The 72,089-nt window shown below is 42.2% G+C and overlaps 1 protein-coding gene across 1 annotated transcript; it reads right to left on the bottom strand.

Moving 5' to 3' along the window:
• Window positions 1–35,977: 35,977 nt before the first annotated feature.
• CDO1 (cysteine dioxygenase type 1) lies at window positions 35,978–67,806 on the bottom strand. Its single transcript, XM_044275910.1, has 5 exons — window positions 67,547–67,806; window positions 46,342–46,419; window positions 42,172–42,329; window positions 39,968–40,137; window positions 35,978–36,436 (listed from the first exon to the last, which is right to left on the bottom strand). Exons 1-5 carry the CDS (start codon window positions 67,714–67,716, stop codon window positions 36,407–36,409), a joined length of 606 nt encoding a protein of 201 aa, XP_044131845.1. The 5' UTR covers window positions 67,717–67,806; the 3' UTR covers window positions 35,978–36,406.
• Window positions 67,807–72,089: the final 4,283 nt, after the last annotated feature.

Raw genomic sequence — 72,089 nt, 5'->3', positions numbered from 1 at the left:
TCTTTTGTTGTTTTTTCAACAACACTATAGGTTTATATGTGAAGCATGGGGGTGGTAACATCATGATTTGGGGGTGCTTTTCTGCGAAGGGGACAGGACCACTGCACTGTATTAAGGAGAGGATGAATGGGGCCATTTATTGAGAGATTTTGAGAAACAACCTCCTTCCCTTAGTCAGAGCATTGAAGATGGGTCGTGGCTGGGTCTTCCAACATGACAACGACCCGAAGCACACAGCCAGGATAACCAAGGAGTCGCTCCGTAAGAAGCATATCAAAGTTCTGGAGTGGCCTAGCCAGTCTCCAGACCTAAATCCAATAGAACATCTTTGCAGGGAGCTGAAACTCCATGTTGCTCAGCGACAGCCCCGAAACCTGACAGATCTAGAGGAGATCTGTGTGGAGGAGTGGGCCAAAATCCCTGTTGCAATGTGTGCAAACCTGGCCAAGAACTACAGGAAACGTTTGACCTCTGTAATAGCAAACAAAGGCTTCTGTACCAAATATTAACACAGATTTTTTCCGATGTTCAAATACTTATGTTCAGCAGTGCAAGACAAATACATTCTTTAAAAATCATACAATGTGATTTCCTTTTTTTTTAGTTCTGTCTCTCAGAGTGGGAATGCACCTACAATGTGAATTTCAGACCCCTCCATGATTTCTAAGTGGGAGAATTAGCAAAATAGCAGGGTGTTCAAATACTGTACTTCTGTACCTCACTGTATATAAAGGCTCTTGTGCAATTCAGTTGATTACTTGCTTTTATTTACAGTATATGCACATGCAGAATTGGGAGAAGCTAATAGATCACGCAACTTTTGTTTCTTCTGTGATGTATAGCATAAGGGAGAAGATGTACTGTAGACTTGTTCACATGCATGACACTACACGTAAAGAAAATGTGGGAGAATTGAACCAGGGATAGCATTATATAATATATGTCATAGTATTATATACAATATGATTTATACCTGTTACTTTAAAAGCCTGTATAAATTTGCAATATGTAATAAAATGTTCATGATCCATACCACCTTAATGATTGTAATGGATTTTTTTTTGGGTTGCAGTATCTTATCAGTTATTACCTAATTCCAAACTCAAACACATGTACAGATAAAGACTGTTTTATCGGGTTTAAGCCGAAAGGTTCATGAACATTTGTAATCACTCCTATTTCAAGGTAAACAGACTTGTATTAGTAGCTCAGCTGTTTTTTTTCCAAAAGAACGCAATGTTCTCATTACTTTTTTTTCTCGGAGACTTTAAATTCATAAATTTTCTCCTTCTTGAGGTGGCTTTATCCTTAAATTACTACTCAATGAATAGGACATTTCAAATGAAGTATTATTACAATATACATGCAACAAAAACATTGTTAGTTTTTATATGTACATTACATTTTCCTCTAGTAGTGTCCCCTGCTCTTTGTCCTTCTGGTCCACCTTCTGCATTCAGTAGTGGACTAACATCTTCAATAGCTTCTCGGCTCCCTTCCCTCCTTTCAGTGCCACTGTAGCTATTTCATAGAGAAGCGGGGAAGTGGTACAGACACCTGTCATTCATTCATCCCTACTTCTAAATACTGCAGTTATTCTACTGTTGAAGTAGGAGGAGGACCCAGCCTTTCTTTATTCTGATTGACCGACCTCCTGTCTGAAGACTGATATTAACATTTTGCCAACGTTTTCACAAATAGATTGAGTAAAGTTATTAAATGAGGATCAGTGTACTGTAGAGGAATACAGGGGATGTCCTCCTGCTTCAACGTTGGAAAACTATAAGCATATCCAACTAGAAAAATGATTAATGGGAACAAAATGTAAAGATTTTTTTTTGTTTGTTATTTTTTCTGGACCAGGCCACTAAATTGAAGGGGATGGAAAGGGGGGTGAAGGGACTCACTGGAAGTTTCTTTTTTGGTTTGCTGTGTATAGGTAATATAACCTTGTTGTCTGAAAATGTATATTTATTTATTTTTTAAGAAATGAAATAAAGTGGGAAAAAAGGTTACGGTATGTACTATTATAATTATTATTTTTATTAATACTGGTTATTACTTAACCTCCCATGTGTTGGTTCCCTCTGGAGTTGTCAGTGCAATCTTCTGTACTCTTTTTGAAACTTTTTTATTAATGTACTTTTTTTATTATTATTATTTTTTTGTATTAAAAAATCTTACTTCCATGCAAAATAATACATTAAAGTAATAGTTTCATAGCCCTTAATATCCCCCCAATTACCTCCCAACCAACCCATTTGTGATGCGCAGAGGAGGAATAGGAAAAATACGTACCTGGGATTTTACTTTCCTTGAGTACGGAGGCAGCACATCACGGGTTAATCCCATTCCCTTCAGTTTGTAGGACCGCCCACCTAGATAAATCAGAATAATTAATTAATTAATTAGCTCCCTAATATAAGGTGGCAACCAGAATGCATCATTGTGTTAAAAAAAATTGATCCAGACACAAAAATTCCATAACAAATATTTATTAGGGAGGGTATCGATGTGCTGCCTCCGTACTCAAGGAAAGTTAAATCCCAGGTACTTATTTTTCCTTTCCCTTTTCGTACTCCGGCAGCACATCACGGGATTTGCATAGATCCCAAAGGGGGAGCTTCCGCATCTAGTACTGCACTCAATACCCCAGTGCCGAAGGCTGAGCTCTTGGTATAGATGTCCAGGCGGTAGTGATTTGCGAAGGTCAGTGTTGAAGACCAGGATGCTGCGTTGCAGATGTCTTCTAGAGATACTTGCGCCTGTTCTGCCCAGGATACTGCAGTGGCTCTTGTAGAGTGTGCCTTGATTGGAAACGGAGGAGTAATCCCCTCAAGTGCATATGCTTCCATAATTGTAGACTTAATCCATCTCGCAATGGTATCTTTGGATGGACACTGCCCTCTTCTTGAACCGGCATACAACAGGAGGAGGTTCTCTGTCTTTCTGAACTCCTTGGTTCTAAGAAGATAAATTTCAATTGCCCTCTTAACATCTAGTGTGTGCAGCGCACTCTGTTGTTCATCAGAAGGGTCAGGAAAGAACGCTGGAAGGAAAGACTCTCTGTTAATGTTAGATGAAGATGAGACCTTTGGTTGGAAGAATGGCATGGTACGAAGTAGCATTCCATCTGGAAGAATTCTTAGGTACGGATGTTTAGAGGAAAGGGCTCGTAGCTCTCCCAACCGCTTTGCAGATGTAATTGCAATCAGAAAAGACACCTTATAGGTAAGCCATTTGAAATCAGCTTGCTGGAGAGGCTCGAATGGAGAGGCCGTTAATCTTCTGAGTACCAAGGACAGGTCCCAGACTGGTATGGGTTCTCGGAAAGTAGGTCTTAACTTTTTTACTGCTTTAAAAAACCTGACGATGAGGGGGTGATGAATGAATTTATTTTCGGTCATGGCATTGATCGCCGTCATATGTGCCCTTAGTGTGTTAAATTTGAGACCCTTTTGAAAACCGTCTTGAAGGAACTGTAGTATAGAAGAGATGTTAATGACTGAACAATTCGACTCACAGAGCCATTCTGAGAACTTATTCCAGATCTTGGCATACTTCATATTCGTTGATTGCTTACGAGAGCAGGGAAGTGTACTAATTACTGAGTCTGAGAGTCCTCTTTCTTCTAGCGCAGATCTTTCAGCCTCCAGGCTGTGAGGTGTAGTCTGTCCAGATGCTGATGACACAGACCCTCTTGAAGTAAAAGATCCGGAACTAGAGGGAGCTTCCAGAATTCCCCCTTGGAAAGCTGGAGAAGAAGGGGAAACCACGACCTTCTCGGACAGAATGGCGCTATTAGTATCGCCTGAGGTCTCTCTGCAAGGATCTTCCGAAGGACTCTCACAATGAGGGGGACCGGAGGAAAGATGTACACGAATAGGTGTCTCCAGCTGAAGGAAAAAGCATCAACCACTGTAGAGTTCTCCCAACTGTTCAGAGAGCAGAACCTTGACAGCTTCTTGTTCCTTCTGGACGCCATCAGGTCCCACGCTGGAAGACCCCATTTGGCCACTATTTGCTGGAATACGCCTTGATTCAGCTCCCATTCTGCTGGTTTGATCATCCTCCGACTCAGCCGATCCGCTTGAGTATTGCAGCAACCTTTAATATGCATGGCTCTTAATTCTAAAAGGTGGGACTCCGCCCAGGTAAAGATCTGCTTGCACAAGCCCAGGAGAACCGCATTCCTCGTCCCCCCTTGCTTGTTCAGATAAAAGACCGCCGGGAGATTGTCTGAACGAACTAGCACTGGCTTTCCTACTATCTCTGCTGCAAACTGGTGGAGAGCCAAGTGGACTGCTTTCAGTTCCCTGAAGTTTGAAGATTGCTTCTTCATTTGTGGGGACCAGAGGCTTCGAACCCATCTGTCTTGGAGGTGTGCTCCCCAGCCTTGGCCAGATGCGTCTGTGGTGATTATGACCGGAGACATGAACTGGAAACTCTTCCCAGAGGAAAGATTCTTGGTCTGAAGCCACCAGTTTAGACTTTGAATTGTTGAAGGCTTCAGTTTCACTCTTGCTTTCAGACTGTGGTGGCTGTGATGCCACGTCTGTAGCATGTCCTGTTGTAAGTCCCTGGTATGAATCATGGCCCAGGGGACGGCATCTGCTGTTGTTGTCATATGTCCCAATGTCTTCATGACTCTGCGAACTGTAGGACGATGTAAGGATAACAGGGTTCTTATTTCCTTCTTTAACGTCCCAATCTTTACAGGTGGCAGGAGAAGCGTCATGCTGCGTGTGTCTATCTTGAATTCTAGGAAGGACTTGGAGGTAGTAGGAATAATTTCTGAGTTTTTCCAATTTATTAGAAATCCTAGGGATTGAAGTAGTTTCACCGCTTTCTCGAGATGAACTTGCAGAAGGTGTTCGGATTGGGCTACCAGAAGCCAGTCGTCCAGGTAGGGGAAGACTTGAATATCCTGGAGGCGAAGAGTCACCGCTACTATGACCGCAATTTTGGTAAAAATTCTCGGTGAAGAGCAGAGGCCAAAAGGAAGAGCCTTGAACTGGAAGTGAGAAATGCTCTCCTCCTTCTGAATAACCAGTCTTAGAAATCTTCTGGATGACACTCTTATCGGGATGTGTAGATACGCGTCCTCTAAGTCTAAGGATACCATGTACTGATCTCTTCTGTGTACCGCTGTTATCGATCTTATAGTTTCCATCTTGAAGTGTACTTTCTTTAGTTACTGATTTAAAGGGACACTGACAGCCCCAATTAGCATATTTAGGTATATATACGTGAGTACAGGTCTTATAAAGTCTATTAAAATGATCTAAGTATCCCCCCTGTCCACCTTATAAGTACCAAAATCTAAAGTTATATAACCTGCTTGTCCGGTCACCAATCTGCCCAAGGGGCGGCGTTTCATCACAAAATGCGCCCAGCAAGCTGCTCCTAACTGCCGTTCTGAAGCCCCGCCCAGCTCATCAATATTCACTTAGCTGGGCGGCGGCTACAACTCTCCCGACTCAAGTGCCCGGCGCATGCGCATAAAGCAGAGGCTGCAGCACTTGAGTCCGGAGAGTTGTAGCCGCCGCCCAGCTAAGTGAATATTGAGCTGGGCGGGGCTTCAGAACGGCAGTTAGGAGCGGCTGGCTGGGCGCATTTTGTGATGAAACGCCGCCCCTTGGGCAGATTGGTGACCCGACAAGCAGGTTATATAACTTTATATTTTGGTACTTATAAGGTGGACAGGGGGGATACTTAGATCATTTTAATAGACTTTATAAGACCTGTACTCACGTATATATACCTAAATATGCTAATTGGGGCTGTCAGTGTCCCTTTAAGTAACACAGATCTATGATGAGACGTTTTTTTCCGTCTGACTTGGGTACGTGGAATACGCTGGAGTATACTCATTTTCCCCTTTGGTGGTAAGGAACGGGTTCTAGTGCGCCCTTTTCTAAAAATTCTTCCAGTAATCGAACTAGTAGAAGATCTTCTCCTTTGTTTGTTAGAAATCTGTCTCTTGGGAAGTGGTCGAACTCCAGTTCGTAACCTTCTCTGATGATCTAGAGACCCCAATTGTCTGAGGTAATCCGCAGCCACTCTGCGTAGTAGTTTGAAAGGCGGCCTCCCACTTCCTAACCTGTGGCGTCAGAACTCCGTATTCGGTTGTTTGGAATCATCTGGCTTCTTTCCTGGCTTCTCAGAAGCTGGTCTGAATCTACGGTCAGATCTTCCTCTGGTTGAGCGTCCCCTAAAACTTGACCTCCTATAATCCTGTCCTCTATAGGGACGAAAAAACTTCCGTTTGTCTCTACGTCTGGCTTGAGGAAAGTTCAATGTTTTCTCTTCCATGTTAGCCTCCAGAAGCTTATCCAGATGGGAGCCACAGGGAAGTCACAAAGGAACTCTGCCGCCATTTTCAATGTTGGTAGTTGGTGCAGCAATTCCTCTCTCGACACTCCATCCTCTATATCCCTACCAAGCTGGCTTAGCCATACCCTGAGAGCCCGAGCTACAGGGACTGTTGCCATAGCAGCCTTGCTTAGGGAGGCCAGGTAGGTGTGCAGCCTCTTTAGGAGCCCATCCGTTAAAACTGGTCAGTAATCGACAGAATCGCCCAAAATTGAAAATGTTTTGAAGTCTTCAAAGGTGCCTACTACAAGAGCAGGACATAAAGGGTCGCAGGAGGTGGATGTGGAAAAAGGCAGTGGATCCATTGTGGAAGAACCATCTGATTATTTTATGCGGGAGGTTGGGATGGAGAGAGATGATAATACCAACGATTTTCCCTGATAAGAGACTATGTTTCTAAAATTCGGGATAGGGTTACCACCATGGAAAAATTTGTGGAGTCCCTAGAGAACAAAGTTAAAATGCTTAAAATGAAAATCCCTCTATTGAGATCTGAAGGTAACTCCATTAAAAAAAATATGGCGGACCTCGAAGATATGTCCAGGAGAAGTAATCTGAAGATAATGGGCTTGCCAGAAGGCATGTAAGGGGTTAATCCTGTTGACATGATTCAGAATTTTATTCTGGAGAAGTTTGGGAAAGAGCACTTCTCTCCATTATTTCTAGTGGAAAGAGCCCATCGGGTCCCCAAAAAGTAACATTTCTAATCTGAGGAAGGACTATGCTAAGAAAGAAAGGGATCTCCAGGAAGCGGCGGCAGCTAGTATTAAAGAATTTTCTAAGAAAGGCACAGAACAAAATAGGGAACTTATGCAGAGGACAAGTCAGGCTTTTTCTGACTTCCTTCTGGATAAGGCTCAGCAAAGGCTCTTCTTTAGAGGACAAAAATACTTTTCGAAATAAAGCCACCCAGGGGAAATGCTAGCTAGGGTGGTCTCTAATCAGGATCCAAAAAGAGAAAAAGTCAGTATACGCTCCCCTCAGTGTGTAATTGTTCAATATCAGGAATCTATTAAAGAAATATTTTCGACTAATTTTTTTGAGTTGTATAAATCAGAGGATAATGTTTCAGAGGAAGCGATTGACTCATATTTGGACTCCATTTCTTTTTCAGTCATTACAGATACTCATAGAGAATTTCTCGACTCCGACCTTTCTCTTCAGGAATTGGAGGCTGCTTTGATGGCCTGTGCAGGAAACTCTTCTCCAGGATCTGATGAATTCCCATATGAATTTTATCGTAAATATAGGGAGGTTGTTTTTCCCCATCTTCTGAAGATATTTACTGAGGCAATAGAAGACGGTAATCTTTCTGAATCTATGACAGAGGCTTTAATAGTATTAATATAAAAAAAGGCAAGGATCCTTTAGAAATGAGCTCATATAGGCCGATTTCCCTATTAAATACGGATGTCAAGCTTTTTTCAAGGATCCTCGCCACTAGGCTGTCTAAAGTAATTTCATCTATTATTCAAACTGATCAAAATGGTTTTATCCCTGGTAAGGGTACACATTTTAACCTTCATCGTCTCTTTGCAAATATTCAATCTTCTAGGGGGGTGTCCCGCTCTATCCTGTCTTTGGACGCCACAAAGGCGTTCAACAGGGTGGAGTGGAGATTCCTCTGGAAAGTGCTACAGAAGATGGGATTTGGTAATAAGTTTATAAATATGGTTAGGCTCCTCTATAGATCTCCAAAGGCGAGATTGAATTTCAAGAAGATGCTTACAAGGTATATTCCCCTCCAGAGAGGCACCCGTAAGGGATTCCCTCTCTCTCCATTATTATTTGATATCTATATTGAGCCCCTAGCTCTTAGGGTTAGGCAGGATCGTGAAATTGAAGGGTTTAGGACATTGGGAACAGAAGATTGTATTTCCTTATATGCTGATGATCTTCTGTTTTTTATTCAACATACTTCTGAGGGTTATACGAGTTGTTAATTCATTTGGTGAAGTCTCAGGCCTCGATATTAATTGGTCTAAAACCATTCTCTTGCCTCTAGATAGATTAGAACCCCTTTCTGAGGAGTTGGGTAGTAATTTGAGGATGTCTGATTCATTTCAATATTTGGGGATCACTGTCTCTCCTAAGATTAAAGATTTTTTACAGCTCAATTTGATTCCATTGATCGCGAAGTTGAGATCCAAAATAAAGATTTGTCTTAAACTTCCGCTGTCTAGAGCTGATAGAATATCTTTGGGGAAGCTCCCCAACTACTGTATGTCCTCAGGAACTCCCCAGTGTGGATTGATTTTTTAAATTGATGGAGAAAGTTATTAATGATCTAATATGGGGGAGAAAGATAGTAAGGCTAAAATTGCAGAATTTTTATAAACCATTGGAACACGGAGGATTGAATCTTCCCTATTTCAAGGGGTATTTTTTATTATATATCAGTTATGGCGCTTCATAAATAGGGGTTGAGAAACACTTCTAATTGTCCACAATGTGATTCACCTGAGGCTGACCATCTACATGTGCTTTTATTGATGTACTTAAAGGGAATCTGTCACCGGGATTTAGTGTATAGAGCTGAGTACATGGGTTGCTAGATGGCCGCTAGCACATCGGCAATACCCAGTCCCCATAGCTCTGTCTGCTTTTATTGTGTAAAAAAAACAAAACAGATTTGATACATATGCAAATTAACCTGAGATGAGTCCTGCTCCTGAGATTTTTTAAATACAGTTGAATTATTTAGCTCCATATACAGTATATTTTTTAGTATATACTGTATATTTACTTGGTATAGGTGATAGTGATATGCCTAGAATTTATATGTATTTTCACACTTCTTTGTGGTATATTGCCTGTGCTTACTAAATCTTTTTGCCCCTCCTATCAGTACTGCGGTGCCGTGTTCCAGCTCCACAATATTCAAACCCACATAATTGTCAGGCTCTTACCAGACCAAACCTACAGTGACCCTGGCACCTCCTCCTGGAAACTGGCAGCCTGAAAACTACCATTCCTGCTGTCAAGCTTTTCTAACAAGGTATATGGCATCAGCACAATGTACCACCAGCATACTTTAAGTCTGAGGTTAGGACAGACAGCTCAGGGTCAGCATGGAGCTTAGGCAGAGGCCAGGTCAGGCAGTGAAGGGTTAAATTTGTAAAATAGGCAGAAGTTGCTACATGGGCACACTAATGTATAACAGCACACCTTTACAGGACACTAGCGGACTAGAACCTATTGCTCAGGCACCCTCCCACAGGGGAAAGTGCCTTAAGTACCTCAAGGTGGCCAATTTTTGGCTGGTGAAGATTAGGGTGTGCCCTGGCCCTTTAACAGCTAGAGGGAGTGCGCTGGCATGCACTACAAGCAGAGTGAGATAGGCCTAGCAAGCAAGCAAGCGGCAGCCTGTGTAGAGGGGCAGAGTAAATCCAGCAGCCGGACCAGGAGGGAATAGCTGGAGGCGGGTTTGTGCCGAACTGCTGTATTTGGTGAGCAATGAAGGCCACAGGTTAACTCTGTAATATTTATGTAGAGAATTATACTGTTTACCCCTATTACAAGCCCTGTTACAGACTTTGTATTGGAGCTATAGTTAATGCCCCAATGAGCCTTAACTTCACACATACTTCTATAGCCATTATTGCTCATATTTCATGACTGTTTATGCGTTACAGATTTTCACGCTTTGGTTAACCTTTTTTACAACTTTCACTCTACTCAAGCTATCTATATTGGTTCATGGACAATGTGAACTATTTTTGCATAGGTAAAACTACTTTTATATGAGTAATCAGACTAAACCACAAAATGAATTCAGATCCCTGATCAGAGTTAAAAATGTATTCTGTCCCCCAACCAGACACCTAAGTAAAATCAGAGCTCTCTATTTACCAGTCATACCTCACGTACATTACACAGACATTACAGTACATTAGCACTAGAGACACAGACCACGCTCGACTTACAACACACCACTAACATGTATCCCACAGCTCCACATGTGCCTCCAGTGCAACCTCACAACACTTTTCTCATGCCATCTTGTTTCTCCATATGGAAAATTTCAGCCCGCACAACCCCTAGCAGGTGCAGATTGCTATGGCGAAATAGAGATATAAATGTAAAAACACAAAATGCAATCGCACACTGCAACCAGCACTCTGCCCTGCGTTTATGCTGGATGTTGAATAAGGCATTGGTGTACATTTTGGCCAAAGCGTATTAAGCCACTCACCGCGTCAAGGTTGCCTTCATGAGTGGTCCCTAACACTAGTTCCTACCTGTTATGGGCCATGACAGCCACATAAAGTCCAGGGAGCGCAGGTACAGCATGCGTGCCAAGCACACTCTGCTTTTAACCCCGTCCGGTGCCATTACAGCTTTCATCGGATCCAGGGATGCAAGTACTCACATGCATGCTGAGCCCACTTTATACTTCTCCTGGAGCCTAATGGCCTGGTAGGTGCTATATAAGCAGACTCAGTTTTATACTGACTTTAAAACCAGCCTCCAGGGGGCAGATTAACTGGACAGGTGTGCTTGACTGCTTGGAGATCGCCACGCCTCCAATACGTACTACAAAGAGAAAAATATGGAAAATTTCAGCCCGCACAACCCCTAGCAGGTGCAGATTGCTATGGCGAAATAGAGATATAAATGTAAAAACACAAAATGCAATCGCACACTGCAACCAGCACTCTGCCCTGCGTTTATGCTGGATGTTGAATAAGGCATTGGTGTACATTTTGGCCAAAGCGTATTAAGCCACTCACCGCGTCAAGGTTGCCTTCATGAGTGGTCCCTAACACTAGTTCCTACCTGTTATGGGCCATGACAGCCACATAAAGTCCAGGGAGCGCAGGTACAGCATGCGTGCCAAGCACACTCTGCTTTTAACCCCGTCCGGTGCCATTACAGCTTTCATCGGATCCAGGGATGCAAGTACTCACATGCATGCTGAGCCCACTTTATACTTCTCCTGGAGCCTAATGGCCTGGTAGGTGCTATATAAGCAGACTCAGTTTTATACTGACTTTAAAACCAGCCTCCAGGGGGCAGATTAACTGGACAGGTGTGCTTGACTGCTTGGAGATCGCCACGCCTCCAATACGTACTACAAAGAGAAAAATATGGAAAATTTCAGCCCGCACAACCCCTAGCAGGTGCAGATTGCTATGGCGAAATAGAGATATAAATGTAAAAACACAAAATGCAATCGCACACTGCAACCAGCACTCTGCCCTGCGTTTATGCTGGATGTTGAATAAGGCATTGGTGTACATTTTGGCCAAAGCGTATTAAGCCACTCACCGCGTCAAGGTTGCCTTCATGAGTGGTCCCTAACACTAGTTCCTACCTGTTATGGGCCATGACAGCCACATAAAGTCCAGGGAGCGCAGGTACAGCATGCGTGCCAAGCACACTCTGCTTTTAACCCCGTCCGGTGCCATTACAGCTTTCATCGGATCCAGGGATGCAAGTACTCACATGCATGCTGAGCCCACTTTATACTTCTCCTGGAGCCTAATGGCCTGGTAGGTGCTATATAAGCAGACTCAGTTTTATACTGACTTTAAAACCAGCCTCCAGGGGGCAGATTAACTGGACAGGTGTGCTTGACTGCTTGGAGATCGCCACGCCTCCAATACGTACTACAAAGAGAAAAATATGGAAAATTTCAGCCCGCACAACCCCTAGCAGGTGCAGATTGCTATGGCGAAATAGAGATATAAATGTAAAAACACAAAATGCAATCACACACTGCAACCAGCACTCTGCCCTGCGTTTATGCTGGATGTTGAATAAGGCATTGGTGTACATTTTGGCCAAAGCGTATTAAGCCACTCACCACGTCAAGGTTGCCTTCATGAGTGGTCCCTAACACTAGTTCCTACCTGTTATGGGCCATGACAGCCACATAAAGTCCAGGGAGCGCAGGGACAGCATGCGTGCCAAGCACACTCTGCTTTTAACCCCGTCCGGTGCCATTACAGCTTTCATCGGATCCAGGGATGCAAGTACTCACATGCATGCTGAGCCCACTTTATACTTCTCCTGGAGCCTAATGGCCTGGTAGGTGCTATATAAGCAGACTCAGTTTTATACTGACTTTAAAACCAGCCTCCAGGGGGCAGATTAACTGGACAGGTGTGCTTGACTGCTTGGAGATCGCCACGCCTCCAATACGTACTACAAAGAGAAAAATATGGAAAATTTCAGCCCGCACAACCCCTAGCAGGTGCAGATTGCTATGGCGAAATAGAGATATAAATGTAAAAACACAAAATGCAATCGCACACTGCAACCAGCACTCTGCCCTGTGTTTATGCTGGATGTTGAATAAGGCATTGGTGTACATTTTGGCCAAAGCGTATTAAGCCACTCACCGCGTCAAGGTTGCCTTCATGAGTGGACCCTAACACTAGTTCCTACCTGTTATGGGCCATGACAGCCACATAAAGTCCAGGGAGCGCAGGTACAGCATGCGTGCCAAGCACACTCTGCTTTTAACCCCGTCCGGTGCCATTACAGCTTTCATCGGATCCAGGGATGCAAGTACTCACATGCATGCTGAGCCCACTTTATACTTCTCCTGGAGCCTAATGGCCTGGTAGGTGCTATATAAGCAGACTCAGTTTTATACTGACTTTAAAACCAGCCTCCAGGGGGCAGATTAACTGGACAGGTGTGCTTGACTGCTTGGAGATCGCCACGCCTCCAATACGTACTACAAAGAGAAAAATATGGAAAATTTCAGCCCGCACAACCCCTAGCAGGTGCAGATTGCCATGGCGAAATAGAGATATAAATGTAAAAACACAAAATGCAATCGCACACTGCAACCAGCACTCTGCCCTGCGTTTATGCTGGATGTTGAATAAGGCATTGGTGTACATTTTGGCCAAAGCGTATTAAGCCACTCACCACGTCAAGGTTGCCTTCATGAGTGGTCCCTAACACTAGTTCCTACCTGTTATGGATACACAGATGGATACACAGCTGATAGTCCTACTGAATAGACTGCTAGAATTTGTATTATGGCAAGAAAAAAGCAGCTAAGTAAAGAAAAACGAGTGGCCATCATTACTTTAAGAAATGAAGGTCAGTCAGTATGAAAAATTGGGAAAACTTTGAAAGTGTCCCCAATGTGCAGTCACAAAAACCATCAAGCGCTACAAAGAAACTGGCTCACATGCGGACCGCCCCAGGAAAGGAAGACCAAGAGTCACCTCTGCTGCGGAGGATAAGTTCATCCGAGTCACCAGCCTCAGAAATCGCAGGTTAACAGCAGCTCAGATTAGAGACCAGGTCAATGCCACACAGAGTTCTAGCAGCAGACACATCTCTAGAACAACTGTTAAGAGGAGACTGTGTGAATCAGGCCTTCATGGTAGAATATCTGCTAGGAAAACCACTGCTAAGGACAGGCAACAAGCAGAAGAGACTTGTTTGGGCTAAAGAACACAAGGAATGGACATTAGACCAGTGGAAATCTGTGCTGTGGTCTGATGAGTCCAAATTTGAGAGCTTTGGTTCCAACCACCGTGTCTTTGTGCGACGCAGAAAAGGTGAACAGATGGACTCTACATGCCTGGTTCCCACCGTAAAGCATGGAGGAGGAGGTGTGATGGTGTGGGGGTGCTTTTCAGGTGACACTGTTGGGGATTTATTAAAAATTGAAGGCATACTGAACCAACATGGCTACCACAGCATCTTGCAGCGGCATGCTATTCCATCCGGTTTGCGTTTAGTTGGACCATCATTTATTTTTCAACAGGACAATGACCCCAAACACACCTCCAGGCTGTGTAAGGGCTATTTGACCATGAAGGAGAGTGATGGGGTGCTGCGCTAGATGACCTAGCCTCCACAGTCACCAGACCTGAACCCAATCGAGATGGTTTGGGGTGAGCTGGACCGCAGAGTGAAGGCAAAAGGGCCAACAAGTGCTAAACATCTTTGGGAACTCCTTCAAGACTGTTGGAAGACCATTTCAGGTGACTACCTCTTGAAGCTCATAAAGAGAATGCCAAGAGTGTGCAAAGCAGTAATCAAAGCAAAAGATGGCTACTTTGAAGAACCTAGAATATGACATATTTTCAGTTGTTTCACACTTTTTTGTTATGTATATAATTCCACATGTGTTAATTCATAGTTTTGATGCCTTCAGTGTGAATCTACAATTTTCATAGTCATGAAAATAAAGAAAACTCTTTGAATGAGAAGGTGTGTCCAAACTTTTGGTCTGTACTGTATATATATATATATATATATATATATATATATATAAAAATATAATATGACAGGGTGTGTCATAGAGATAAGAGCACCAAATCCTGTGTCAGTAAACAGGTGAGCCACTTTAATTCATCAGAAACAACAAAGCTCTGCACAAATACATATGTCTGTTAACTCGTGTCAAGACTGCAAAAATATTCTTGGGCTCCATCTGAGTCAGTGAGAGAACGGCGCTATCACCCTCAGTACAGTATATACACAATATACAGTATGTACAATATATACAGTATGGCTAATCCATATTTGCTGATGCAAATAGGGGAGACATGGTGTCCGGAACCCACTATTTACATGTGCAAATATTTACAGTTGTTTTATTATTCACCTAGATTCAGATAGGAATGGTTCAGGCAGAAGACACCACTGGAGAATCTTGATTGGTGGAGACAGCAACTGTTGGTCACATGACGGTACCTATAAAAGAAGAGGAAAGACCTTTACTGCACACTCAAGTAAGAAGTGGCAGTGAAGAAACCCCCTCCCTAATCCCCCCCCCCCCCTTTATTTTCCTAAAAAATGTCACGGTGCTAAGTATGGGGTAAAGTCGCCTTGGGGGAAGACTAATTGTTGTTGGTTATTTTTATATATTATTTGGTTGGTTTTAACAATGGAGTTTTATGTAATAAATATAGGTAACATTAGGCACCGTGACCAATTATATTCCACTATCAAAAAAACTTTTATATTTATTCAAAAGGTGTCTAATCTATTATTTAATTACAAAAAGGATAGGTTTTATTTGGGTTATATGACACCATGTACACTTCAGTGGCTACTGAGGAAGGGGTCCCTTTTACCCCGAAACGCGTCTGGTGAATGACAGTGAGGGACGATTAAAGAAAAGACTCTATAACCGCATATATTCTATGAACCTGCGTTAAAGAAGTTTGAAAACCCCGCATGGAAAAACAGATCACGTGACCGCCCAGTAAACCACGTGGGACGCCACCTAGGTCCTGGAAGGTCAGAGCGGCAACATCGAGCAGCATCGCTACTAACGGCGTGGGGAACTTCACACACAGAGTGTACCTACAGGTCCTTACAGCTCACAACAGCATATCCTGTTGAAAATTTGACGTCTATGTGGATTCATTGCAGGAGCGGTAAAGTACACCATATAATATAACTGTGAGATTTATCTTTACCATCATCGTTATCTCCTGAATATTGAACTTGCAGCTATCTGCCAACAGTTATAGTCCCTGGATATGGTCCAGGGCTATTAGAAAATAACTCTTGAGAGACTTTCCATATACTGGAGTGCGGCATCTTAAGTGTATTTTATTCATTTTATGAAATGTTTTATATGTAAAACTGTTTATTTGTAGCCTATAAAATTTATTTGTAGCCTATAAAAATTTATATGGATACTAACTACCGTGTGTTTGCCTGAATATTGAGTGACCCCCATCACAATTTTTATATTCACGTTTTCTACCAGCATTTGGGAGTGCTGTGGGGTTGTGCACCTTTCCAGAAGTGGAACAGTGAGAGAGCCACCATTTCTTTTCTAGATTCACAATATTGATAGCCTATCCTGGGGCTAGCCATCAATATCAGACAGTTCATCCCCCCCACATGATTCCTTCATTTAGATGTACAAAAAGAGTACTGATCAGCATGCTATGGGTCCTTTTTGCACTGGAGCTAAACAAGCCAATTGAAGTCCATTGATGATTTTACTGCGCTTTTTTGGGTGTTGTTTTGTAAACATGACGTTTGCCAAATAGTTTTTTTTTTTTATGTTGTTTTTCGCCTATAGAAGGCCATGTGAAAACGCCTGGAAAAAAAACAATTTAAGTATGCAGCATTTTTTTAAATGAAGACCGAAAGAAAGAAAACGACACCTAATTAACAAAAAAGCCAGTAGCAAAAAATTGCTTGTATGGCCCCCAGTCTATATTTTGCATAGACTTTCAGCTAACATCTGGAGCAGTTTTTTTTTACTGAAAAAAATGCACCAAAAAACAATGGTGCACAAAATGGTGCTAAACATGAAAATGTGCACAGTAAAATCCTATATGTGAAAGCAGCCTATATCAGCCATCAGCTTTGTTCACTGGCATATTATCTGGTCATTTAACCACTACCCGACCGCCTAACGCAGTATAGCGTCCTGCGGGCGGCTGGGTTATTCCTCTTTAACGCACCGGCGGTTCATCTCGCGTGAAGCGAGATTGCCTGGGAAAAAGCGCTCACAGGAGCGCGCGTTCACAGGATCCGAAGGTAAACTAGTTCATCTACAGCCTGCCAGCAGCGATCATTCGCTGGCAGGCTGTAGATGCAAGGTATATCAGACGCTGTTTTGTTAACAGCGTCTGATATACCTGCTACCTGGTCCTCTGGTGGTCCCTTTTGCTTGGATCGACCACCAGAGGACACAGGCAGCTCTGTAATAAGTAGCACCAAGCACCACACTACACTACACCCCCCCTGTCACTTATTAACCCCTTATTAACCCCTGATCACCCCCTTGTCATTGATCACCCCCCTGTAAGGCTCCATTCAGACGTCCGTATGTGTTTTGAGGATCCGCAAACACGGATAGTGCGGATCTGCAAAACACGGACAACGGCAATGTGCTTTCCGCATTTTGCGGATCCGCACATTGCCAGAACTATATAGAAAATGCATTTTCTTGTCCGCAATTGCGGACAAGAATAGGACATGTTCTATAGGCTCTACAAAAAACGCAGTGTTCGCTCGATCAGGCCTGATCTTGTGCGCACACTTGCGTTCAGTTCGCCCCACCGCAGTGACAGAATCTTTTTTTTCTGATCACTGCAAAAACACAGTAAAATCGCTACGGCGCTTTAAAGATCACTTTTGAGGGGCATGGCGAGTTCATGGAAGAATTTTTTTGGGCACGAGTTAGCGGAACAGTTTTTTTTTTTTTCTTACAAAGTCTCATATTCCACTAACTTGTGACAAAAAATAAAATTTCACATGAACTCACCATACCCCTCACGGAATCCAAATGCGCAAAATTTTTAGACATTTATATTCCAGACTTCTTCTCACGCTTTAGGGCCCCTAAAATGCCAGGGCAGTATAAATACCCCATAGGTAACCCCATTTTGGAAAGAAGACACCCCAAGGTATTCCGTGAGGGGCATGGTGAGTTCTTCGAATATAATTTTTTTGGGCACAAGTTAGCGGAAAATGTTTTTTTTTTTTTCTCTTACAAAATCATTTTCCGCTAACTTGTGCCAAAAAAAGAATATTCTAGGAACTCGCCATGCCCCTCACGGAATACCTTGGGGTGATTTATTTCCAAAATGGGGTCACATGTGGGGTATTTATACTGCCCTGACATTTTAGGGGCTCTAAAGCGTGAGAAGAAGTCTGGAATCCAAATGCCTAAAAATGCCCTCCTAAAAGGTACTCCATTGGAATTTGGGCCCCTTTGCGCACCTAGGCTGCAAAAAAGTGTCACACATGTGGTATCGCCGTACTCAGGAGAAGTAGGGCAATGTATTTTGGGCTGTCTTTTTACATATACCCATGCTTGGTGAGAGAAATATCTCTGTAAAATGACAACTTTGTATAAAAAATTGGGAAAAGTTGTCTTTTAGAGAGATATTTATCTCACCCAGCATGGGTATATGTAAAAATACACCTCAAAACACATTGCCCTACTCCTTCTGAGTACAGAGATACCACATGTGTGACACTTTTTTGCAGCCTAGGTGCGCAAAGGGGCCCAAATTCTAAAGAGCACCTTTAGGATTTCACAGGGCATTTTTTACGCATTTGGAGTCCAAACTACTTCTCACGCTTTAGGTCCCCTAAAATGCCAGGGCAGTATAAATACGCCATAAGTGACCCCATTTTGAAGCAGCTCTGACTTACTGAGCACCTGTCATGTTTCCTGAGGTTCTATAATGCCCAGACAGTAGAAACACCCCACAAATGACCCAATTTCGGAAAGTAGACACCCTAAGGTATTACGCTATAAATTTTGCGCAAACCAATAAATATACACTTATTGCATTTTTTTAAATCAAAGACATGTAGAACAATAAATGTAGATAAAAATGTATATAGAAATGTAGTTTTATTTGAAAAATTTTACAACTGAAAGTGAAAAATTTCATTTTTTTGCAAAAAAATCTGTAAATTTCGATTAATAACAAAAGAAGTAAAAATGTCAGCAGCAATGAAATACCACCAAATGAAAGCTCTATTAGTGAGAAGAAAAGGAGGTAAAATTCATTTGGGTGGTAAGTTGTATGAGCGAGCAATAAACCGTGAAAGTAGTGTAGTGCAGAATTGTAAAAAGTGGTCTGGTCATTAAGGGGGTTTAAGCTGGGGGGCTGAGGTGGTTAAGGGGGGTTTAAGCTAGGGGATCTGAGCTGGACAGGTCCTAAGGGGCTTTCCTCAATCACCTCCTGCAGAATATAATAATCCATGATATTTCTATGTAAATTAACTCCCATTCCATTAGCATGCCATAAAGCAGTTACACTCTGCTGTACTGTCTACACATGCAGCACAAGATGGAGTTGTGTGCTCCCAATATGGTTGCCTCCAGTGAAGATTTAAAAGAAAACAAGTAGATATCTTTCTCTTCCACACACTAACATTAAATTAATAGAACTAAATGCACAGCCGTGTCTTTATTTTGATCTATAAACAATGAATCTGCAACATATGGATACCTTCCATGTACATTCCGCATTTTCCTCACGCCTATCAATAGACAGGACGATTCTAGTCCCCAATGCGGACCAGAAAAAGACATGTTCTATAATTTTCAGAATGGCCACATGGATCCACAATATATATGGATGTGTGCATGACCCTATAGAAATGGGTCAGTGTGCTATCCAGAAAAAAATGCAGATAACACACAGATGAAAAATACAGTTCTATGCATGAGGATTTAATGTCCCATGCAGAGCCTAATAGTCCGACCAACATGTTAGCCCCCCCAGACTGCCAGGGGTGGATTGGCCATAGACCTTACAGGGAAATTTCCCGGTGGGTTGATGCCCCATGGTGCCACCCGAGCCCTCCCCTCTGCCGCTGGCCCAGGAAATAATAAGCTCTCAGTGGCAATTAACGCTATGAGAATCAGGTACTCATGTACTCAGCCAGCGACCACACATGCCCTCCTGAATTCAACTGCTGTGACCCGCATCTCACCTCCTAAGCCCCCTGCACCATGTCTTAATCAGGGACAACTGGAGAAGGACAGAAAATGGCATCTATTGATGGCCACCACAGATTTTGGGCCAGAGGGATAGCTTTTGGGGCAGTGTATTGTGCTATTCTGCGGTATATGGTTTTGCTGAGATGGTATATTGCACTATGGTATTGCTGATGCCGCCTTCTTTTGTTGCCCCTCTACAACATGGGGCCACTTTTAGTTTTTTTTCTAGGTCCACTTTAATTTCCCAGTCCGCCCCTGCAGACTGTCATAGCAACTCTGCATCCCACAATCATGTTGATGGTGCTTAAAGGAGCATTCCAGTTGTTTGAAGTTATCCCCATACCCCCTGCAGCACCGCTTAAATGAACCTGTGCATGGCCACTTCATTAATTTCTAGGGGAGCTCTGGAGATAGCGAAGAGATAGCCAAGAGCGCAGATCGGCTATCTCTGGAACTCCCATAGAAATGAATGGAGTGGCCGCACACATGCCCGACTAGTCACTCTGTTTATTTCAGGGGGCTGCAAGGGGTACGGGGAATCCAATGTCGTGATCAGTGTGGGTCCCAGTGGTATCACCCCCACCAATTTAATAGTTATCCCCTATCCTTTGGATAGGATGTAACTTGAAACAAGTGGAATACCCCTTTAAGGGTAGGTTTACACCTCTGATCAACTGATCTTGCAGGCTGTTCTGGTAGAAAACAGCCTGCCAATGTTCACCGGATCTGTCAAAGCCAGATATTTCCAGATATGCCGTGTTTCAGCCGGACAGAAGCCAGTGCATGCAGGGGTTGTTTTGTCTGGCCAAAAACTGCCAGAAAGTGGCTGCATCTTATTACAGTCAGTGAGGTCCTGCTGAATGTTTGGATCCAGTGAACTCTGATAGGCCGTTCTCTGCCTGAACAGCCTGCCAGGTCTGTGAACCTACCCTAAGGGATTTAGAAAAGTTTCTCCTCCCTGTGTGTGTCACAGTTTGCTTAAGTCAAGTTAGCTTTTTTTTTTTTGCCTCCTGTTCACTCAATTTTCAAAAAGGTAAAAAAATAAAAATAATAGGTTTTGCCGGAGACTTAGAGCATTACATTCTATAACACTGTACCTAGCAATAAATTCTGAATTAATTTCCGAAACATCGGTGGAAGACATACAGTATACCCAGTGGAATGCACATGCTCCTCTGGTATTTTTCCATAATGCATGCCAAACATGTGCTTTGCATTTTACCACAGAGCTGCTTAGAGAATATACAGTTTTAGACTGAACTTTTATAAAATGTGCTACTACAATATTACAGCATACTGCAGTTACAGATGACAAGACTGGAAGATATTACTACTATATATATTCCGTTATTGTACAACTAATGGCCCAGGATGCCATTTTGAGTGGCTGTAACAATCAGAAGACACAGACTTGCTTGTTTTTGACCCAATGGTGTAAAAAGATTTGGTTGTTAAAACAAAAGACATTTCACAGATGCTCAGTTCTATCGTCTTAGGGTACTTTCACACTAGCGTTTTTATTTTCCGGCACTGAGTTCTGTCAAAAGGGCTCAATGCCGGAAAAGAACTGATCAGGCATGTCCCCATGCATTCTGAATGGAGAGTAATCCGTTCAGGATGCATCAGGATGTCTTCAGTCAGTCATGCTACAGTTTTATCTCTGGCAAAAAAAACTGAAGACTTGCCTGAATGCCAGCATTTTTTTCCGTAGGATCCGTCCTTCGCATGCGCAGACTGAAAAAAAGGTGAAAAAAAATAAATGATGACTGATCAGGCATTTTTAATACTGATCAGGATCCTGATCAGTCTTACAAATGCCATCAGTTGGCATATGTTTTGCCGGATCCGGCAGGCAGTTCCGGGGACGGAAATGCTTGCCGGATCACTCTGCCGCAAGTGTGTAAGTAGCCTTACACTGCAGGTCACTGAAGTGGCTGATACTGCTTTGAGGACAATATGAGGGTTACAGTTTGGATAGGTTCACACACAGCAGAATTTCCACAGCATTTATTCAAGAATTGCCAAGAGCAAATTAGGACCATTGGATTTTAGTGTGGTTTTTGTTGCTGCTTTCCCAGTGGAAAACAGCTGATTGTGTAAAATACAAAGGAGTGCCTGGTGCACAGAGACCAGAGGGGAACCAGAGAAGCGATGTCACAGGAGCACCAAGGCAAATGAGTATACTTTTTTACTTTAAACTTTAACCCCTCAAGGACGAAGCCTATTTTGGCCTTAAAATCACTGCCACATTTTTCAAGTCTGGCACATGTCACTTTATGCGGTAATACATATGAAACACTTCTACATCTCCAAACAACTCTGACAATGTTGTTTTGTTAGATACTTATTGTGAAAAAATCAAAGCTTTGAGCAGCTCTCATCTGCCAAGGATTCCACTGTTATAGCACGGAACAACTCCTTCACCCGAATCAGGAGCAATGACGAAAATATGGAAAAAGAGGTTTTGTCCAGCTTGTAGTTGTGGTAATCCAAAAAGGCTTTATTCGATATTCAATGAAATCCAGGTACAAAAATGCAGAGTCTACATGTTTCGGGCACAATTCAGTCTTAGCCCTTACTCATGACTGTTTCAATAAAACTGTTGAGTTTACCTTTATAGAGAGGAGGGGGAGCCTCCTCACCTGAGGAAATCAGGCTGAAGATCAACCACTCCCCTCCACAAAGGTGTACATAGATAAAAACATTTAAAAGCGAAAGTAACAATGAAAACAAAAGGTACTTTTTGAGATGGAGCTTAGGCTATGTGAGGGGTGAAGATAAAAGAAGGACTACAATTTCCTAAATTTCTTCCAGGTCTGTTAGAGGCCACAAACCTCCCCCTAGAACAAGATTCCTAATGTGAAATTTCCTCAAATCTGTAAATTTGATCAACATTTCCCACTCAAAAGAGGGGACTTCTGTAGACCACCAAAATTTCAGGATGAGGAACGGTGCAGCAGTAATCAGTTGTTTACAGAGATACCAGGAGTACGAAAATAGGTTACAAAGAAATAGCGTAAAGCAACAGTAAAGCCCCTCACAAGAGCTTAACTCAGAAATAACTAGAAAACCTACAAAAGGACACTGAGAACTACTAAGCTATAAAAATATTGTTTTATTGAATACATAATTAAAAACATACAAAGAGATGACAGACGCAAATGCAAAAAGTGCAGTACAATCCTGGGAGAATTTATAAAGTACAACAATGTAATGAGGTCAGTGACTTAAGTATAAGCGCCTACAGGTAAAAGGACTACCATATAAGATATATATTGAAAGAGTATCCACTATTGATGAGAGTGCAAATAGTATCATCAAGTATAAAGTGCAAGTGCATGCTATAAGCATAAAAAGAGATAGCAACTCTCCAATGTGGGTCTTTGAATATATATATATATATATATATATATATATATATATTCAGCCAAATGCAGCAAATAGTAAAGTGCATGTGCAAGCTACAGAGAGTAGCGAAAAAACATAGTAAATTTTTATTCAGGAGGCAAAAACCACAAGGAAATACATTAGCCAGGTGGATTAGAGAAATAAGGTCACATACCGTATGTATAAGGTAGCAAATCCACAGGAAGACTGAACACCCCGACGCACGTTTCGATTTGAAACCTTCCTCTGGGGGTAGAGATACCAGGAGGTAGCAATGGAGGTGTTGCAGATGGAGATGTTCCTTTAAAAATCGCCTTCCATCAGTTTTGTATCAATTCACAGCTCCAATAGATGTGATACAAGGTACCTTGTTATTTCAAGCACCTCAAGCAAATATCAGAAACGCTAACTTAGCACTATATAGGCAAATCTTATCAGATGTTCTATACCATTGGGTTAACACTTTATAACCATTTTTTACGCATCTTGAGGGGCTTGTGCGGGGCTAAGAGTGTGAAATCAAGCTCTTTTTTTGAGAATGTCTTCCTAAGGTCCCTTTCCCACAGTGTAATATATGCTGAGGTGGGGCGGGAGTGCTAAGTGTTTTATAAAAGGAGGAAATCAGTTTGGTCGGATGACAGGGACAGAAGATGAGAACCTCCAGGATAGGATAAGATATGCCCTTTCTGAATATGAGTTTGTACAAATGATATTAAAAATATTATAAGAGGAAGATGTGGGCTCTGGAGCCCCAACAGTGAATTACGGTGTTCTAGGCTTAAAATTTAACATTGGGAATCGAAAAGTCCAGAAATTTGCAATGTAGAGTTACATATATTATAAGGGATGCTCTCCAGAAGGGACCGTAAAGGGTCCTGATAGACCAGGTCCCTATGTTGGAGGAGAGGAGAAGAAAGGGGGGGACATTGAAGCAGCCTCAATCAGTGGGAAAGTTATATGAGAAGGATTGACTTTGGGGTACCTACTTAAAGGGGTTGTGCATGCAATATATATTGATGACCTATGGTCAGAATAGGTCATCAATATCTGATCGGCAGGTGTCTGACACTTGGCACTCCTGGTGATCAGCTGTTTGAAGAGGAGTCTGCGCTCCATCTGATTCCTTTTCATTACACTGCACATTGTCACCCTTGCAGCAGCAGCACAGTGTAATTACAAGTACTTGATTCATTCAAGAGAATGGAGTGAGTACATGTAAGTACACTGGGCCGCCAAGACTTCTGCGTTGATAGGCAGTGTAATAAAGATGAAGGAACACTCGCATGGAGTGCTGCTTTCTCTTCCAACAGCTGATCGACCGGGGTGCCGGCAGTTGGACTCCCACAGATCAGATATTGATGACCTATCTTGAGGATAGGTTATCTATATATACTGCCTATACAACACAACTAATGGAAGGGACAGTGCGCTAAAGCCTGTTTAATGCTAACCATGTCATTTGGGGCAGGCACCACATCCAATCAATTATACGCGACAGATTAATTGCTTTTCCATAAAGCTCAGGGTCTGGAATGTTTGTACAGTCCTGATAAAAAGTTAAGACTTGAAAAATGGCAAAAAAATCATATTTATCATAGCTGGATCTTAACAAGGTTCCAAGTAGAGCTTCAACATGCAACAAAAGAGAAATGGGAGTGAGATAAAACATTTTTTGAGCATTCAATTTAATGAAAACAATAAAGAGACTGAAACAGACTGTTTTTCAGCTGATCAAATGTTTAGGACCACACCTCCAAAAAAAAAACTAAACCCCCCAAAACAGAAATCCAATTTTCAAACATGAACTCAGTAATGAGTATCTCTGCCGTTATTGTTTATCACTTAAAAAAATCGTTTCAGCATGCTTGATGCAAGCGTTTCCATGAGGTGAGTGGGAACATTTCTCCAAGTGGTGAAGACGGCCACATGAAGGCCATCTACTGTCTGGAACTGTTGTCCATTTTTGTACACTTCTCTTGCCATCCATCCCCAAAGGCTCTTAACTGGATGATAAGGGGAACACGCAGGATGGGCCAAAAGAGTGATGTTATTCTCCTGGAAGAAGTCCCTTGTCCTGCGGGCATTGTGTACTGTAGCGTTGTCCTGTTGAATAACCCAGACGTTACCACACAGACAAGGGCTGTCAGTCATGAAGAATGCTCTCTGCAACATCTGGACATAGCCAGCAGCCGTTTGACGCCCCTGCACTTCCTGAAGCTCCATTGTTCCACTGAAGGAAAAAGCACCCCAGACCATTATGGCGCAGTATAACAGAAAAAAGTAAAAGAAATGGTTTTGGCACTGAAGTTGTGGTCCAATAAAAACTTCTTCTTTATTGCAACTTATGTACATCAGCAGACACAACCACAAAGCATGCAGTAATCATTGACGCGTTTTGGACAGTCTGTCCTTAGTCGTAACCTGCAGGAGAAGGTCTGTGAGAAGAACAGGTGTGGTAATGGATATGCTGGTGGTAGTAGTACTCACAGTTAACAGTGGCAATTTACCCCTCTGGCACTCCTTGGGGCCGTGCAGTAACTGGTTTTCTCACTCTTTCTTCCCTCTGGGCACTCCCTTTGAGTTGGGACTACTGACTGGTGTTAGGTATGCCCTGGATGTTAGGTCCTTGTTTGGAAGGGTGCAAGGCAGGAGTATAAATGCAGGTCCAGTGGATGATGGAGTCAATAATCAGGCTAGTTGATTGTAACACATGACAGTCTCTTTACTTAGTTGATGGTAGGAGTAGTGGCACATATAGCAGCAAGGGTCACTGTTCCAAATTATGTCAAAGTGCATCTTCTCTCAATAACAGTGTAGATGCAACAATTATGGTAGTTGTAGTACTCCTTGAGTCTGACTCCAAGCAAGTTGCTATCTACCCCAGATAACCACAGGCATGCCATACTGTCCATATCAGCTTCTTCTGCAGTTACCGGACTGAGGAGTGCAAAAACTTTAGATACGGATGGACAGTCCATCCTTGCTGTTTGAATCTTGCACAGCCTGAATTGCTCTAAACCTTCTAAGATGACTGGTTTCTTTCTCTCTGGGTACTCTGGTAATAGAGCAACTTCTGTAGCAGCTGTGGTCTCAGAGACAGATGTTGTCTGCATTTGGGCCTATTTCTGAGGAGCACATGTAGGTCTTCTCTCTTGTTCTGCTAGACTCCCACTCACTAACCAAAGGGCGGACCAAGTCTATGACCCTGGCAACTTAAGCATTCTGCCAAAATTAACCCTATGCTGCCCATACATTGCTATGAATGTACACAGTGCATAGAAAGACAAGTATTACAACTAGAAATGAGAGAAGTTATGGATAATTTGATTCGTCATGAAGTGCACTTCTTTGTATATAATGACGGGGAACACAAATTACGCTGCCCCCATCATTAAACCCCTCAGATGCCGCGTTCATCGCTGATTTCAGTGTCTGAGGCTTCCATTTAGGCTTTTCAGGGGTTAATCAGGGTAAAAAACAAAATACTCACCTTATCCATTTGTTTGTGTAGAGGACGTTGCGTCAGAACGCGTGGTGACGTGATGACATCATCACACTTGCGGCCGTGGTGATGTCATATGTCACTGCGTGTGAGATTTTGTGCGGTATCTTCAATCAAGATGACCGCGGCGGCCTCTTTGCACGCAAATGGATAAGTTGAGTATGCTTTTTTTACAGCCATTTGATTCGTTATCAGGAAGCTCTAGGAAATTCGGCTTTGCAGCAAATCAAAATTTTCCTGAAATTTAGATTGAAGTCCTCAATCTGGCTGCGTCCTCCTATGTTAAGCACTATCAAACTGGTGTAAAGTAGAACTGGCTTAGTTGCCCAAAGCTACTAATCAGATTACACTTTTCATTTTGGACAGCTTCTTTGGACAATGAAAGGAGAAATCTGATTAGTTACTATGGGTACCTAATTATACTTTACACCAGTTTGATAAATGACCCCATATGTATGTAGCACATTTTCTAAAATTATATGTTGCATTCGGGCTCGATAACTATAGAATTGTGGCGGCTCAACCATTGTTTGTTATCCTGACACCACTGCTATTTCTGATTTACAGTGTATAATGCCTAAAGTGAGTATGGACTTTTTTGTATGGAATGTGCAAGGACTCAATGAAGCAATTTAGATTTCCTTTTTGCAGACATACTGCCCAGATATAGTATGCCTTTTAGAAACCCATTTAACCTCTCAAAAGACCCCGCAATCTGTTGTGAATGTACAATTCCCACCATACCAATTATTCTAGGGGAGTAAAGGTCATGATTAAGTGTTCCTTTCGGTTTAATGTGGTGAGGGTTGAATCTGATCCAAATGGCCACTACGTTCTATTTTTTAATATTGATGTTAACGTAACTACCGTATGTCGTTCTGTTCATATTTAATCCCCCCAGCTAATTTGAATATGATGCACCAGGCGTATTGTTTACCTTAGACTTCCTGGGGTATTTTGTGATTTGTTCTGGTGATTTCCGTCTGGTTCCAAATCACACATTAGATAGCTTATTGAAGGCGACTCAAATATCTCATGCTGCCGGTCCCATCTTCTTGGTGCGATGGTTGAATGAGATAGAGTGGTGCAATGCCTAGTGCTTCTTTAATCCCATGGCCAAACAATATACCCCCCACAGATAGATCACTCTCTAGAATAGACAACACCTTTGTTTCTGCTGCAAACCTCCAATGTATTAGTAATGTATTTATGATGTGGTATCTCAGACCACTCTCCCCAACTTATATCCTGCCTCTCAATTCTGTCATCTTCCCCTCCTTGACAGTTTCACCCCTTTTGGCTGTCCCAGTTCCCCAAATCTGATAGAATCCATGATCAACTCGACATGTTCTTCACTCTTAACCCTTCAAAGGATGCCCTGCTTCTTATTTAGGATGCAGCTGAAGTTTTTCTCAGAGATTGTTTAAAATCCACAGTCTCTTACATCTAATGCTGCAACAGAGAAAAATCTGAGGAATCCCCATAAACTGCCCTAGAGGTTGCAGAATGGGCTTCTAGCTGATCCCACTGAGCAATGCTTTGCCAGCTGGTGCTGCTGTCAACATACTTACAGGTATTAACCCTTGAAACCATATTTTTTCAGACGCAATCCAGGTTTGAGTTTGGCAATCTGGATGCCAAACTACTGGCTTGTCTCACCATATCAACTACGGCCCCCCCTCCCCCAGTAAATTTGTCAATTCGTGGCACGCTGCTCTGTGAACTTTATCTCTCAATGTTTTTACGCCTTCTACTTTACATTATACTCTGTCTTCACAAATCCACTGATGAGATAACCTCTTTTTTGACTAATATACGCTTTCCTACACTCTCTACAGACAAGGTTACTTTCCTAGACGCTCCCCTAACTTTAGATGAAATCACAGCTGCCCTCTCATCATTTTAATCGGGTAAGACCTCTGCCCCTGATGGGGTGCCTATTGATGTTCAATAAGGGTACTCTTCCAGCTTCTCTAATGAGGTCTCCATTATTGTGCTGGAGTGTGGATCTTACAGACATATATCTCTACTCAACTCGGATTACAAAATACTATCTAAAGTGCTCGCTGCCTGGCTTAACAAGGTTATTTCCTCAATTTTCCAGCCTGACCAATCCAGCTTCATGCCTATAAGATGGACCTCTCTTAATATTAGACACATGTTATCACAGTTGTATTACACATGACTGTTTTCAGACAGAGTATCAGTCTCATAAGATGCAATATAACAAAACAATAGCAAAGACAGGTGCACTCTGCAGTCTCACTAAACCCTCAAACTGATTTTAAAATTGAGAGATTAGTCAACATGTCCTATGGTGTAGAACATGTCTAAGCCCGGGCACCACGCCAAGGTTTCTCAAGTAGCCCGGGACCGAATACTCTCCTACCTGAGCCGTATGGGCAATACCAGGAGCCAGTGGGCAAATTACAGGAGCATGAGGCCGACTCACAAACAGCTCACCAGCTACCTCCAGCATGTAACCATGCTAGCAATGGGAGGAGGGAGGAGTCTGTGCGTCCCACTCAAGACTGGCTGATATGGCCCAGGCCTCACAGGTGCACCTAAATGTGGCCTGTAGATGGAAAACAGGCACATTTAAATTGGAGTTTATGCATACACCTCCAGGAATCTATATATACAAACTAAAAAGACAGGGTGGCATTAGCAGGAGGTGCTCAAACCCACATGCAGTCGTGCATTTATACAGGGGAGCAAATCCTGCACTTGTGGCCCGTTGCTAATGGCGATCCCCAGCAAAATGCATACGGTGGAGGATGCCCGCAGCGAACCACAAGTACCACAATAGACATCTCACACAAGGTAGCAAGTGCGGATGTCATAATCAATATAACAAAACAATAGCAAAGACAGGTGCACTCTGCAGTCTCACTAAACCCTCAAACTGATTTTAAAATTGAGAGATTAGTCAACATGTCCTACGGTGTAGAACATGTCTAAGCCCGGGCACCACGCCAAGGTTTCTCAAGTAGCCCGGGACCTAACACTCTCCTACCTGAGCTGTATGGGCAATACCAGGAGCCAGTGGGCAAATTACAGGAGCAGGAGGCCGACTCACAAACAGCTCACTAGTTACCTCCAGCATGTAGCCATGCTTGCAATGGGAGGAGGGAGGAGTCTGCGAGTCCCACTCAAGACTGGCTGATATGGCCCAGGCCTCACAGGTGCTATTGTTTTGTTATATTGTTATATTGATTATGACATCCGCACTTGCTACCTTGTGTGAGATGTCTATTGTGGTACTTGTGGTTCGCCGCGGGCATCCTCCACCGTATGCATTTTGCTAGGGATCGCCATTAACAACGGGCCACAAGTGCAGGATTTGCTCCCCTGTATATATGCACGACTGCATGTGGGTTTGAGCACCTCCTGCTAATGCCACCCTGTCTTTTTAGTTTGTACTCATAAGATGCATCCAAAGTCTTTGACTCTCTTGACTGGGTCTTTCTTTTGGCCTGCGTGCGAGCCTTTCGCTTTGATCCCACCTTTATAGCTTTGGTCTGTTTATCAGTTCACCAGATGTAAGGCAGAGCTTCTTAAGAGCTCATTTGCATCCCTTTCCTCCCAGAATTCCAGAGGAGCATGTATGGCCTATAAGTCTCCTCACGCTGCTTAAGGAGCTCTCTCCCTAAGAACAGATAGTACCCTCTAACAGGCCTCTCACCCAGCAAGCCAGTACTCTCTGCTCTGCACTGATGAGGAGCAATTACCCTGAAACAGATGTCTGCAGATGAGGTACTGGCTTATTTAATATTCAAGTCATGTCTCAAGGCTTAGTTAAAGAGCTGAACATTGACTTATAGGATCGTTGCCTTACAGGCAGAGCTTGTTAGGATCTCATTTGCATCCCTTTCCTCCCTGTTTCACCAGAGACATGTTGCCTCACTAATGCACTCCTTTCTCCCTCTTTGCTGCTTGCTAGAGGCATGCATCAGGGATGCCTTCTCCCCCCTCCATTTGGTTTCTCAGATGAGTCACGTTTTATGCTTCATCAAATTGATGGATTTTGGCATGTCAGGCCAGAAACAAACATCCTACCACTGCTGGAAGAACACAAGCTGTGGGTGGCAGTGTTATGGTCTGGGGAATGTTTTCATGATGTTCTCTGGGCCCACTCATCCACGTGGAAGGCACTCTCACCAATTTGGTTATGAATCCATCCTTGCAGATCATGTACACCCATATATTCAGTTTTCTCTTCCTTTTTGTGGAGGAATTTTCCAGCAAAACAATGCAACATGTCACACAGCTAGAAATGTCCAACATTGGTTGGAAGAGCATGACCAAGACTTCCAAGTACCACCCTGGCCGCCTAATTCCCCAGACTTGAACCTAATTGAGCATATGTGTGACCAGCTCAACTGTCATGTTCACTCTATGGATCCTCTCCCGCATGCACCCTCCAGCAGCTGTGGGATGCACTGCAGTGAGCATGGCTCCAGATACCTGTGTAAACCTACCAGGACCTTATTGAGTCACTCCCAGCCATTCTATCTGCTGTCCGTGCTACACACGGATATTAGCTTAACAATTTGACTTGACTGTGTATATAGATTGCTTAACAATGGAGTAGAATCAAAATGAGCGCTATATGCCAATGATCTTATTTTATTCCTCCAAGATTCTGGACCCTCTTTACATGATGCTATCTGTCTAATCAACAAATTTGGTGAATACTTAGGATTCTGTAATGGCGGATTTGCACGTGCAGATATTCAGGCAGATTATCAGGAACAATCAATCTGCCTGTCTAAAGTTGCAGCCGATAAACGAGCAAAACATTTGTTCATGTTGTAAAACTGTCGTTCATGCAGGCAAGTAAATTATCATTTCTGGGTAGCAGATCATGCTGTCTCACAGCACTCTGCTGCCCAGAAATAATGCAGCTGTATGAGGACGAGCAATCGCAATAGCGCCCCTTGTCCTCATACTGTGGAGGTGATCACTGCATGTAAATTCAGCACTTCAGCCCCACTGAATGAGCAGCTGTTGGGAAGGAAGTTTCTCCTCTGCATGTGTAAATCCACCTTAAAGAGATCCCCCTGGGAATTAAGAAAATGAAAATACTTAAATAACTTTATAATAAATACCTTTCATTAGTTATAATTGATTGTTTTGTTTGGAGAGCAATCAAGGGAAACAAAATGGCTGCCATCCTATTAGTACACACAAAACTGTCCTAATCACACAGCAGGACAAGTTACTTCACAATATTTATTTATTGTACACATTTATATAGTGCTAACATATTCCGCAGCACTTTACAGACATTGGCATTACGCTGTCCCGAATGGGGCTCACAATATAAGTTCCCTATCAGTATGTCTTTGGAGTATGAGAGGAAATCCACGCAAACTCCAGGAATAATGATTTAGAATACAGTTGATAAGAACTTTAGCTGAATCTTTGTAGGAATGGAGTTCATGAGAAGACATGAAGTACAGAGAGGACGGACAGGACAGACTGTGGTAATGTAGGTATGTGGCAATGAAGGCTGCATACAAGTTCTGCTGCTCATCAGCCACATCCCACCTCCTCTCTGTACGTCATGTCTCCTCGTGATCTCCATTCCTATAGAGATTTAGCTGAAGATCATATTAAACTGTATTCAAGATCATAATCCCTGACAAGTAGAGCAGAGAGGAGGATGAGGCAGCTCTTTACCTCAGTGTTGTAAAGTAATTTGTCCTCCTATGTGATTAGGACAGGTTTTGTGTGTACTAATAGGACGGCGGCAATTTTATTTCTCCTAATGATTGCTCCCTAGACAAAACAAGCCATTATAACTAATGGAAGGTATTTGGGAATATATTTATAATAAAGTAATATTTAAGTATTTTAATTTTCTTAAAGGGTTTCTACCACTTCGGTTTCACATATTTAGCTGTCAGACACTAGCGATCCGCTAGTGTCTGCTCTGCCCAACCATCCTAATATAATTGCTTTAGGGGCAGCCGTTTTGCTAAAAAAAAGAACTTGTATTAATATGCTAATGAGCCTCTAGGTGCTATGGGTGCGTCATTAGCACCTAGAGGCTCCGTCTACCTTCAGAAACTGCCGCCGCCCAGCGCGTCCCTCCAGCCCGCCCATCTCCTCCTGAATGCGATCCTCCTTGTGAGCGCCTGTATTCGGCGCATGCGCAGTGAATGTCTGACAGCTTCCCTGCTCAGACATCTCCACTGCGCCTGTTCCTCGGAGCACTATGGCGTCATCGCGCAGGCGCAGTGGAGATGTCTGAGCAAGGAAGCGGTCAGACATTCACTGTGCATGCGCAGAATACATACGCTCACAAGGAGGATCGCATTCAGGAAGAGATGGGCGGGCTGGAGGGACGCGCTGGGCGGCGGCAGTTTCTGAAGGTAGACAGAGCCTCTAGGTGCTAATGACGCCCCCATAGCACCTAGAGGCTCATTAGCATATTAATAAAAGTTCTTTTTTTAGCAAAACGGCTGCCCCAAAAGCAATTATATTAGGATGGTTGGGCAGAGCAGACACTAGCGGATCGCTAGTGTCTGACAGCTAAATATGTGAAACCGAAGTGGTAGAAACCCTTTAATTCCCGGAGAACCTCTAAGGGCTGTATTAGACTAGCAGATGAGCATTACAAATGTTGAGAAGGAAGCATTTTTTTTTTTTTTTAGCCTACATAACAGATGTGATTACCTAATGAATGAGTGTTTGCTCGTTTATCAGGTAATTAATGGCACTTTTACACAGGCAGATCATCGCAAACGAGTGTTCCTACAAATGCATGTTAGCAATTGAAAGTGTATTTCCTTCTCAATGCACCTTGATTCCTTCCTTTGTCCCCGAAGACAGGCCCAGAGAACGTGTTAGTGACAGAATCAGTATGATGTCAGTAACAGTTCTGTTTATTAATGCGGAACAGAGTCACGGAACACCGAAAGCACTACAGAGTGCTTCCGTGGTGTATCTTTGCGTGGTTCCACACCGCAAAAAAATATGACGTCATTTATTTATTTTTTGCTGTGCGGACATACCACAGACCCATTTAAGATGAATGGGTCCGGTCCGCAGCACGGATGTTGCCCGTGCATTGGGGACCGCAATTGCAGTCCCCAATGCACGGAACAGCCATGTGCATAAGGCCCAATTTGGATTTCACACTTTCGTTATTTGGTCAGTTATTGTGAGCCAAAACCGTAGTGTAGTCTACACAGAGATAAGGTATAATTGAAAAATCTGCGCCTGTTCTGTGTTTTTGACCCGCAGCTAGTGTGAACTCAGCCTTACGGATCAGAAGAATAGAAAGCTTTGTTTATTTCTTGCATCAGTCTCTTCAGTTATACAAGTTTGAATGTTATATTAAGCCTGGTTATGAAAATGTTGAAATAAAACTAAAAAAAAAAAAAAAAAAAAAAAAAAAACACACACACACCACACATATAGAGCGGGAGTTTCATCCTCCCAATGCGCCAGTTGCACACCCCAAGTTTGCAACTTTTTAAATGTTATTGCTAGTGTTGAGCAAATCGATGTCCATGCAGTGGACTTCGATTCAAATTTCAGGAAAAATTCAATTCACCGCAAAGATAAAATTTCCTTGTGCTTCTTGGTAGCAAGTCGGTTTTCCCTGAGATTTTGCACCAGATCAAGATAGCGGTGGTATGATGTAATTAAGAAAACTAAATTATACTGTGTTATTTCTGTCACTTGCCTTGATTAGCTATGAACGCAGCATCCGAGGGGTACAATGACGGGGAATGGCGCAATCACCAATCCCTGTCATTGCACGCACTACTTACAAAGAAACGCGCCTCATGACAAAGTGCTTTCTGACTAAGCAAATTTTTTTCTTTGTCAAAAGCATCCGGATCGAATTTTTTAATGCTTTGCTCATCTCTAGTTATTGCAGCTAAACTTAGTCACTATTGGTGTTTACACTGTCCTCGACACTTTTGGAAATTAGGGTACAATAGAGAAATGAGGCGGCACTGCCAGCGTCTCCAGCCAAATCAGAGAACTGCACAGATCAGTCAAAGAAGTGCCCTTCAGTGGTGCTCTGCTATCAGCAGGAAAGTTCACAGTAATGATATAACAATGAAGAAGAAATGATAGCGGCACTCACCCGGGTGTAGCAAAAAGATGTCTTTAATCCAGAAAAGACGAGTACAAAGTAACAGCAGGCTTTTGGAAATTAGCTTCGACACATTTTAAAACAGGCACGACTGCCAGAGGATGCATTTAGTTTGAGAAGGCGTGCGACTCCATAAATTAAAATGGCAGCACAGGGGATATCTACGTGTAGGCCAGCTTAGGAGTAATTTTGGTCCTCCTAGCTATCCGTAGCTCTTACTGTGACGTCATACAGAGCTCCGTGCGAGCAGAGTTTGAAACTGAACATTGCTGCCGGCCGGGGCAGGCTCAGAAAAACTAATAACAATAGGGTCCAGCCTCCCAACATCCCCTTCACTTTGGATGTAGGAGCAAAAAAGAAGAAAAAGACACCAGACACACAGGCAAACAGACAAGAACCCAGAACAAGGTAAATACCGATCTGAAGTTGTAGAGCCAAAGTACCTTGTTGTTTTCTTCTGGCACCTACCACCAGGGAAGGTGGACAGGGAGCGCATTGCGCAGTTCCTGAACATAGAACATACTTGTCACTTGTGAAACAGCAGCGGCACCGCAGCGTTAGTAATTGAAAGTGTAAAGACCCCCCTTTTGCCACTTTTTTCCCCTCCTCTAAGCTGTGGTCAACTATTACAGGTTTTCTAGATATGTAGCCTGTGCACAACTTAATACCCTTCATTTATCCATAATTCCTTATGTTCAAAGCTGCAAAGTATTTTAAGCTTTTGTTGGTGACCCATTAAACACTAGAACTTTGTTCACAAATGATTCTAATGGCTTTTCCTTCCAACTGTACTAGACCAAAATTGATCTGTGTCTAATGTGACACAGTGTCATTGCAAATTAATTTGTCATTAAGGCAGGTAGTAGGGGAGTTTCTAACACCGATGAAAAAAAATGATGTCTGGTCAGTCCCAGCCATACGATTCTCCAGCTTTGCCATCGTATGCAAACCTTTACATGTTTACTATTAGTGTGTAATCCTGCTGTACAACTGTGGCTCCCACAACTTTGTTCCAAGGCATTTAAAAAAAAAATATTATATATATATATATATATATATATATATATATATATATATATATATATATATATATATATCACACACACACACACACACACACACATACATACATACATACAGCAAAATTGCCCAAATTCATACACACCACACACAAAAGGAATGAATTTGAACTTTATTGCTCCTGGTGAAGACTCCAAATTCATATGCCAGCTTTTTTTTCTAAAAATATTTGTAGATCAAAATGTACATTTGTTACGAGAGCATTAAAAATCTATACACGTAGTTTATTTAATATGAAAATTTCTGTCTTTGATGCTTTAAGAACAAAATGCTAGGTTAACAGGAGAACATGTACAATTATAAAGATCTTTAAAATGGAAAGAAAAATGTTCTGTCTTTTAAAAATATAAAGATACCTAATTCTATTTAAGGCTTAAACCCTGAGGACAACTTAAAGTCATTATTCCAGAACTGCCATCTTGTGGGTTCTACTGAGGATACATGTACAGTTTGGTCACATGATTTCCATATGGCCTTCAGGGCTCCACAGGATTTCAAGAACAATTCCAATAAATTCTTCCAGGCAAAGTTAGTTGTTTTCCTGGGATGGCGCTGTTACCTGCAAATAAGACAAATGTTTTAATCTGTGCCCCTATGAGAATGGAGAGATTTCCTCTTGTAAAGTGACAGTTATTAGACATTTAGTACATTTAACTTTTATGTAAAGTATGTAAATATCTTTACAAGTTAAACTGAAATTATGTACATATGACTCTCTGTGGTGTAATGTAATATTTTGAAATCATTAGATGTATTCACATAAAAAATGCTAACAAGTTTTGTATTAAGGGGGATAGTTTATAGGGAAGGCACGTGTCATAGGGCTTCCACAAGCCGACCTTTTAAAGGGAGTCTGTCATCAGCATTTCACGTTTGTAACCCTTCCCATAGCTCCCTAGCATGCTTACAGTCAATAAAAACGTTACCTTTAGCATCAATCCTGGACTTATAAAACCGTCAAAAAACATCTTTGTACCATATGCAAATGAGGGCTCGCAAGTGCCCAGGGGCGGCGTTACCCTCGTAGGTGCCCTGCAAGCTCAGCCTTTTCTTCGCTTCCCCCCGCCCGCCCATCCACTAACTTGTTGTTTTGCCGAGATCCTGTGCTTGTGCACTCAGTCCGTCGGCCGACGCATGCGCACTGCGATGCCCATTCCTTATACAGCATCACACTAATTAATGCGCATGCTTCGCACCGTTAGCCGGCGCATGCGCATTAATTACTGTGATGCCGTACAAGGAATGGGCATCGCAGTGCGCATGCGCCGGCTGACGGACTGAGTGCGCAGGCACGGGATCTCAGCGAAACAAGTTAGTAGATAGGCGGTCAGAGAGAAAGGATGGGCGGGCGGAGGGAAGCGAAGAAAAGGCTGAGCTAGCAGGGCACCTACGAGGGTAACGCCGCTCTTGGGCACTTGCGAGCCCTCATTTGCATATGTTACAAAGATGTTTTTTGACGGTTTTATAAGTCCAGGATTGATGCTAAAGGTAACGTTTTTATTGACTGTAAGCATGCTAGGGAGCTATGGGAAGGGTTACAAACGTGAAATGCTGATGACAGACTCCCTTTAAATGACTGCCTTTTAAGCACTGTAAATGTACAGTGTGACGATCATGTGGACTTAGGAGCCGACCCAGTGGGTGTCACTTGTAGCATACAGCAGATACCCTGCCACAGTTGGCCAGAATCAAAGGCAACTCAGATCCCAGCCATTCTACCCTTTAGATGCCAGGTGCTTTAGTGGTTTTAAAGCAGGCATGCTCAACCTGCGGCAATCCAGCTGTTGCAAAACTAGAACTCCCATCATTCCCTGACAGCCTACAGAAAGGCGTCATGGGAGTTGTAGTTTTACAACAGCTGGAGGGCCGCAGGTTGAGCATGCCTGTTTTAAAGAGTCATGAGGCTCCTTCTAAAAGCCCATCATTGTAGGAGGCTGGTGGGTTGCCATGACTGTCGGAAGTATAAATAAGGTCTCTAGGTCTATTATGGACATGAGCCTATTAGGCTGCCTGTCAATATAACACTAGCAGGCATAATACAGTGCAATATAAGAGTATTACAGTGTATTATAGAAACAATTACTTGTTAAAGTCATATAGTTGGGGAAGGGGGAGAATTTAAATATATTAAAATAAATGAAATCTCATTATGAAATATCACATCTGTAAGAACCCGAATTCTAAACGTATTATAGAATTTGTTATGTAGAATTGCAGTTTTTGGTGCATCTCACCCCCCAAAAATTGAAATATAAAGACTTGTAAAGCGCTGCAGAATATGGTGGCGCTACAGTATGTAAATATTATTATAACCTAAAATCATGCCAATAAAAATATTCAACTTGCTGTGCAAAAGAAAAGGCCTCATACAGTTAGATTCATGAAAACAATAAAAATGTTGCAGGTATTGGAAAGCAGACATAAAAACTATTTTTTTGCACTAAAAAAGGTTTTATTGTGTAAAAGCAATGCACATAAAACTTAATTTTGGCATCGCCATGATCTCACTAAAGTATTAAGCCATCATGATACCATATGGCAAACATCAGGAAGATGTTTTATAACAAAAAAAAAAAAAAAGAAATACGGCAGACCAGTATATACACTATGTGTGTCAATGTGAAGAGGCATGTATCAGTGTGTCACGATGTGTAGCTGTGTAATATTATGTATGTGTGTGTCATTGTATGAGTTTGTGCACTTCTTCATATAGTAAAATTGCCAAAGTTTCAACATTTTGTAGCTCAACTTAATGTATTTTTTTTAGCAAAATTCTGCATGCACCACTGGTAAGTTTACATTCCAGCGTCAGGCCACTGAACTTGTTGAGGAATATGCTAAATTCTGCATTTTACAACAGCTGTAACCCCAGTCACAATACAGCCCTGTATCACAATACCAGCTACAGAGAAGCAAAGAGAAAATAAATATTTTGGAGGAGCTTTCCAGTGGTTCGAGGAGGTGCAGATAAGCTGTCTGAAAGGACTATATAGGCCTTACAGCAAACCTTTTCAGGAGATTTATGTCTTTCAGTCCTTGGTAATACATTAGGAAGCAGCCTGGCCAGCTGTGAGAAGAATACTAAATCCGACTGAGGACATTGTGTACAGAATAACTGGATACAACAACCTGTAAAAAAGGTACAGTATAGTCTGATGTTGCATCATGTGAAGCGTTGCACCCCTATTTCTGGATGCTTGTGCTTAAGGGTCAGTTAATTTCTGTGCTGGAGTCTCAATTGCAGATTCCGTCAAAGACTGAAGGACAGTCTGCCCGCAGGACTTTTTCCTCCAGTAAAAAAAACAAAAACAGAATTCCGAAAAGAAACTTAACGTACTTCACTGTAGTCAATGGAGTCTGTTCAGCTTTGTTTGGGTAAGCCATGTGCCCTAACTAGCACTTTCATTTTTTTGTTGCTCTGCTCCTTTAATTGAGCAGAGCTACAAGTACATCCAATGGTGGTGTGAAGGAGGCCCAAGTCATATAGAAAAGAACAATGATTTAAAAGAACATCTGGCCCGTTAACTACTTCTGCAGCCTTGTAACGTGTGAGATATGTGAAATTGCAAAGCTGTAAGGACTTTTAGTCCATGCATGCTGAGAACTGCAACTGAGGTGCTTAAACTTGGTCTACAAGTAACAAACAGTTTTTCTACAAAACGGTCTCATCATTGACTTTCCTTGTACCTCACAATTCTGTACCATCAAGGGCACCCCAAACCACCATCAGGCAGGAGAACCCAAGACTTGGATGTGACTTGAAGGGAAGAAAGCTGCATCCTTCCCATCACTGTACAGCCCAGGAGGGCATCAGAGTGATTAACTACAACCACCATTCATGCTACTATTACTCTCTCCTGGACATGTTGAAGATCCTCCTATAGTGCAGTTAGAACAATTGCAGGTCTTCTCCTCCATCAATAGTAGAAAACTTTCAGCAGTTGATATATTTCAAGACCAATACTGTTTGTCCATTACAACTGGTCATGCAGTCCTAGTCTACAGGTTAGGGCAGCATGGGCAGCTGTACTGGACTGGGCAACAAATACAGCATGTTTCACACAATCATTAGGATCCGTGTTTAGCTCACCAGTGGAGTTCGTTCCCCAAACTTGCTCCAGAAAGTCATTTTGACTGTATTTTTGTGTCCTGTTCGTTGGTCAAAAGTTTGGCAGTGGTCAAAAGGAGGACTGTACAAGTGAAGGCTCACAGCAGTCTCTGTGTGACTTGTGTTTTCCACTCTGTGAAGACCAATTGAGTCTGAAAGAACAAAAAGAAGATTTATGAAGGGGGAATTGAACAATTATAACATAGAAAATCACCAAGGAGTTTTCTGAGATTTTAATACTGAAGACCTATCCTCAGGATAGGTCATCAGTATCCGATTGGTGGGGGTCCGACACTCGGGACCCCCGCTGATCAGCTGTTCAAGAAGGCAGAGGATTATTTGCAAATATTAAAACAAATTTTCTCAGCAATGCGGGCACATATGAACATAAGACCAACACAGATGTCTTCGGCTGCCAAGTGCACATGTAACAGGTCAGTCAGTGTCATAGGTACAAATCTGCTGACAGATGCCCTTTAAGCGGACTTTGGAAAGATCCTCAAATGGTCTAGTAGGGCTTTAGAGAAGTCCATGATAGAGTCTCCAGCCATTTTACATTTTGACTTTCACCCCAGAACCCCCCCCCTCCCACCAACCAGATGCTTTGTATAATACATAAAGTCCACTTTGTTTATAGCCTTAAGATATCACATTTACAATAATCAGTAATCTATATAACAATTTGGGGTGTGGAGACTCCACTTGAAGAACACTCCATTTGTTATTTCGTAATAGAATGTGAAGATAATTATTATTATTGTTTGCTTTAATACCGCCCGCAGCAATTGGCCTGTACGAGGGGAGTGATTCAAGCAGAGCATGTTATTTGTGCACAAGGCAGATAACATGGCTCTGACAAGATAATCAGTAGTCTTACCTTGACCATAAACCCTTTGATATGATTATTAACTTTGAAGTCATACTGTCAGTTTGTAAAGAGATTATGGTTTTATTAAATAGCAATAGCATATAAAGTATTGTTTTTCTCATTTACCTCAGAATAACGGCCTATAAATAGATTTGGGCAATTCATATTTAAAGGAAAAGTATACATTCCAGGATGACTAACTGGATAATATCACACTTGCTGGCTATAAACAGCCACCTTAAAGGGCTTCTGTCAGCCCACTAAACCCTTTTTTTCCCCCCGTTAATATTAATCCCTACACTGCAAGCTCCCTGTACATATGCTAAATATTCATTTTAGTTCAGTAGATATTGTTAAAAATCAAGTTTTATAATATGTAAATTACCTTGCTACCAGCAAGTAGGGCGGCTACTTGCTGGTAGCAGCCGCACCCTCCTCTCATCATGACGCCCCCTCTGCCGTTTGATTGACAGGGCCAGGGAACGGGTTTGTTCTCTGCTGGCCCTGTTCGAATTCAAAATATCGCTCCTGCGCCGTACCTTTCTTTAATCGGTGCAGGCGCACTGAGAGGCGGCCTCTCTCCCGGGAGCTTGCAGTGTAGGGATTAATATTAACGGAAAAAAAAAAAAAGGGTTTAGTGGGCTGACAGAAGCCCTTTAAACAATGTTCTCCATCATCCAGTCCAACGGTCCATGCCACCTGCTACTTGATTCATCATCACAGTGACAGTTCAGCAGTACTGGAATTGTTCTCACCAGAGGAGACAATCCCGAGGACTCCCATTTATACAGAACATGTCACATCTGCTTTTAATTGCAAGTGATCTTTGTCATCACAGAACCTTTCAATAAGATCTTATAGGCCATTTATGAATCATCCAATAAGAAATGGCCCCTAGAGGGAAGTGATTGCTCTAAATTCAGGTCCAAACAGAGATGTCTTCTGCAGGATAATGGAGGCCCATTACTATATCAGACCTAGGGCCCCACGGGGAATCTCCTGGTGGGCCAGTCCGACAGCATCAGGCTGCATTCACACAATGAAGAAAAAATGGCCATAAAAAAATATGTTTTTAAATAGAGGATTTTAATATCCCAACCCCTGCAGTATACATAATGTCCACCATTCACCAGCAATAGGGCGCCCTGTGATCTGATCATCATAAAGGAAATAGGTTAACAAAAAGTGACCAAAGCCAACAACCTTGAAAGATAAGGCAAAGGTGAATAGAAAAAAAGGAATCAGGTTTCAATAATTGATACCGTTTTATATATATTTATAATAGAAAGCTTCTCCATCCTGAAGTATAGAAAATTACCATTGATATAGGCACATTGGTCCAGCTTCAGTACTCCTTCTGACTTCTTTACAATCTCTCCATTAGATTTTTTCTGGGGCCAGTCATAGAGCGTCTCCTTGAGGTTGCCCTGGAGTATCTTCAAGAAGCAATGTGAGTCGGTGTGATCATGGATACTGCTGCATGGGTGAAGCAATGAGACAGCTGAATATTGGCTTTTGTCATATAACGTTTCATGAAATAAGTGTTTTTGCGATGAAACTTATGATTATTGAAATATTATAGTAGATAAAGAAATTATTTGTGTACAATATTAAGCAATTTAACGGGGGGAGGGAATTCTTTCCCTTTTAAGTGATTAAGTTATAAATTTCACTCAAAATATAGAAAGGGTGTTGTAATAACTTGTTACGCTCGGTCATAGAGATACCCAATACATGTACATTTATTTCTTCTGTAAACGGTCCTTAAACAAAGCTTTATGATATAATGGTTTAGTTTATTGTAATTTGTTGCACGCATTTATGTTCTCCAGTCCCCCATCACATCGGGGGAAAGAACCTTTTTGATTAAAAGGGTTAAAGATCAGAGGGTCCTCCAATCCCAGCCATTAGAGCCAATCTGTCTTTAGACAGACTTGCACCCAATTCATGGTGTCACTGGAGACCTTTACAGGACTTCTTATAGGTTATGTTCACATTTGGGGTAAAGGTATCTGGCAGAGGAACAGCCTGTCAGTGTTCATCGTAACCGATAGGCTCACAGCTTTGTAAAAAGGCAATGCTGTAGAATGAGGTTCATTTATAATGATGTGGCAGTCATTAAAGGTTTATTATTTCATGGATGGCATTTGTAGTTAAAGGTAAATTAGCAAATTGGGAAAATAAACCTGACTTATGGGTGCTTTTTTTTTCCTTCCAATACTGTGGTTATTTCCTGTTCAATAGGAGACCAGTACATTGCCACTTTATTTCTTGTGGGAGATGTTCATATGTGCCACATAAATGTGTAAATTACAGAAACTAGTTGCCTTGAATATTACTATAAACCTAACTTAATTTTGATATTTTTATAAAATTTCAGTTGAATACATTTGTAAATCTGTTGCTTTATTGTTTTTCAATTTTAAGCCATTTCTTAGTGTTCTCCATTCGTAAACATGAGTATAGAATTCTAACTAGATAACAGATATCTGTCTTATCTTCTATGTAACATATTGTAAAATATTAAAGAGGAGAGTTTACAAAAAAATTTAATTTTTTTTTAATGTCACTTCTGTTCAGTCTTAAAGGTAAAGTAACTTGTTTGCTTTAGAGGAGGACAAGTCTTAAGCTGGCGATACACAACATAGTAGTCAGCTGGCATGGCAACTTTCGGACATTTCAATCGACTGTCTTTTAGAAAACTAGTGTGATGGCCTACTCTCGTCTGCTGAAAATATGATCCGCCATGCTGGACACATCAACCATTTGTTGGCCCAAACTCAAACTCCAAGTTGATGGCATAATCAGCCAATCACTTGTCATTGTGCTCAAGGGCAGGGAGGCAGACGAGGTAGGTAATGGGGAGGGTAAGTGCCAGTGTTATGTTCCGCACATTGTGTGCCATGCTCTACTGTGTCTTTCCTCACTAGAGCAGCTCACTTTCTTCTGAAGCCCTACAGGTCGTGGTGGAGGCCAAACTGCTGCAGGCTGGTGAATGTGCTTTGAGACATTGGTTTGGCACCATAATTTATACTCCACAGGTTTCAGTCACTTGTAGATGGAGCGAGGCTCATTTAAAAAAGGGACTGTGTGGCTACTTTGACTCCCTGGTTGGCCAGTTTAGTTGGAGGGATCTCAAATGTATGGCCACCGCTACGTTGCCATACACATTGCAATTCAGTGGGGCCAGCCGACCATATAATGTGTAAGGACTACAGACTGTCCACTGAAGGCAGATGTTAAGGGAATGAGGGATCAGGTGTCTTGCAGTGGCCTATTCCACTTTCTGCATTCAGAATAATGACAACTGACCAGAGTACGCATGCGTTTGGGGTGGAGAGAGAGATTGGTGTATGGCCAGCCTTATAGTGTAACCACTAAAGCAGATCTTTTTCCACCTTACCTGTACTATAGTATTTTTTCCAGTATGCCTGGATCTTATACCTAGACCAGTGATGGCGAACCTATGGCACGGGTGCCAGAGGCAGCACTCAGAGCCCTCTCTGTGGGCACCCGCACCCTGGAAAAAGTCTATGGTGTACCAATATGCCTTAGACTTTTCCTGCAATTCATTCAGCGCAGGAGGCACTATGACCAGCACAGGCAGTGCACTGAATGTAGGCAGCCTATTATAGCTAAATAATAAAGTACATGGAAGATATACTATACTGGACTGTAGTATTCAGGTTAAATTGCTGTGTTGGCACTTTGTGATAAATAATTGGGTTTTGGGTTGCAGTTTGGGCACTCTGTCTCTAAAAGGTTCGCCATCACTGACCTAGACTATAATATTCTATATTTTTATTTATTTTATGCACTTATATAGCTACTATATTCTGCAGAGCTTTATAGACATTGGCATCACACTGTCCTCAGTGAGACTCACAATTTAAGGTCCCTATCAGTATGACTTTGGAGTGTGGGACGAAACTGGAGTATCCAGAGGAAACCCACGTAAACACAGGGAGAACATACAAACTCCATGCAGATGTTATCTTTGGTTAGATTTGAACTTAGGACCCTATATTCAACTAGCTTTTCAGTACAAAAAGATAACATGTCAGCAGTTTTAAGATTTATAATTTTTTTTTTATATAGGTGGCCCATGTCATCCTATTGTGGGGCATTTAGCGACTGTCATATATTTAGAATGTCATATCTTTATTATTTGTAGTTACTCTAGTGAAGAAAATCAACATAACACCACTATAAATCAAACCTCCCATGTATTTCACTTATTTTAATCATTTTAGATACTGTTTAGAAATTCCTAATCAACTAAAATTGATGTTGCTTATTTCAAGCTGTTTAAACACCAGATCCTCTCGACAGATCATACTGAGGAACACAGTGATTTTTATTTATTTTTTACATTTTAGTTTGTTGTATTTATTCTTTAAAATGAATAGACTGACACATTCACAATGACAATATAAAACGTTAAGTAACCTTACTGCTAGAAATTTGAGTGTGTTCGGTATATGTGGAGGAATGCATGTAACTGCTAGATAATGGACACGAATATGACAGCTCAAGGCAAAGTATCTACTTCCAAGTCTGAAAAAATTGATTGGATATTGGAAGGGAAAAACAGGTAGGAACTAGAAGCAATGGGGCCAAAGTCAGCGATCAGCAGAAAAACCAAGGTCTAACAAGATAATTGTCACTAGATAAGACCACATTGAACTAGCAGAATATTGACTAGTCATTTCATGGTCAGAGCTGCAGAAAACAAGGTTATAGAGACACCTGGGAAATTGCCCTTTTTGGCCTTACTATAAAAAAGAGTTTATTACACTGCTGATTTTCTGATCAATTATCGTCAAGAAGTGTTCATAGTAATTCATATAATTATGCTGCAGATCAGTTCAAAAAGAGCAAACTCACTTGTCAGCTGGTTCCATCCTTTATGAAACATAAAAGACACTCAGACACAACAAGTGCTAGCAATCGTTCCACTGCCACATATTTTGTATTGACCAGTGGAATAGGACCCTTTGTCAGCCTCATTTGTCCTTAAAGCGATGAGGTCAACAGTGCGTATAAAAAAAAATAAAAAAAATTGGAATTGGTTTTAAAATGTAGTAGCAGCATCAAGATAGGAAGGCAGTGATTTGTCCAGACATTACAAAGATCACTTAGAGTAATCCAGAATTAGAAAAACATGGCTTCTTTCTTTGTGCCATACCTGCCCATGGGTTGTGCGTAGTATTGCAGTTCAGTCCCATTCACTTCTGTATAGCAGAGCTTAAATTTCAAACTCAACACATGGACAGATGCAGTTTCTAAAAGAAAGCAGCAATGTTTTTTTAAACTTGGACTATCCCTTTAATTTCTAGGCCAAGTGGATTTCTCTTTAGAACTGCAATTTCTTCCAGATCTGATAACAACTAGAGGAAGTGCATTTGGCAGGACCTCACTGTAGTTTGCCGAACTCCAGTCAGTCAAGAGTTGGCTTATCATAGGAAAATAATTTTGAACATTTTACCTGCCATGTCCTTCACCCCAGCAGAGAATCATGAGATTAAACTTCCCATTTCCTTCATCCACTAAGTTTCTGGTGTACCTACAAAACAAACACATAGCGTACCTTACAATAAGTCATTTTATATCCATGACTACCACTGCTGGAATTCTCCACAATGATTAAACATGACCAGAAAGACAGTGGAGTATCACAGAAATCAGCAAACAAATTATGAGGCGATTAAGCCATTTATATGGTCAAAGGCTGACTGAGAGTGCCCTAGACCCCCAGGTAACATGGGTCAGAGGTCCATTGCCAACCACCATCATGATGATAAACTTGAATTGTGTCATTGTTTTTTCTTAGGCCCCTTTCACATGGGAGTCATGGATTTGGGCTGGATAAGATGTCAGTACATTGCGGGAAAATTAGTGATTTTTCCTTGCAAGTGCAAAACATTTTAATGCGTTTTGTAGGATCGTCAGAAAAATTGGCATGTTTGGTACCCAAACCTGAACTTCTTCACAGAAGTTCGGTGTTGTCTAAATTATAAGGGAAAATAATAGCATTCTTAATACAGAATGCTAAGTAAATTAGGGATGGAGGGATTCAAAAATAAAAATAAATTTTACTCACCTTAATCCACTTGTTCACGCAGCCCGGATTCTTTTTCTTCAGGACCTGGGTAAAGGACCTTTGATGACATCACTGCGCTCATGGATCATGCGACGGACCATGTGATGAGCGCAGCGACGTCACCACAGGTCCTTTTCCTACTGCACAGCAAAGATGAAGACAGAAGAGAAGCCAGGCTGTGCGAACAAGTGGATTAAGGCAAGTAAAATTATTTTACTAAGCATTCTGTATTAAGCAGAATGCTATTATTTTTCCCTTTTAACCATGTTATAAAGGGAAAATAAAGATCCAGGTCCCCATCCTAGCAACCGTGCGTAAAAAATAAATCACACCGGATCCGCACTTGCTTGCGATTTTCACACAGCCCCATTCACTTCTATGGGGCCTGCGTTACATGAAAAACACACAAAGTAGAGCATGCTGTGATTTTCACGCAACACACAAGTGATGCATGAAAATGACCGCTCATGTGAACAGCCCCATAGAAATGAATGGGTCTGGATTCAGTGCGGGTGCAATGCGTTCACCTCACTCATTGCACCCGCGCAGAAATCTCGCCCGTGTGAAAGAGGCCTTAGTGGAACATGTAAAGGATTGCTTTGTCTGTTCATACTGTATACTCAATCTACTAAAAAGAACTAGATCAAGACTGGCATCAGTGTCAAGCTAAAAATCTACAGCTATACCCAGATCTGGACTTGTACAAGTTCATAACACCCTGTAGACAATCTCCTGAATTGCAGGCTGTATAAACTTTGATGCAGAGTTTAATATGTATTGTAATGCCTGCTAGTCCATTGCCTTCATCTTCATTTTGTGCTTGGTTTTATTAACTTTTATTTTTCTAATTTGTAGGACGACATTTGAGGTGCAAACATTTTGGTGAAGCCATGCAGCCCCATAACATAACAATATTTCCATATTAAAACTAGTCTTTACAGCAAGAGAGCTGAGGAGACTGGTCAACAATCTAATGTGTATGGGGAGCTCCCACTTCTCATGTGACAGAGGACAGGGAGAGAAGGCATTCTGTTCTTCTAGGAGATAAGTCACCACCACAAGGTGTCTGGGAGTGGTTTTCATTCCTCTGCCCACTGCAGAATACAGCTCAGCCAGAGTGTGTATTTACAGGGATTTGAGGGAGTGGAGACAGATACTTTAGCTGTCGTCAAAAGCTTTTGAATGTATATAGGCAAAAAAAAAAAAAAAGCCACTGTAATATCACATCACAGTATACTGCGTGTGGAGGAAAAAACGCATATGTAATATGTAGCAGTGCTACAAACATGGCCATTAGTGAATGCTTATGAAAGGTTATATATACTATTAAAGAGGACCACAAGGGGAGTTTCCCAGTTTAATAGGATAGGCCATCAGTGTCTGATGAGTCCAACTACAGGGACTAACACCAGCAAGTGGCACAAAACAATATACAAAAAATATATGCAGAAGAACTCAGCAAGCAATGGACGACTGTAATCATATTCTCTATGGCGCCACTTGTGTAAATGTGTTCAATAATACATTTACTCAATGGCAATTTTGCGTCAAGTGTAGTGATAAGCGGCAGGGGCAATATTCAAATTCACGATATTTCACAAATATGTTGTAGAATATTCATCATATATCCGCAAATTCGCTATTATTTTCTTGATTGTGAATATCGGCAATGTAATATTCGCATAAAGCGCGTGCAATACAGGTGTGGGTCACTTTTGCAAGCTGCTAGAAGTTTTCTGAGACTGGAGAAAATGGTTGGCACGGCAGAACCTTAAAAATGACTTTATATGCAGAGAGAGTGCTCCAATATATTTGCGATTACGCTAATCGGCAATTAATGTTGCACATATTTTGTGCAAAAAGTCGGAAACAAAATTGCGCAATTTCACTCCAGTGAGGACCACACTTCTCTTATGCAACTTTTTATTGGAACATGCAACTTTTTCGTAAAGACGTGCGACTTTTGTAAAGCCGCTTACTGAAGGATAAACTGCTACCATCAAACCACATGTATTACAGTCTTAAAGGGATTCTGTCACCAGGATTAACGATATAAATATCGCTATATGTGCCCATTAGTCTCCATGCAGTGTTTAAAATTATCCCATTGTTTATGCTCTGTGTGTTAGATTCTTATAAAAAACGATCTTATTGATATGTAAATTACCTCTGTCAGGAGCCCAAGGGGTTGTCCCACGATATATTGGAGCCCAGCCGTGCCCATCGATCCGGAGGGAAGGGGATTTTGTGTACAATTAGTGGGAAGGTTTCAATACTGTGAATGAATGTGATTGGCTAAAATATAAACTGTCCCAGTCTTTTACAAGGGCCCCAGGGGGAGGGTCCCTTGCTAGGAGACCTGCATAAAAGGATGAAAAATAACCCATTAAAGAGTTCCCTGTTTTTACCCTTTACCAAGTTGAGGCTGGTGTTTGGGTAACTGATCGACACTGGGGGATTGCTATACGCTGAAGATTTGCTATACTCCCCTGGCATAACAACTAGCTCTTGTAAGAGCTGTTCCTGCTCTCTGGATGTTGGAGAGGTTCACCCACTGGAGCCTGGAGCCTTGTCATAGGTCCAGGGTGGGTAGGAGACGGTGAGACCTCAACCAAGCTGCGGCGGTTCATGGGGTCTGCGGTGCGTATGGTGTCAAGTGGAGTGCTTGGAGTCCTCGGAAAGCACTAGGAGCATCCATCAACGGAGGGACCCGGTCGGGGTGCTAGGAGATCCGTTACACTGACTGACTGACTGACTGACTGACTGACTGACTGACTATCTCCCACTAACTATCTGTAATATCTATCTAGCTACATACACCATCTAACTATCCAATGTAGTGTGGAAAGCACAGAGCACAGCAATGACACTGCTGTCTCTCTCAGAACTAAAAAAAAAAAAAAAAAAAAAAAAAGTTGAAAATGGCTGCTGGGGAGTTTCTTATACAGTAAGGGGTAGGCAACTTTCCTATTGGTTGCTAGGGATGTTGCTAAGCTCAGACAAAGACATTGCAGCCTTCTCATTGGCTCACAAGCAAGAAGCAGGGAGCGATCATGGGTTCAGATAAAATAAAAAAAAGAGCATATTCAAAAATATGAAATAAAAAAAATTATATTACACACACACAAACACACACACGGGGTAGCTATAGGGGGTGCAGAGGTAGCAGTTGCCACCGGGCCCAGGAGCCCGAGGGGCACAAAAACCCCTGTGCCACACAAGACACTGGCATTATAGAAAGTGCATGCTGGTCAATTTACACCTCTGGCTAGAGGGAAGGGGTTAGGTCAAGAATTTGGCATGAGGGGGTGCCCTTTCAATGTTTTCCTCAAGCAGCAGGAAGGCTATGTGCTTCCCTGCCCCTTGCCAACATGCACTGAGGGATGAGCCTTTAGCTACGCCCCTGTATATGTATATGTGTGATATATAGCAGATATTCGCTATTCGAGCCCAACACTAATCAAATGTCTTATGATGTTTGATAAGTTTGGTCAATCTTTCAAACTAACCCTTCTGTACTTTCCAAGCCACCTCTTTACTGGTGTAAATCAGCGTGACAGTATCATAGCTACTTTCCCATCCACCTTTTTTTTTAAGCTGGAATGAGTGGTGAAAGAATGTAAAAGACTGCAAATGTTTTTTTGTTTTTTTTTTTGCAAATTAGTCCAAAAGTCTAAATTTTTGTGACTTTTTGAATTCTGAATTGTAGAGTGCAGGGCTTAAATTCTCTCAGTGTATTTTTCAAGTGTTCAGAAGTATTAAATAAGAGGACTACAGTGACATTTCTTTTTATTGCCATCTCAAGTAGTGCATTCATCGCTCACTTATACTTGCTCAATAGCTAATATCTGGAAAGTGAACAGAGAACAAAAGGGACAAGAGCTCCTAGAACGTTCTCTATGTTATCCTGGATACCATTACACAGCCTTTCTTATGTTGCTATCAACACCAGGCAGAGCCTATTTAATTATCCTGAAAATATCAAATAACCTTAGTTTTTCTGTTACTGCACAAATATTTAAAAAAAGGGTTTACGGTAACTTTATCAAGTTCATAGTAAATATGTACTTATTGATCTCTTGACCCTGGATTGGCTCATAAATAAAATTTAGTTGCAACGTAGAGAGCTGAAGAGGTCAGCAGGTTTTTTTGGCTTTGACCAAACAGAAGCTAAAATTTAACTTTCTTCCTACATTGAAATACCGATGGCATCATTTATGACGCTTCCTTTGTAATAAATTCAGGGTCATGGCTTCTGTTTTTAGAACAGGAAAAGGACAGCTATGCCTGATCAGTTTTCAAATGGACTGCAACAAATCCCATTGACTTATAATTTCTGCTTGGTTCCATTACTTTTTTGGGGAAGAACAGCTATACAGACTATGGGGGAGATTTAGTGCACAACAGTAGTCTCTATGGCGGCTGGTGATATCATAGACAGCACTATGGGCGCTGGCCTGAGTATGCTTACCTTATTGCACCCTAGTATAGTGAAGGGAAGCACCTCAAATTGGCTGGAGTCGGAGCACCCGCTGAGAAGAGCGACTGAGAGAAATTTTATTTCTTCCCCAAAGTCTGCTGCTTCAGGTTTTTTTTTTCAATCATTTTGTTTTAAATGTCGTATACTGTTTCTATGGTAGACTGAGGTACAATTATAAAACGTATTGACAAATCCATCAAGTTTACAGTATATAAAGACTCAATATTTTCAGCCTGGACCCTTCTTCCCCCCCCCCCCCCCCCCCAAGACTTCTGCAATTCGCCCTACCATGCTGGATATCAGCTTCTGGGCCAAATCCCGACTGATGGGAACCTTGTCCAATTAGTGCATAGAGTTTGTCACAATTTCTCTATTTTAGTTTGTCCACCCACTTTGAGCATTGACCAGAGGTTCTCAATTGGATTGAGATCTGGGGAGATTCCTGGCCATGGACCCAAAATTGTAATGTTTTGTTCACCAAGCCATTAGTTATCACTTGTGACATTGGGTTCCATCATGATGGAAAATGATTGTTCATTACTAAATTGCCCCTGTACCGTTGCAAGAAGAGAAGTTGCTCTTTAGGGATGTTTTCATACCATTCGTGGGCAAGGAGGTACATCCAAATACTTGTCCATATAGATATAACGTATGTAAATAAGTAAAGGAGGGGGGGAGGGGTTACTCGTCATAATGTGCCATTCTTTGAACACATACAGTGTTTTAGATACTTTTTGCCATTTGTCCAACAAGTGGGCATGGCTTACCTGAAAGGGATGAGACTTCATATGAAAGGTCGCTTGGCTTTTAAGTGGCACTATGCACCAAAACTTTGCCACTTTTTTTGAGTAAACAAAGCCACCAAATAGGTGGAGTAAAGTTAGACTAGAAAGTGTACAGGGGCTCCAGATTAATCATCCAGCTTTAGACACTATGATTAATCTGGTGCAGTTTATGCCTGTGTTTAAGTTTATGCTGTTTTAAGGATGTATTACACTAGCAGATTCTGCAGGCGATTGTTGGGAAAGAAGAGTGCTTTCCCAGCAATTGTCTGCTTGCTAGCGGAGGAGACAGCTGCTATTACATGCTGCTGGCAAATAACTATTCCTAAACTGTCTAGTTATTTGCCGGCAGCAGATTGTGATTAGATAGTAAGCTGAAAGATCCCGGATTGCCTGAAGAACGAGTGTTTGCCTATTCATCGCAGTAGACTGCCAGATGATCACTGAAGAGCGGAACTATGAATGCTCTTTAGCGATCTGGCAGAAAATCTACCAGTGCAATACAGGCTTTACTTTTAGACAGAATTAGTTAATGTGGGTTAGAGTATCCCCAGTATTTAAACCTGTTACAATTTGTACTTTCAAGATTTGTTTTTAATAGAGCAATTAAGTTATTACATGAGGCAAGAACTATTTTTTTTTTTAGAATTCTGGGTGTGGTTCAGTATTTACTGTCTGATTACTACAAGATTTTAAGATGTCTAAATACTTTAACGCAGTCAATGTCTAAATCAGACAAAATGTCATAGCCTTGCTAGTATAATAAAGTTGTTGGCGTAAATGTTGTCGGAAGTCTGCTCCAGTCAGGAATTGGAGTAGATTTAAAGGGGTTATCTGGGCTTTTACTATTGATGACCTATCCTCACAATAGCAATAAACAAATGTAGAAGCAGCACCACACGGTCCTTTCTGATGTATCCTTATAGATGCAACAGCCTCACCAATGGCCCTGGATCCAACAGCCGGAACATATAGATGAATACAAGCGGTATCAGCAGCATCTCACATCATCGACTTTGAGACTTTAAAGTAAAGTAATGAGACACATAGCAGCAACGTCTCGGCTGATAAACAGCCTTTGTCAAGCCTGTTCACGTTGTATTACATCCGCATATTTATGTTAAAAACAAGTGCGCCACCCCCATACAGATTATCCAATTACAAGGTACTGGTACGAGCCAACCAATGAATATACACCTTTTTCAAAACCCTCTTTAGCCTAATATGCATTCATGTCTCACCTGAATGTCATCCAATCAGACTGCAAGCCCAACCGATCGTCACATGACGTCCGACACTGCTGAATAATATATGCATATATATTCAATTGTGTAGATCATAGCATCAATTAGACCGTTTGGCGTTCCTCCCTACTATGTGCGCACAGCTGTCCAAATATCTACGTCATGGTCCATGTTACCTCTGATGCGCCTGTGGGTCCGCCTCTCAGAATCATCTCGCGCCGTCCTCTGCTACAGTCATTGGGCCGCGACAGGCGCACGCGGTCACATCACCACAACGCAGACGCGCAACCATCTGAACTCACAGAGGGCGGCCCGAGGTTACCATGGCAACCCACAACACCAGAGGCATCCAGGTATCCACAGATGCCCTAATAACAAACTCCAATCAGCCACCTGTGCGCACATAGTAGTGAGGAACGCCGAACGGTCTAATTGATGCTATGATCTACACAATTGAATATATATATATGCATATATTATTCAGCAGTGTCGGACGTCATGTGACGATCGGTTGGGCTTGCAGTCTGATTGGATGACATTCAGGTGAGACATGAATGCATATTAGGCTAAAGAGGGTTTTGAAAAAGGTGTATATTCATTGGTCGGATCGTACCAGTACCTTGTAATTGGATAATCTGTATGGGGGTGGCGCACTTGTTTTTAACATAAATATGTGGATATAATGCAATGTGAACAGACTTGACAAAGGCTGTTTAGCAGCCGAAACGTTGCTGCTATGTGTCTCATTGCTTTGAAGTCTCAATAAAGTCGATGATGTGAGATGCTGCCGATACCGCTTGTATTCATCTATCCTCACAATAGGTCATCAATATCACATCTGCAGTGGTCCAACACCCCTGCCGATCAGCTGTATGAGGAGACGCCATCTCCTCTCTCAAAGACTATGGACCGCAGCAGCGGACAGGAAGAGACGGCACATGCACGCTGTCTCCTCATACAGCTGATCGGCAGGGGTGCCGGACCCCTCCTATCTGAGGATAGGTCATCAATAGTAAAAGCCTGGACAACCCCTTTAATTCCCGGATCAGGGACTGCTAAAAAACGTAAACCAACAGAATATTTAGGTTTACACTAAAGATATTTGATTTGTGAAGGCAATGGAAAAATACATTAGCACATCTGGCAGCTTGTTTAACTAAACATTGGCTATATGCATAACCTGCCAAGATAATCTGTCTCAAATCCCTGGCTCGGATAGTCATTTTTCTGATGTGGTTTAAACAGGATTTAGCCGGTAACACATTCTAATGCATAATCCTTCCCTGCAGGTCACCTGTACAAATCCTTTTTCAAGCAAAAGACTTCACGGCAAGATTTCACTCCTGAGAGGTCTGTTTTAGTAACTACTTGTATTCCCCATAACATGGTTCCAAAGCATTTTTTCTTAGAACTCTGCAGTGTATCATTGCTGTAAATTATTCCTCCTGCGTTACCATACCCCTCGTCAATAGGTTGAACACCTACACAATCTGACAGTATCCAATCAGTGCTATCAATGTCCAGGAACATGCCCCACAGAGAAGGAAGATGTTCACATCCAGTTGTCAATTTATTCCTACATTTCCCAGAGGAATAATGGAGGGATGGCATACCTTCACATTACACCTACAGGAGTTTTACTGACATCCCATTCTAAATCCATAGACATTAATATGGAATTGGTCCCCCCTTTGCAGCCAAGCCTGGAGCTACACAGCGATCTTGGCTGCAACACCGATTGAGCAACCAAAAGATCTCAGTGTACCAGTGCAACCATTGAAACTTCGAAACTTAGTGGGACGGGGGGGGGGGGGGTCACATAGTAACTTGCAAGTTGGTATGACCCCAGTATCGCAAAATAATTCAATACCGCTGGATTTTTCGTGAGGGTAATGGTAACTTGCTAGTTGCACTGTGACCCCAATTAATTTGTTGGCTCCACTGTTACATGGCAATCTTTGATCTTGCAATGGGTGACCATAATGCAGCTTTAGGCCTCATGCACACGACTGTGTCCATTTAGTGGTCCACAAATTGCGGATCTGCAAAACACGGATACCAGCCCACGATATGCAAAATGAAACATCCAGCCCACGATAGAGCAGACCTATACTTATCTGTGATATGGACAAGAATAGGATATGTTTTTTTTTGTGGGACCACGAAATGGACGTGCAGATGCAGACAGCACACAGAGTGCTGTCCGCATCTTTTGTGGCCTCACTAAAGTGAAAGGGTCCACGACTGAACAGCAAAAAAATGCATCTCGGATGCAGACCCAAACCAAGGCCGTGTGCATGAGGCTTTACATTATTTCATCCGATGCTCGATTTTGTGCTTGGTGATGTAAAGCTTGCTTGCAGCTGCTCAGCCATGAAAACCAATGTCATGAAATTCTCGCCGCACAGTTTTTGTGCTGATGTTAATGCCAGAGGAGGAACGCTGCAGTTATTGAGTCGGGCAGAGCATTATTGACTTTTATAACTATGCCAAAAAACAATATCACAAAAAACACAATAAGTAATAAAATATACAATATTAAACAATATTAATACAATATTAAAAATATTCAGATTAAGAACAGCATCATAAGTAAATAACTGGATATACAATGGCATGCAAGAGGTGCTTAGTACAACTCAGGTGAATGAATGTGTCCTGATTGAATAACAAAATCGTAAACAGTTCGATATTAGATGATCGACGATGTGAAAATCGGAGGTTAGTTTATATCGAATAAATATTCTAATGTTCGAATAAATGTCCGGACTAAAATTCAAATTTTTCTTTCGATTATGACCACATATTCGATCAATATTCCCTGTATGGCAAAATGAAAGTCACACTTGCGAATTGCCGTCTGACTAGAGCACACAGTGGCGTCCCACATGGCTAATAGTGTCTGATTCAGCAGGAGCAGTGTGAGCGAGTTGATAGCCCTCAGTGTAGAGATTCTCCGGTGTAACAGGAGCTTTGATCGTACCTCTATCGATGTAAGGGTCAGGATATTCGCTAAATGCCAAACGTATATCAGGGCAAAATCCTCGATTCAAGTCATTAGACTCAGGACGTCCATCAGCTGATGTGCGGGTCTTTTGAAACCAGACGCGTTTCGGGGTCTTTTCCTAGCCCCTTCCTCAGTGGTAACTAGGAAAAGACCCCGAAACTTGAATCGAGGATTTTGCCCTGATATACTTTTGGCATTTAGCGAATATCCTGACCCTTACATCGATAGAGGTACGATCAAAGCTCCTGTTACACCGGAGAATCTCTACACTGAGGGCTATCAACTCACTCACACTGCTCCTGCTGAATCACCACTAACAGGTACCGCCGAATCTGACACTATTAGCTACGTGGGACGCCACTGTGTGCTCTAGTCAGACGGCAATTCGCAAGTGTGACTTTCATTTTGCCATACAGGGAATATTGATCAAATACGTGGTCATAATCGAAAAGTATAATCGAAAGAAAAATATCGAATTTTAGTCCGGACATTTATTCGAACATTAGAATATTTATTCGATATAAACTAACTTCCGATTTTCACATCGATCATCTAATATCGAACAGTTTACGATTTTTTTATTCAATCAGGACACATTCATTCACCTGAGTTGTACTAAGCACCTTTTGCATGCCATTGTATATCCAGCTATTTACTTATGATGCTGTTCTTAATATTGTATATTTTATTACTTATTGTATTTTTTGTGATATTGTCTTTTGGTTTTTGATCTACTAAATTGGTGTAATAAATATTAACATTAGCAATTTTGAGTCAGTCCCTGTGTGGTCCATTTGGAGAGTGCTCAGCCTCTCTATATTTTACATTTCCCTTTTGACTGGGTGAGTCATCAGGCTTAGTAGCACCCATTCATAGCTACAGGCGTTAGTGAGCCACCATACTCTTTATATCTTTTATAACTATGCGCCTCAGCTCTCGGCCACCACACTCCGTAGCTTTACGTGGTCTACCACTTCATGGCTGAATTGCTGGGGTAACTAAATGCTTCCACTTTGCAAAATACCACTCACAGTTGATGGTGGAATATTGTAAGATTTTCATGAATTTACTTGTTGAAACAGTGGCATCTAGGATTCAGGGAACTCTTTAGAACGACCCATTCTTTCACAAATGTTTGTAAAGACAGACTGCATGGGTAGGAGCTGGATTTTATACACCTGTGGCAATGTGACTGAATCCATTACCTGAACTCAGTGATTTAGGGTGATGTCACACATTCAGGTTTTTGATGCAGTTTTTGAATCCAAAACCAGGAGTGTATAAAGAAAAAGAAAAAAAAAAAAAAAAAAGTTTAATCTGTTCTTTATACTTTCTCTCCTTTCATGAACCACAATTGCTTTTGGATTAAAAAAAAAAGTGCATCTAAAAACCTGGATATGGGGAAGCACCCCAAGGATAAGTTCAGAGGTTTTAAGACAGATTTTTCAGCAGGTTTTTCAGCGAAATCCAGATGCTATTGGGAAAAACCTACTCTGTGATAGTAGGTTATGGAGGAAACCTTTATTACAACCAAATGGGCCTGGTTATTAACTCTAACATCCATCCACTGGCCTTATCTCTGCTCTCCTGCCTTGCACCCTACTGTTCATCCACCCAACATCAAGGCACCGCAGCTATCACAAGGCAGGAGCTCCAAGCCCAGGTTGTGCACCTTCACTCACTGCACGTGTGGACCAAGGAACGCTAGAGGGAAGAGGGATTATCCACCCTCATTGCCACTGCCACCACTCTCATCCTTTCCAGATACAGCCACTGCACCTCCCTTGCGGATTCTTACATGCAACGGTGATAGTCATCCCTGCCATATATCTGACCAGATTACATTCAGTCCTGAATATGTTCTTATTTGTAAAACGTGTCTGTATTCCGTATTCCATGATGGACGTGCTCGTGGTGGCCCTGGCTGCGCTGACACTTCAAGCAGTAGGACAGAGGATGGGCCTGCTGTGTGAGCAGTGTGTGACATTTCAAGCCACCTGCCCTGCTGCGTGCTTACCATCTGTCACCGCCAGATCTCTGAGAAGCTCTGACAGACGTTCTTCAGTACCTCTTGCTTGAGGTTCTTTTGTCTTGTCATCTCGTTTCCCTCTCTCAGCTGTTATCTAGTTGCACTGATTGCATCCCTTTATATCCCCTCCCATACTGCATCACTTTGCGGTTTATACAACTTCCTGGATTGTGCTTACTGCTAGATGCTGCAACTGCTGGTTCCTCAGATAAGTCTTTTCCTTTATTTGGGTTTTTCTTTTGGCTTGATTCTAGGTGACCCTGACTCCCTCCGTATTAAGTGCAGGGAGCCGGTCTCACTCAGTCTAGGTACGAGGGCATGCAATTTTCTATAATTAAAATGTTTGCATGGGCTGAGCAGTCAGGGAGAGCTCTGGTGTTTTTATAGGGCTCACCCATATGTTCCTTAGTTTGGAATCAAGTCAGTTGGATTTTTATGTTGGGTTATGTTTAGTTGTGACTTCTAGTTTTCTGTAACACCATCCGTGACATCTACTTTCATAGTGAAAGCACAGCAGGGCCGGCAGTCTGCAGAGCAAAGTGTCAGACAGCAGGGAGGGTTGCCACCTTTTCTTCAAGCCAAACCCGAACACGGGTGGAACACATCGCGACCAGAAGCTGCGTTCCACAGGCCAGAAGTGGGTCTAGCTGTGGAGCGCAAGCTGTAACTGAGGAACGGGCCAAGCAGTCAGGATATCAGAGAGGACAGTAGGGTATAAGGAAACACAAGGAGGAACAATAGTAAAAGAAAACATTTAAAGGAGGGAGGGAGTGACTGAAGACAGCACCGCCCTGCGCTAGCATCACAGCTGATCGCATCACCCGCAGTGACAGCTTATCGTCCCCGCTGGTGACACCTCATCGGGCGCTGACTGACACCGCCGCTCACCGCCAGCTGTCAGGTGTGCAAGTCTGCAGTTTGAATCCTGTGCCTGGGTCTGAGAAAGGCTTGTACACGGGCACAGGATTACAAACCCGGACTGTCCGGGTCATTCCCGTACGGGTGGCAACCCTCACAAGCTGCCCACTGGGAATCTTCCCAGTGGAGTGAATGGCCAATTCGCCCCTAGACGTGCAGAAATGCTTTCTAGAAGAACAGTACATTGCTGCTGCATTATGACAAGTAGCACACTGCTTCTGGCAGGTATTAGCAGAATCAGCCTACAAGTTTGGTAACTTAAAGTGGTTTACTGATCCAGTATGAGATCGGCAGTCAGACATCTGGGGCTTCTTCGCAGCTTACCAAGCACAGCATTGTCCATTGGATAGCGGCTGTGCTTGGTATTGCAGCTCAGCCTCGTTCACTTGAACTGGAATCAGCTACTCCTAGGGCAGTTGATTGATGAACGCAAGTCACTGGCCTAGAAAGAGGCCATGGCCGCTTAAGACAGCTGATCTCCGGTGACCTATCTTGGCGATAGGTCATAAACATCAAAGTCGCGGACAACCCATTTGAATTTTTTTTCAGTAGAATATTAATATGTGACCTCGAAATTTTCGGGCCCAAAACTACAAAAAATTGTGGAAGTTCAAAAAGGTTCATAAACCTGAGCAGGTTGGAAAAAAATAAATAAATAAAAATCAGGGGATGGTACTCACAACCATGTAACCATGTATAGCTTTACAGGGAAATGTGAATTGGGAGCTTGTAATTACTGTCATAAATCCTTCCTTATCTTGTGCTTATCACCACAAGTAAGTGGAGAGCAGGTTTTCCTGCCTTCTCCCAGTGACTATACTAAGTAAAGGCCTTTTTACCAATAACAATGTTTTCAAACCACCATTGACCCATCTGTGATTTGCAAAATAAGGAATTAGACTTACCGGTAATTCCATTTCCTAAGATTCCCTCATGACAGCACCTGTACATTCTCTCCCTTACTAGCTACTATGTAAATATTAAAACCATAAGAAAATCTTATATGCAATAACTGTTGCATCCATCCTGGTATAGTAATCTGGAAAACACTGGAGGATGGAGGTCGGAGGGACCTTTTAACCTCTGTCCCAAGAAGGTCAAAGGGGAACATCCTCCTGTGGTGCCGTCATGAGGTATGAACTGGAAATTACTATTTATTTTACACACTTATATAGCACTACTATATTCTGCAGCGCTTTACAGACATTAGCATCCAACTGTCCCGAATGGGGCTCACAATCTAAGTTCCCTATCAGTAGGTCTTTGGAGTGTGGGAGGAAAGAGGAGTACCCGGAAGAAACTCAGGCAAACAAGGGGAGAACATACAAACTTCATGCAGATGTTGTCGTTGGTCCAAGTATCTGATGGCAAATTGTATCAGTACGATTATACATATATTGCCTATATTGAGTCAAAATGTTCAACAAGCAACAGTTACTAAATCCAGTAACAATATATTTTTATGTATGTAGGGCTCGATACATTAGTGATAGTTGGACGAAAGATCATTAAATGAAAATGGTTCATAGATGAAAGATCTTTTTGGGGAAACTACATTCAATAAAGATCATACGTCCATCGCATGATTTCACTTAACAGTCTGTAATGGCCAATATGGACTAAAATGTACAAACTGGATTCCCCAAAAGTTGGGACACTAAACAAATTGTGAATAAAAACTGAATGCAATGATGTGGAGATGGCAAAGGTCAATATTTTATTTGTAATAGAACGTAGATGACCGATCAAACGTTTAATCCGAGTAAATGTATAATTTTAAAGGAAAAATGCATCGATTCAAATGTTCACGGTGTCAACAAATCCCAAAAAAGTTGGGACAAGTAGCAATAAGAGGCTGGAAAAAGAAAATTTGAGCATAACGAAGAGCTGGAAGACCAATTAACACTAATTAGGTCAATTGGCAACATGATTGGGTATAAAAAGAGCTTCTCAGAGTGGTCACAATCCACCGTGCCATCCGCTGTTGCCAGCTGAAACTCTACAGTGCAAAGAAGAAGCCATTTCTAAGCAAGATCCACAAGCTCAGGCGTTTTCACTGGGCCAGGGATCATTTAAGATGGAGTGTGGCAAAATGGAAGACTGTTCTGTGGTCAGACGAGTCACGATTCAAAGTTCTTTTTGGAAATCTGGGACGCCATGTCATCCGGACCAAAGAGGACAAGGACAACCCAAGTTGTTATCAACGCTCAGTTCAGAAGCCTGCATCTCTGATGGTATGGGGTTGCATGAGTGCGTGTGGCATGGGCAGCTTGCATGTCTGGAAAGGCACCATCAATGCAGAAAAATATATTCAGGTTCTAGAACAACATATGCTCCCATCCAGACGTCATCTCTTTCAGGGAAGACCCTGCGTTTTTCAACAAGATAATGCCAGACCACATTCTGCATCAATCACAACATCATGGCTGCGTAGGAGAAGGATCCGGGTACTGAAATGGCCAGTCTGCAGTCCAGATCATTCACCTATAGAGAACATTTGGCGCATCATAAAGAGGAAGGTGCAACAAAGAAGGCCCAAGACGATTGAACAGTTAGAGGCCTGTATTAGACAAGAATGGGAGAGCATTCCCATTTCTAAACTTGAGAAACTGGTCTCCTAGGTCCCCAGACGTCTGTTGAGTTTTGTAAGAAGAAGGGGAGATGCCACACAGTGGTGAAAATAGCCTTGTCCCAACTTTTTGGGGATTTGTTGACACTATGAAATTCTGATTCAACATATTTTTCCCTTAAAATTGTAAATTTTCTCAGTTTAAACTTTTGTTCCGTGATTTATGTTCTATTCTGAATAAAATATTAGAAGTTGGCACCTCCACATCATTCCATTCAGTTTTTATTCACGATTTGTATAGTGTCCCAACTTTTTTGGAATCCGGTTTGTATATAACCATCCACAAAAGACTGTTCACCTGATAATTATGTTAAACCATCAACCTACTTCTATCTAATGTGTATGGCCACTAGGGTTGAGTGAATCTGCTTCAGATTGCTGTAGCTGAACCTGATTCTATTAAAAACTTTAAGAATATGGGCTGTGTTCTACTGTAAGATGTAATGCCTCCATGGAGTTCTTTCCGAAGTTTCAGCAAATATGGCAAGACTTATTTTGTCTCGCCACTATCACTCTGTTTATTCCCATAAATTACTGTATAAAAATTCCAAGTGGAACTCAAATGTATGTAAATAAAAGAGCTGACACACAATAGAGGCTGAACGAAGTCTCACAATAGTCGCTAAAACTTTGGAAAGACCTCAGCGGAGGCCATACATTTTACAGTAGGACAGAGCCCATATTCTTAATGTAGTTTTAAAAAGAATCGGGTTCAGATTTGCTCAACCCTAATGGCCACACATGCTACATTCTCACTGAAAAAATTCTTTGAATATCAGATTAGTGGGAGTCCAAATTACACCCACCGATCAGGTGCTTGAAAGGAGTGGCAGCCCTCTTTATTGTTTACATGGGCCTGTCTACTACCTACATGTCAGCTACTCAAAGAGGTGAATCTGCAATATCCTTCCCTGCTGGTACAAATTAGATGGCAAGCAGGTAGATGGCCAATGTAAATAATTCACCACAGCCCCAAACAGCTGATTGTCGGGATTTCCGAGAGTCAGACCCCAAAAGATCTGATATTAATGCTCTATCCTAATGAATGGCCATCAACCTATCTTGAGGATAGGTCATCAATATAAAAACCCTGCACAACCCCTATAATGCATTGGAAACCCATCTAGATGCTTATCATAAGACAAACCAACATATGGCCCTAATCAAATGGAGACTTTTCTAAAACAAAATAATTGCAATGCCTTCTTCAGTATGTGAGAAACACATCTACCGAAACTTAGGACATTTACAGTCGTCAAACTGAGAATAAATCAAAGAAATGGCAGGAACTAAAATAATTCTACTCTTTTACTGTATGTGCCTGTCAGAAGACTACAGACTGCCATAACTCAACTTTCTCTGTTAGATACAGACTGCCGTAGTAAATTCTGATCTAGTTGGAAGCAAATGCTAATGAGTTGACAGCTGCAGGAAAAGTGAAAGGTCCTTCCAAGGAGTGGAAGTTTGCATTGGGGATTTTGGCCCCTTAAAAAAGCAAGGCTATTTTCACGCGGGGCATTTTGGAAACATGGAAGAATGATAACAGAAACTAACCACATGGTCCAGTCAGTCTACCGCTATATTGCTTCCCTTTAAATTTTTTCTTCAGATAATTACCTAGGATAAACATAACTATGTTTAACTTAAATGGGTTCTGCACTTTGTTTAAACTGATGATCTATCCTCTGGATAGATCATCAGCATCTGATCGGCGGGGGTCCGACACCCGGGACCCTCGCTGATAAGCTGTTTGAGAAGGCAGCAGCGCTCCAGCAGTGCCACGGCCTTCTCACTATTTACCGCCGGTGATGTCATGACTAATATCACTGGCCTGGGCCGGGCCAAGCTCCATTCAAGGGAACGGAGCTTAGCCACGCTCAGGCCAGTAATAAAAGTCGTGACATCACTGGGCCTGCGGTAAACAGTGAAAAGGCTGCGGCGCTGCTGGAGCGCCGCTGCCTTCTCAAACAGCTGATCGGCAGGGGTCCTGGGTGTCGGACCCCCGCCGATCAGATATAAAAAAATAAAAAAAAAGTGCAGAACCCCTTTAACTCCGGCTGTTGTCACATATAGGTTTCTTTTGGTATTTTTGTTGTGTTTATTGTTGCATTTTTAGGCAAACAAACCAGCAGCTCCAGATGTTTTCTTTGGGAGATATTGAGTGTACATTTACATGACAGTGGGAAGGAAAAAAACGGACATTAAAATTGTATAAACTGTCATTTTTTTATGGCCATTTAGTATCCTTGCGTCTATCCATTTCCTGGACATCTATCCGTTTTTACCATCTGTTTTTAATGGCCATTAAAAAAATAAAAAAATAAAATGAATACTCCTGCAGTGCCCCAAGTATATATATTAAGCCAACCCCCCCCCCCCCCACAATGTCCTTATATAAATTTGCCCCCAGTATATATTAGTCCCCCCAGTGCACTCTGTAGATATAATGCTTTCCATAGTGCCCCCAGTATATATAGTGCCACCCCCACCCTTGGTTTACACAAATACTCACCTCACCACGGGCACCCATAGGAACACTTGCTCTGCACTGGAGGCAGCAGGTCTTGATGCTCCCAGCAGCATGATCTCACAAAGTCCTGCTGCCGCCAGTGCAGAGCAAGTGTTTATGCTCATGCCTGTGGTGAGCAGAGTATTTTTTTTTCATAGTATACCCATTTTTAATGGCCGTTAGATCGTGCACTTCTGTCTAGATGGCTTAAAACAGGCCAATTGATTTCAATGGGGTCCATCTGGCCATCAAAACAGGCAAAAATCAAACATGTCCTTTTTTGGAAATCCGTTTTTCACTGACCATTAAAAAAAAACGGCCATGTAAATAGCCCCATAGACTGCAATGGTTCTAAAAAACAGCTATCACACAGCAGTTTTCCATTATTGTGTGAATGAAGGCCTAAATGCAGGACAAACAGGTGCTTTTTTGTAGTGCAGTTTTTTTTTAACTCTTGAGGTGTGTTTTTTTTGGGGGTCAGTGGCTTTTCTTTTTTTTTTTTCACGTAGCATGCTCTAGTCCCTTATTGCCGGTAATTTTTTTTTTTCCCCATGTAGGAGCTTCAATAAAACACATGAGCAAAAAAAATAAAAATTATATATATTTAATATATTCAAAAATACTGTCAATACTGTCACTGTCAATATTCAAAAATAGAGTCAGGTATTCTGTGAGGCCTTTATTTTGGCCCAAAAAAGGGACAAAATGCTGTGGAGGAGAAGAGGAGCCCTCACTGTAGATTTTCAAACTACATTTGCTGAAATTTTGTCGCAAGCATAAATTACTCTTTCAATAAAATAATATATTTTCTGGATCTGTTCCTGTTTCTGCAAAAAGATAGAAAAGGTCCTATACCCGTGGAAGAAGGATCCTTTAGTTCAGGGATGCCCAACCTGGGCCCTCCAGCTGTTCCAAAACTACAACTCCCAGCATGCCTGGATAGCCTACAGCTATTAGGGCATGCTGGGAGTTGTAGTTTTGCAACAGCTGGAGGGCTGCAGGTTGAGCATGCCTGTTGTAGGCTATCTAAGCTTGATGGAACTTGTAGTTTAGTTTTGCAAGAGCTGGAGGGCCACAGGTTGGGCATTCCTAGTTTAGTTAAAGGGAACCTGTCACCTGGAAAATGCATATTAAACCGACCACAGTACCTTACAGGATCCCCCAGTGTGTTGCTAATCATGGTTTGTTTTCTTTCCTCTTTGGGTTTCTTCATACTTGTTAAAAACGCAGTTTTAATGTCGGTTGGCACTCTCTCCGAGTCAGGCTTGAAGTCAAGGGGGCAGCGGCCTCCTTGCTTCAAGTAAAGCTAAGCCCTTCTGTAGAGTGGTTTTCCCCCCTCATAGGTTCCAATGAGTTTGTTTACATAAACCGAAAATCCACAAAAGGTCACCTGCTCGTGTTGCGGAATATGTGTACTTTTTCCATGTGAATTCCCTTGCAGAAAAAACAGTGTATGAGAAACAGATTAGCAAAAAAATTAACAATTAAAATGTGTTGCCTGTGCAAGTTATTCTAGTAGCAGCATTTAAGGGTTAAATGTGTACTGTGAAAAGGCTGCTGCAGAAAATTGAAGTGACTAAATAACCAGGAGGGGAGGGAAAAAAAAGTCAGGTTAGATTGAGAGAAATAGAGCGCTCAGCCATGCATCGCTGTAAAGCTGAACTGGCAGGAACCAGTAGTTGTGTCAATATCCATGAGATGATTGGCTCCCAGGCACACACCCTCTCCACTCCCAGCGAGAAATCTAGAATTCTATATGTTCTGCGTGGCATGTGCAAAAATGTACTCCCCACCATGTAGCCTGTCTAACAAGACGGAGAAAGTGAGAAAATACAAGGACTGAGGCCGTCCGGCTATATGGCGACATATTGCAGTGGTACTGATTGATTTTAACTCTCAAATGACAGCTGCAGTCCAGAAGACTGCACACAACAGAGTATTCCTGTGTACGGCAGCTCAGACAACACCAAGGTATAACCAGCACGACAGGTAGTGCACAAAGCAAACTGTGTCCAGTATAGATATATATAATCTATTTTTTTTTATGCACTTATATAGCGCTACTATATTATACAGAGCTTTACAGACATTAGCAACCAACTGTCCCCAATGGGGCTCACAATCTAAGGTCCCTATCGGTATGTCTTTAGAGAGTGGGAGGAAACCCACGCAAACATGGAGAGAACATACAAACTCCATGCAGATGTTGTTCTTGGTCGGAGATAGAGATATATATATATACATACACACATATACACACCCATTTTATATATCAGTGTGCATATATAAAAGTCACGTGCATCTGAATTTGTTTTCGTAGTTTTCCTTGTTTTCACCCTCTGACATCTAAATGTGAACCCAAGACAATGAGATTGTTCTGGCTTTACTTGCTTGCGGTCCATCACTTGACTACACTTTGCATGCCAGACAAAACCAGCATGCCAACTCTCCTAAAACGTGTCTGGAATTAGAAATTCTAAACCCTGTGAGTAAATAGGGAACATCTGTGAAAAGAGAAACAACACACGTCCTGCATATCACTGCATGCTTCATATACATATGTGTAAGTAAAATTGTATGACCTCCATTAACAGGAGGAGTATTACTGATTGTTTTTCCTCTAGGCTACTACCATACGGGTAAGAATCCTCCCGCATCCTTACAAGCTGTGCTTTAGCCTCCAGTGCTGCAAAGTAAAATAACTCACTTTGTGTATATTTGACTTGTGTCAATAGCAGTAAAAAAATAAAATAGTACGTTCTCGAACATAAAACTTATGTCCCAACAGCAAGACCTCTGGTACGTCATCTGTACAGACGTGATGCGTTGGCATACGAGTCTGTAAAAGGCATGTGTATAAGCAAGCAACGCAATTCCAAAAATTTCGCAAAAATCTTAACAGTGGTATAAAGATACAGAACAGTACAAATTTAAAATAACCAGGGAACGGCTTTCAGGAATACAAGACAATTCTACTAATTTGAGACATTACCTGTATGGGTCAAACTTGGCGTACTTCATCCAGTCCAGTGGGTTACTTTCATAGGACTCAATGATATTCTGGACTTCCTCCACATTGACGTTATCACTGGAAAAGATCTCATGCAGAATCTGAATCAGCTCATCCAGGGTCTGTGGCTTCAGTACCTCTGTGTGATCCATACTACCCGTCTGAACTGAGGAGACCCTAACAAGGAGATGCCTAGACCACCAGTATCTGCAGCTGCTTCACACAATCAACTGTGCGGCGCTGCAGCTTTTCTTGTGTATTTATGCACTCCAGCTTGCAGAGGGATGGACCAAGATTGGTAGGGGAGGCAGGAAGGTGGAGAGCCTTGTTTGTGTCTTTATCTGCCTCTTTATTGCTATGTGCTGATAACAAGGACAGGGTGATCAGCACATAAACAGCGTTTTCATGATAAGACAGATTATTTCTTAGTTTCCCATCACTGCCATTAACAATCAGTTGTGATGACATCTCCGTCAGACACCATCAAAGCCTTGTGCATCCACACATAGCTGTACAGCTCCTGTCCTGCTGAGCTTTAAAATAAGGGGATTGCAGGAAGGAGGGGGGGAGGGGTAACAAAGTGCCCAATAAAAAAAAAAAAAAAAAAGCTGCACTTTTGTGCTTTAGCGCTTCACACTAGCGTTTTTGTTTTCTGGTATTGAGTTCTGTCACAGGAGTTCAATACCAGAAAAAAACAGATCAGTTTTATGTCTGTGAAGGTTCTCATTCATCCAGGTCATGGTATATCTGTAAAGAATAAATCAAGGCAAGTTGATCAGTTTTATCCTAATGCATTCTGAATGGAGAGCAATCCGTTCTGTACGTTTTTTGGACGGAGAAAATATTGCAGCATGCCTGCCGGAATCAGGGCCGTCTTTAATATTGATTGGACCCTGGGCAAAAATGTACTTGGGCCCCCTGGATCCCGCCTTCCCACACCTTAGCAGGCAATCACGCCCTCCACCACAACACATACACAAAACATCCACACACCTGGTAGAGTACAGTGAATGACTGTAAATACTTCCAGCACCGCTCTGCAGGAAGGAGACCAGGGCTCGGCTCACCATAGTGTTACAGTGCACCCCAGCACCCCACAGTATGCAGTATAGCACCCTATAGTATACAGCAACCCACACTATGCAGTATAGCACGTATAGTATACATAGTATACAGCAACCCACAGTATAGCACCCTATAGTATACAGCAACCCACAGTATGCAGTATAGCACCCCACACTATACAGTACCCCACAGTATATAGTAGAGCAGTATAGCAGCCCACAGTATTCAGCACCCCACAGTATACAACACCTCACAGTATACAGTAGAGCAGTATAGTACCTCACTGTATACAGCACCCCAAACTATACATGATACAGCACCCCACACTATACAGCCCCCACACTATACAGTACAGCAGTATAGCTCTCCACAATATACAGCACCCACAGTATACAGCCCCCCCACAGTATACAGTACAGCAGTATAGCACTCCACAATATACAGCACCCACAGTATACAGTATACAGCCCCACAGTATACAGTACAGCAGTATAGCACTCCACAATATACAGCACCCACAGTATACAGCCCCCCACACTATACAGTACAGCAGTATAGCACTCCACAATATACAGCACCCAAAGTATACACTATACAGCCCCCACACTATACGGACCCCCACACTATACAGTAGTTTACAGTATATTAGCATAACAGCCCCTGTCACCTTTTTCTGATGTAATCTTCACAAAAAAAAGCTCCACAGTTAAGGCAAACTTCTACAGCAACACTCCTGGTAGAAAGGACCTTGATGACCTCATAGCCATGTGACCAGTAATATTGCTAGGTTACTGGTCATATGGTGATAATGTCATCTAAGGTCCTAGAGAATCACAGCTCTCACAGTACGCTGCCTGGAGTGCCGGCAGGCATGGCATAGCAGCATCCCCTGTGTAGCTGACAGCCTGATACCCAGGGCAGTGGCTAGCAGGGCTCAAGAGGCAGCTGCCTTGGGCCCCCCAGGAGCAACTGGGCCTGGGGCAGCTGCCCCTTTTGCCCCTTGTTAAAGACGGCCCTGGCCGGAATCCTCTGCCGCAATTGTGAAAGTACCCTAAAACATATTGACAATATTGTGAAAGGTATATTTTCATTTTGCTACAATGATAAAAGATTGTGCACATTTATTGTATCTGATAGATATAAGCGATGTATTCAGCTGCTTCGCAGAATTTTACAAAAAAATTATCTTCATGATGAAGCGCATTTCTTTGTAAGTAGTGCGTGCAATGGCAGGGAGCTGCGATTGTGCCGCTCCCCGTCATTGTACCCCTCAGATGCTGGGATCATACATGATACAGTGTAAAATTAACAGAAAAATAAATGAAATCATACTTACCTCCACTATTTGCTCAAGACGGGCCGCCCGCCACCATCTTACTTGAAGATCTGGTGCGAAATCTTGCATGGCCCAAGATGACGTCATTACAGCGTACGTCACCACACACAGGATTTCATGCAAGATCTTCAATCAAGATGGTGGTGGCCGGCCCGTCGCGAGCAATAGAGGAGGTAAGTATGATTTTTTTTTTGCCTTTATTTCAGGTTAAATTGATTCACTACCACGAAGCATGAGGAAATTTGCCTTTGCAGTGAATCAAATTTATCCTGAAATTCGGATCGAATTCCACTTTGTTGGGTTCGATACACTCGACCCTAGTATCTGAGTTTGAGCTTGTAAACTTTCATCTATCAAATCACTCTATAAGGCTTTCTTAACACTGACCCATTCATCCTGTAGATTGTAAGCCCTCAAGGGCAGGGTCCTTTCTTCTTCTGTACCAGTTTCGAACTCGTCTTGTTCATGCTTAGCTCAATTGTCTGTATTATGTATGTGCACTCCTTTTCATGTGTACAGCGCCATGGAATAAATGGCGCTTTAATAATAAATAATAAGAATATGGTGCCATGCACACATCTGCACTGCAGATCCGTCTGTCTGTCCTGCAAATTATAGAACATGCCCTAGTCTGGTCAGCATTGTAGATGGGAATAGTCATCTCTATTGGTGGGAGTGAGAAACATGCGGTGTGCACACAGAAGGCATCCGTATTCTGCAGAGCCGTGATATGCGGACCTAATTACAGATAATGTGAGTCATTTACTAAGATCCACTTTTTATGCTGGACTTAGATTGCCCCCTGAGCTGCAGAAAGATTCAACTTATTTATGATGAGGCATGTACCCCATCATAAATTAGGTGGATATAAGGCAGTCCATGCGCCTGGACAGAAAAACGACTCCAGCCTCTGACTGGTGTAGTTTTTCTCCAACATTTTCAGCTCTTTCCAGGCATAATTGTTAGTAATTTAGCCCGGCCACTACATGCCCCCACTCCACCCCTGTCAAACTGCCAAACACGGTGTAAAACCGGCCGTACAACTAAATATTGTCAAGCAGCCAGTAAAAAAAGGGACTTGAGACTATTTTTGTGACTAAGACATTGCAAGTCCCTTAAAGGGCTTCTGTCACCCCACTAAAGTGCTTTTTTTTTTTTGGGCTAGTGAAATTAGTTATATTGCGATATATGACAATATAATTGTGTTACTTACTTTGATCCAGCAGTTTCTGCAAAAAACGAAGTTTTATAATATGTAAATTCGGTCTCTAACAGCAAGTAGGGCGGCTACTTGCTGGTAGCTGCTGCAGAAATCCGCCCCCTCGTCGTGTTGATTGACAGGGCCAGCCGGGATCTCCTCCTCCGGCCAGCCCTGTCGGCATTTCAAAAATCGCGCGCCTGTGTTGATTCGGCGCAGGCGCTCTGAGATGAGGAGGCTCGTCTCCTCAGCACTCCCTCAGTGCGCCTGCGCCGATGACGTCTTCTATTTCGGTGATGTCATCGGCGCAGGCGCACTGAGGGAGTTCTGAGGAGACGAGCCTCCTCATCTCAGAGCGCCTGCGCCGAATCAACAGAGGCGCGCGATTTTTGAAATTGCCGACAGGGCTGGCCGGAGGAGGAGATCCCGGCTGGCCCTGTCAATCAACACGACGAGGGGGCGGATTTCTGCAGCAGCTACCAGCAAGTAGCCGCCCTACTTGCTGTTAGAGACCAAATTTACATATTATAAAACTTCGTTTTTTGCAGAAACTGCTGGATCAAAGTAAGTAACACAATTATATTGTCATATATCGCAATATAACTAATTTCACTAGCCCAAAAAAAAAAAAGCACTTTAGTGGGGTGACAGAAGCCCTTTAATAAATGACCTAAAGGCAGTCGTGTGCATTTTCACAATGTGTAGATGAGATTTTTTTAAATCACATCCGCTTTCCTGGTATTGTAAAATGCTGCAGATTTGACAAAGAAATGCAACTGCAGATTTGACAAAGAAATGCAACTGCAAATTTGTAGCGTTTTACTGAACCAGCTTCTAAAATTCAACTGAAGCTGCAGCAAGCCCATGAGGAGCTAGTGCAGAGGATGGGAGTGGTGTGACCCCTCAGGCTGTTGCTCCTTGGGGAT

This window comes from Bufo gargarizans, chromosome 1, assembly GCF_014858855.1.
Source record: "Bufo gargarizans isolate SCDJY-AF-19 chromosome 1, ASM1485885v1, whole genome shotgun sequence".
In the NCBI taxonomy this organism is placed as follows: Eukaryota; Metazoa; Chordata; class Amphibia; order Anura; family Bufonidae; genus Bufo; species Bufo gargarizans.
The sequence above is the reverse complement of the archived record's forward strand: the minus strand, read 5'-3'. Positions and strand labels throughout refer to the sequence as shown.

Bases quoted from the DNA above. Each gene is read 5' to 3' on its own strand.
- CDO1 (XM_044275910.1), bottom strand. From the start codon at position 67,716: ATGGATCACACAGAGGTACTGAAGCCACAGACCCTGGATGAGCTGATT. The intron at 40,138-42,171 runs GTAATTTTCTAT...TTGTTCTTTCAG, and splicing joins CCAATGTGCCTATATCAATG to ACTCAATTGGTCTTCACAGA. The intron at 36,437-39,967 runs GTGAGCTAAACA...TCTTATTTGCAG, and splicing joins TTGGGGAACGAACTCCACTG to GTAACAGCGCCATCCCAGGA.